Genomic DNA, 72,089 nt, shown 5'->3' with positions numbered 1-72,089 from the left:
GAAATGTACACTTTATCGGCGGGGCGGGTTGAGGCGGTCTCGGTCTATAATGCGCACCAAGTGTCCTTCCCTATGCTCGTCAGCCAAACTGGTCCGTGTCATGTAATTCTAATTAAGTCCATTACTTCCTGTAAGTAGACTTGAAAATAAAACCATTTGCCTAATCATATTACAGGAGTAGCCTATCTTATTTTGAAATCCATCGCTTTGAGAGGAAGTGCGCTCCGCTTGCTAGTTATTGGCTACTTTCCGCAGCCGATCTGCAGCTCAATGTAAACAGAACTCACGTGTGGACTAGTGTGGATTGTACAAGCTTTTGACTAAACTAAAGTTCATTTTATGATATGAAAACAATGCTCCTTTGACTTAAACAACATACACCCTTTGAAAGTTTGATCAACTTTGCACCTCCGCAGCAGATTAGGTAAGGAGCTGGTTAATTACCTTCTGCTGGTTGGTTGCTGTCGTGCTGCGGTGAGAGCATAGATTGTAGAAAATAATTATGTTGAGAGGCATACAGCTGTTGCTTTGGTCAAAGTGTGTTGTCTCGGCGCGGTGCGCCAGTGACTAGGCTTGTGACTCGATCCTCATCTCTCTGTGATACAGTAGTTACTAGTTGTGCTCCGTGTGTATAGTCATTCACATACAGGAGTGTTATAAATTAAAATAAGCATGCATGTCGTCACTCGTCATGCCGTCATATAGCTAATTAACGGTTCATTGCTTTTAAATGTTCAAACGATATTTTTCTATGGCTCTGTTGTTGCACTGCACTAGGCTATTGTGCTCTATATCAGTGTTGAAAGTTTCTCCTCCGTTCTGTTTTTGTACAGTTGAAATTGGCTGCCTTAAAAATCCACATTCAAAGACGTATTTGACATGTATTTATTGACGGCGGGCCGGGCTGAGCTGGGCTGTGAAAATTGATGCGTTGTTGCGGGCTAGGCTGGGCTGGGTCAGATAACTAAAATCGCGGGGGCCCGCGGTCCATGAAAAACCCCAGCCCGCGCAACACTACTGTCTGCGTCTATTTTATGCCCATATATGGAGATCTCTGTATCTGTCTGTCGGGCGGCCGAGTGTCTAGTCGGGGACCGGGCTATATTAGGTATGTTATATTTTTGGCTTTACCATAGGGGAGGCTCTCGTAGAGTTTTCTTGTGACCTCTTCAATCTCATCCGACCAGTCCTCCTCTTCATGGGGCTCTAGCCGCGGGGCCACGGGAAAGTTCCAAGCTGGGTATTCAGTTTCCGGATCCTTCTTCGTTCTATAAAAGTTAGGATACCAAGGAGTCTTGTAACTAATTTTTCACCACTCAATCATTACATTTCTACCGCATTATAGAGCATATTGTGGCAAGTAGAAAGCCCATTCATTTTTCCTATAGAGATTTCAGAAAATATTTATATTAATTATTTTAAGCCTGGAACCATGCCTTCCAGGCTCCTGGTGAATCACAGTTGATACTGTGTCAAAGAATATTAATTTTGAAAACTGCACAAAAAGGTAGGGTAAGTGATATTTTGTGGTTTAAACAAAAAGGTTGTTAAAAGGTTAAATCACCGCTTCTTCCACTTGAACTTGTTATGCCTTCTCCTGTCTCCTGCCCTTCTATATGGTTTCACCAGATCAGAACCATCAGGTAAAGCAACCTCTGAGTTGGAGCTATGAGATGAAATTCCATCCCCGTTGATCACACCTGCTGTAGATGACATTCAAACACTGTACTTGCGCAACAAAAACCTATTGTAAAGCTTACAGTTTTTTTCTATAAAATGTCATTATACAAAAATGTTTTGGTATCAGTGAATCAATACAATATTTTGGAATAAAATGTTTTGTCTTACCATAGGACTGGCTCTCGCGGACAGTTTTAGGGACCTCTTGAATATCATTCGACCAGTCCTCCTTCTCTCGGGGTGGTAACTGTGGGGCCACGAGGACGGCTGGATTTCCCAAAACCTTATTTCTACAAAGATTAAGACACTAAGGAGTCTTGGAACTTATTTCTTACCACTTGAATTATACATTTCACAACATTTTCTACTAATGCTAAGTCAATCACACACAGATGTGTAATTTTAGATTATATATTTTTGCTGTTGGGCAGAAACCATATACGGTACCTCATATATATACATAAATATATGCATATATATTCATACACACACACACACACACACACACACAATCAGAAATTCAGATAACCCTTAGGATTTAGATAGCGTTTCGTTGCTGCAGAAACCTCTTATCTCTCCATATTCTAACTTAGTTTTTCATAAATTAACGCCCTACTTGATCACACGAAATAATTTAAAGTAGCAGATCTACAAGCTCTAAATGTGAAATGAAGCGACACATTTTGAGCGTGTAGATCTGCTACTTTTGCTATTTTGGAACTTCCTGAAAAGTAACAGCTTTGGACATAGGAGGGTTCCATCTGACAGAGACGATTTGTAGAACCGGCCTCACGTCTTAATAGACGCTATTAAGACCATGTTCCCTTGTGGAACATTGAACTATGCCTGCCTCAGTGATTTCTGTGGTGCATTTCTTTGAAAGCAAAGAGGGCTCACCTCTTCTTAAACCTGTACTTGTTGCGCCACCTCTTCTTTGGTCCAGCTGGGTCACATGTATTTGTCATCTGCTCCACCGGATCAGAGGAACAATTAGACAAACGGGCTGTGTCTGAATTGGTGCTGTCCCCTTCGGAGCTATGAGATGAGATTCCATTCCCATTGATCACAGCGGCTGTCGGTGGGGGTGTTACTGGTTTTTCACCCATCCTTGTGGTTGACTCATACCCATAGTCGACCCTGTACCCTTGCATGGCACCAGGTTCACTGGCAGAAACTGGAGAAGCTTCATTGACACAGACTTCACTATCCACACCTGTGGACGATGTCGCACCATCGGCTGGGCCATTTGGGTAAATGTGCCATGTATCATACCACTGGCCTTTTTTCCTGACCATGATGTTGTGGACAGAGTGAGATATTGTGCACCCCGGAGCCTATACGGTTTGGGGAATTTGATGAAACCCTAAAACAGGTAAAGGAAAACAAAAGTCAATATCCAAATAATAATGAGGTTTTTAAACAACCTCACAAGAGGGTCTTAAAACACTTTTGGGGTATACTCAGGCTTGTGTGTGCACGCCACAGTTTTTAAAGAGGTTGTGCCATAGTTTTGTACTTTTTCTGTTTTGTATGTGTCTATGAGGTTAACATTACTCTAATAGACCCCCAGGTGTGGTTATCATGTGCAAATATGTCTTCCCTGTGGTTACTTCCTGAAAGATGAAAGCCTCTAAGTCAAAAGGCCCTATTGAATTATACTGAAATAATGACATCATAATATCGACATCCCCTCCCCTTTAACAAATTCAACAACACTGTGGGTGTGACTAACTTCAGCTGAACCACCACCCACCTCAACCAGGCATACTTAGGTGGTAGCCCTGAATACATGACGGTGTATTCAGGGCTAACTTAGGTGGGTGTGCCACATAAACACATAATTGTAACACTTTCTGTACACTTTTTTAAAAGTAGATAGAAAAGAATACAAAAGGAGAAAAACTAACAATGATACCCACCTAGAATCTCAACCAGGTTAGTGTTTTCAACGAGTCTAACTCATGGAGTTTTAAGATAAATTTGCTTAAATAAATAGGATATCGAAATGAACATCATCAAATAAAACTGTTTGGGTAGATAGACAATAATGGTACCACACTGCTGTGAGGACCAATTATACGAAAAATGGGTGAAGTGACGTCGTCCTTAAAAGTAATAGGCATACAATGAATCTATTTGACACATTAAACTATGTTGTTGACTTGACAGCTGTCTCAAAATGTAGTCTTGTTTCTACTGTCACCCAAGTAATTTAGTTTCGTTGTTAAGTGTTTCTTTGTAGCCACTTCTCGTTGTAAGGGACAGGTGGCTACAAAGAAAACACCGGAGCATTATTTGACTTTGATGTAGGCCGCCTGACCGTCGCTTTAATATCATTTTCTACAGTTCCTTGATGGACATCTATCGTTAAAATGACGAACGAGACCACAGAAGCATCCAGCACAATGCAACCCTTTCCTTTACTGTGTTAAAGTGTATTGCTGTAACGATAAAGCCATCATTAATCACGTGAAATTGGCCTCTTATCTGAAAACCAATGACTGCGGTTACTTTGTCGCGACTTCACTAACAATCAAAGGCTAATCAACAACACCCAACGTCCCATACTTTTACAGGTGAGTTTGGTGGGAGGGGTTCAAACTAGTAATCAGAAATCAGGCGAATTGGGCAAATATCCTTCCTCATTGACCTGTACTCACCTCACCTCCACCCTCCAGGACGCTGACTTTTACTGTACTGAATGACTGACTGACTGACTGACTGACTGACTGACTGTCTGTCTGTCTGTCTGTCTGTCTGTCTGTCTGTCTGTCTGTCTGTCTGACTGACTGACTGACTGACATGTGTGTGAGGGAGCACAATGATAGGTTAGGGACGGCAGAGGGCGCCAAAGTCCCAGAAGAAGATACAATGAAATTTGAGGTTGGATTTTCAATCTGAAATCTTGTATCCTTTGTTTCTAGACTAATGATAATTAAGTATGAGAATAAAGACGAATAGCGTTATTATGTCTATTTGATAGGGATTTATTTATGTTATTTTGGGAGGGGCTCACAACGTGTGAGCTTGTAGATATGCAATTTTTGGTTAATGGTCCCTCAGTCAAAATAGGGATGCTAGGGTTCAAGTGGTTAATGTAAAAAAATAAAAAAAGGTCCTATTGCACAAATATGTTTGCTGTAGTAACTCTGAGGACCCCTGTTGAAGACCCATGCATTAGTGTTAGGAAGGTAACCAACTACCAATGTAAACCTGTAAGTTTACTAATTACATTTGGCCTACATGTAGTATGTATTTATTTAACTTTAGTTCTGTGGCTTTGTGCTATACTTTAGAAAATGACAGTTTTTAATCGTTGGAATGAAAAAAAAGGAAAAAAAACTTTTGAAATAACATAAAAAGTGGTCCTGACCCCCCCACTGTTTGGGAAACAGAGGACTGGGCTGTGGGGTGACACAGACCAAAGTAACAGAAATTCAGGAAATGATAACACAAAATGATTTTACACATTTCTTTATTGTTTTTGGCAGATAAACAAGATAAAAGGTTAATCATATAACGTTACATATCTGCTTTTTTTTCCAATAAAGAAGAACAAAAGTAAAAGAAAAAGAACAGCCACACAAACACATTCGAGAAATATCAATCATAACTGAAGAACATAACAGTGACCTTGTGACAAAGCAAATGCAGCTCAATATGGTCATCAGTGTATTTTGGATTCATGTACATTTTTCAAATATTTAACCACTTGAGCCAATTACACCTTCATGGGTATCCACACATATCCAGTTTTTAACAACAGAGTTGACATTGTAGCTCAAAGGAGAACATTTATATGAAGTTATGAACACACTGTTATTTTTAATTAATTTACAATTAATTAACAATGTAACAAAGTGGGAAAAGGCAACAGGTTTCGTTTTTTCATCTTTGAATTACTCAAGCAACCTTCGGGTGATAATATTCAGGTTCTTGAACGGAGTGCAATAAAGAAAACATTTTGGGTTATCAAACACAACATCAAATACATCACATTAGCAATAGTCAATGTTGGAAAGAGGCCAAATAAAATCATGAGCTCACAATTCAATTAAACTAATTAATATAAGACCTTGCAAAGTTACAACAAAATAATATAAAATCTTGAATCTAAAATCTAAAATGAAACCTAATATAATGACCTGGCTGCCAAATCTTTCACTACTACTTAACTAAAACTGGGCCAGGGCCAATATGGGGATGAGGCAGCAGCTCAAATATTCAATATTTTCCACCACACACCCCTAATTCTTAGTGATGTTGAAAATTGGTAGAACCTTTGGTTGTTTAGTTATCTGGGCATGAAGTAAGTCCAGCGATTCCTGATATCAACCTCAGATTGGATCTTCTCTCAGGGTAATAAAACATCAAAAGAGCCATTTCACTTCCCAAAAACTAAATAATAGGACACTTCCATTGCATTAATTTCTATACTTCCTAAAATACAATTTTTGTCTTGCCATGAGTGATTAGAGAGAGAACATAAATTGCAACTAATAAAGATGATATGCAATAGTAGGATTTCTATCACAGCAAGAACGCTACACTATACAACCCAAGGTTCCAACAATTTTGAACATCACTTGATTGATGAAACCACCAAGATTTAACTGTTAAACTGTGTCGCAAAATGAGGAGTACATAGGATCCTAAACCTTGTAAAACAGCGTCTTGCACCAACAACGGCCGATCTACTAGCTCACAATGTGAGGTTCTAGATCTATAGTTGTTGTTAGGAGACAGAAAGTATCAAGTATAAAATCAGCCATATCTATAGTAGTAGTATCACTGATTTGGGCACTTACCCAACTTAACAATGTCCTAAATGACAAACTACTCTGAAATCAAAACTCTTTAGTTTAAGGTATCTTGTGCATAGGAATGCTGACTTAAATGATAAAAGGCACTCACTCCTACAGTAGATTACTATTCCTTATTCAGACGCATCTTCAAACTGGTCTAACTCAGTTGATAGACTGCTGCAGGTCCACCTGAGAGGCCTCTGGTGGTGTGAGGCTGGTATGTAGTTGTCCACCAGTGCAGGGATGGGAGAGGTATTGGGGTACAATCTCAAACCCTGGAGCTCTGATTTCAGGATATCTTCTGGTTCTGGGGACACACATTGTGAAGATTAAGCTAAGGCCAGGGCTCCACTGCAGCCATCGGGCGTCGCGTCAACGCAGGGAATGTTCCTTTTTAATCAATTAAGGGTGCTTGCTCCATTGCCGACATTGGTGAGGCAATGGTTGCAGTGGAGCCCTGGTGTCAGAAAGCTGAACTTGAAAGTTGTGCCCAAAATACAAGGAATTTAGTGGTCGAGAAAGGTTCAATCAGAAATAGTAAAGAGAGCATTGAGTAAATAATAATTACTAGAACCGTTAAAGTAGCACTGTGTAACCCTTTTTAATGAATAAAATGCAATTTTGTCCAATCTGTATGGTAGAGTATGTTAACACAATATAACATACAATTGGGGTGGTTGTATTTCATCTCCCTCCCTGCTCTTCTATTGAGACAGACAAGCATCCCTTCAATTCTGAACAGGATTGATGAGAAGAAACCATTACCTTCATTAGCATTCCACTGTTGTCACTGTCAGTAGATACTGTATTAGTATAGCCTATGCATTGATTTCAACATTTACCAATACAAAATAGACTGACAACGAGGTCTTCGGACCTGCCCGAGATCCGAAATTACCCGCGATCCGAACCGCCCCGAGCCGGGTAACGGGGCCGTTTTCGAGCTTTTACCGCGGGGCGGGCCGGGGCCGTCTGCCCCGGTTCCCCGGGTATCTCCTGTTACCCGAGTGGAGCCGAGACAGGCCGAGATTGAAGTGAAAGCGAACGCAACAACTGCACCAAATAGATAACTCCACACGATGGCACTAAAGATGCAGCATGTAATCTGTTGCATTGGTTGTGAGAACTGAGAAGTATAACTCACTCAGTCACAACAACACTGACTGTATCAGTTGGATTGTTATTATTATCAAAGATACTAACGTAACGTTTTGGTTAACGGTTTACAATGGAGTTGTCATTGCGTGTTGTCATGCTCTGCAGAGCAAAATGGACACTCAAAGCAGAAAGATATAATGAACAACACATGCGACAGAAAACGATAGCATTAGCATTGGCTAGCCAAAGAAGGAATAAAAACATGGATTTATTTGTATTTACAAACTGTCCGCATTGACTTACTGGTCTGGGAAAAGATCATCTTTTGGCGAGAGGCACAGCGCCGCTGACAGCAACAGCAGCACCGTGGCGACGTTAGGTAAGAAATATGTCTGATACAACTCTTAATATAATAACGTTGGCATTCTTTCATTTCGGGGCGACAGGTTCGGGTCTCGGATCTCCCGTTCTGCTCGGGTTTCGGATCCAATTTTTCTAATAACAGGCGGGGCCGTTCGGATCGGATCCATCACGTCTCGGGGCTGATCGGGTAACGGTTCTCAAATTCCAAATGATAGACGGGGCCATATGGGTCCGGGTCCATTTCCCCCGGGTCTTTTTGGGTTCGGGTAGTTCAAATTGGACCCGTGAAGACCTCTACAACAGACTGCACTGCAGTCACAGAAGCTCTGTTACTTTCATTGCATTTTTCTTCATAGAGGGTCTTAAAACGCCTTTTCTACATTTAATTATAAATATTGCCCGTTTGACATCAGTGATGTCGGTTATCTCCAAATTTGGGAACTGTTTAGTATCAGTCATGTCAGCATGCGTGTACATAACCAATAGACATAGTAGGATATATATTTATATATTTTTTAATTTAGGTAGATATTTTTGGCTTTACCATAGGGGAGGCTCTCGTAGAGTTTTATTGCGAACTCTTCAATCTCATCCTCCCAGTCCTCCTCCTCTTGGAGTTCTAACCGTGGGGCCACGGGGAAGTTCCAGGCTGGGTATTCCGATTCCAGATCCTTCTTCTGTCTATAAAAGTTAGGACACCAAGGAGTATTGTAACCCATTTTTCACCACTTAATCATTACATTTCTACCACATTATAGACCATATTGTGTAGAAAGCCCATTCATTTTTCCTAAAGAGATTTCAGAAAATATTTATATTAATTAAGTTACTGTGTCAAAGAATAATAATTTTGAAAAATGCAAAAAAGGGTATATTGGGGTTGGCAACCTTTTTGACATTAAGTGCCATGTTTAAATTTTCTTGATAGTCAGTGTGTCTTATCAACGTTAAGTTTAATTATGACACCACATCAAAATGTCATATTTCCAATTGATTTTGACAGGCTATAAATAACAACCTTTATTTGTGTTCTTTAGAAATATATTCTTTTATATTAGGACAGCGCTACTCTTGCGGCCCTTTCCGCATGTCTGTGCGGCCCGTCATGATCATGCCAATAAAAATATGATTTTTCTAAGCCTGTCAAAGTTAACGCGCAACGCAAAATGCGGTGATGTTTGAGCCTCGGTGGACTCCGTAGTCAGGAAGCGAATGCAGTCGAGTCAATGCATTATGCACAGAGCACAGACATCTGTGCGGAGATGCAGGTGGCTACACTAGATCTATTGTACAACGAGACGGTCAGACAGACAAATCTGCAGAGATTTTGCAGCAGGCTGCAGACAACCACAGTCGGGCTCACTGGAGTGGAGACGCATGACGGTCGTGCGATATGAACGCTCGCGACCCGGACCGTCATGTTTTAGGCTAGTGAAGACGTACTTGTCTCTGCCTCCGTGACTCCGCCAGTCAGCACCGACAGACAGTGCACACATTCCAACAGATCGTAGCAGCCAGGGAACTATGCTTGTACCCCAAATGGGGAAGTTTTCTCATGCCAATAACGCTCCTTTTCATTAATAGGACGTATTTAAAATAAATGGACGTTTATACTTATTCTTCAATCACTCAAACGCCAGCATCCCTATTCTTGGGGGACATTCACCAAAAATAGCCGATCTACAAGCTCACCACAGGATGCATTTTGAGCTTGTAGATCGGCTATTTTTGGTTAAGAGTTGTTGTTGTATGGAGAAATAACTCAAGTACAGTTCAACTCAGCCAGTAGTTTGTAAAACAGTTTAATGCTTTGAGCTTAAACACAACTAACTGCTCATTGAAGGAGAACTCAAAGCATCAAACTGTTTTACAAGCACAGAAGCCCACAACTGGCTGAGTTGAACAGTACTTGAGTTATTTTTATTTTTAACAACTCTTAACCAAAAATAGCCGATCTACAAGCTCACAATGCATCTTGTGGTGAGCTTGTAGATCGGCTATTTTTGGTCAATGTCCCCCAAGAATAGGGTTGCTGGGGTTTGAGTGATTGAATATAAACGTCTATTTATTTTAAATCCATCCTATTAATGAAAAGGAGCGTTATTGGCATGAGAAAACAAACCTTTACATTGCCAAAGTTTGTGAATAAAGCCTAATTTGATAACATTTGATCATTTCTTCATTCCATCCATGACAATCTTTTGGTTCAATGAGGTTTGGCCTGGCTTATATAGATGGAAATGTGGCTGTTTGTTTTCTGGGTGTTTCCTTAATTATTAGACTTGCCATAAGTGTGTTACAAAATCATTGTAAATGTCCAAAATGGGACCGTCATTTTTAGCTTGCGGCCCTTTGGACTTTTGGTATTTTGCTGAGTGGCCCCTGAGCCATCTTAAGTTGAGTAGCCCTATATTAGGATGTAGGTCTAATGATCATTAGGCACAAGCAATAACCCACTTTACTCCCAGTCAAAGTTATCAATTTGAATGAATGTAGAATTACATGCAGGATGTAAATTGCATATAGATATGAGTGCTCTCTCACACTTATGCCTGCGTGCCAGTGATCACCCACCTCTGTGCCAATGTTGGCACCCGTGCCTACGGTTGCCTACCCCTGGTCTATATACACTGCTCAAAGAAATGAAGGGAACAAAAATGTTCCCTTAATTCTTTGAAATTTCTTTGAGCAGGAGCAGTACTACAGTATACAATACTCAAATAAATTCAAATAAATGTTCCCTTCTTTTCATTGAGCAGTATGGTATATATAATATAATTATTCAAATATTTTTGGACAGAAAATCAAATGTTTTATGGTCATGATTCACCAGCAGCCTGGATGGCTTGGTTCCAGGCTTAAAATAATTTATATAAATATTTTCGGGGGAAGAATGATGGGGCTTTCTGTGGAACCACAAAATGTCAGTCTCTGCTATGCTCTAATAAAGGTAGGGTAAGTGATATCTTTTGGTTTAAACAAAAAGGTTGTTAAAAGGTTAAATCACTATATTCTGATGGTAATCATTGCTATAGTTTGTTCAGAAACAGGAGTCTCCCTAGCTGTCTCTCCAGCTCTAAACAGAAAATACATTTCAGGCATTGACACTAAGACTTGCCCACCTGCCCCCGGCAGGTAAATAAAACCTTGGGCAGGTGAAGTTGGCTTTCAGGTTGCCCGACCGGGCAAGTGCTCATTTGAGAGGGGACGCAACCAGTAAGACTCCCTAATCGGGAGATAAGCGACCAACTCCATCTATAAACACAACACAAGATATCTGTCTAAAGTTCACCTGCACGTGGCCAGCACACTCTGTCTTCTGGTCTGTGAAATGTAGAATAAGAGCACCGTTTACCTAGAATGTGCAGTTTTTACTGCTGCTACGCTTACAAATATAAAATAAGTGTGAAACCATATACATATTCAATCATAGCTATGTAGGTATTTGGGAGTTGGAGGTATTGAGGTATGATAGGTATACTTATCATCTTATAATGGATTATTTACTTTTCGGGCAAGTGGACATCACCTTTGGGCAAGTAGAACATGACCTGTACTTGCCCACGGGCAAGTACCTCTGAGGCCTTAGTGTCAACCCATGTCATTTTCAGGTAGGTGACAAAATGTCAGCCATTTGGGAGGGGAGAGTACCCGACCCATTTATCAGCTTATTTTGTAGTGTTCCAGTTCCAATTGTGTCTGCTCATTTCTGTCTCATCACTTCCCATTTAATCCTGTACGAGGTCTCGACCTGAAAATACATTTTCTGTTTACTGAAGAGCTGAAGAGACATGGAGACTCCTGTTACTGAACAAACACTCTATAGCAATGAGTACTATCAAAATATAGAGATATTCTAGCCTGATTTCAGACTCTTTTGTGCAAGCGTGCACACAAGTGATCGCGACCCATGGTCGCGGCATGTGTGTGTGTGTCTGTCTGTGCCAGTGATTGCTTCCACACAGAACTGCAACCAGAAACATGTAATCAACATTAACAGCTTGGTGAAATCAGCACACGAGTGTGTGTTTGCCTGCCTGGCAATTTTTGTTTGCTAAACTGCCGATTCATTTACTCAGCTCCAGACCAGAGAAACAGTCCACTCTGAGAGTGGGCGGGCTCTATGAGCTGGAACCAGGCTAGAGATATTCACTTAATTTTAATTAAAGAAAAATCACTTACCCTACCTTAAGCCAAAGACTGGGATTGTTAATATGCAGAACGACCACAGTGATTTACATACATGGTACAATTATTTTAAAATAAATGGTTACTACATGGAACACACCGCTTCTTCCACTTGAACTTGTTATGCCTTCTCCTGTCTCCTGCCCTTCTCCTTGGTGCCACCAGATCAGAACCATTAGGTACAGCAGTGTCTGAGTTGGTGGTATCTGGCTCGGAGCTATGAGATGAAATTCCATCCCCGTTGATCACACCCGCTGTAGATGACATTCAAACACTGTACTTACAAAACAAAAAACCTAACTAACTATAAAATGTATTTATACATATTTTGGTATCAGTGAATTAATACAATATTTAGGAATAAAATGTTTTGTCTTACCATAGGATTGGCTCTCGCAGACAGTTTTAGGGACCTCTTGAATATCATTCGACCAGTCCTCCTTCTCTTGGGGTGGTAACTGTGGGGCCACGTTGATGCCTGGCTTTTCTAAAACCTTATTTCTACAAAAATTAAGACACTAAGGAGTCTTGGAACTCATTTCTTACCACTGAAATATACGTTTCACAACATTCTTCTACTAATGCTAAGTCAATCACACACAGGTGTGTAACTTTAGATTATACATCTTTGCTGTCGGACAGAAACCATATCTCATATACGTCGTATACATAAATAAATACATACATATTCATACCCACACACACACACACACACACACACACACACACATCAGAAATTCAAAAGACCATTGGGATTTAGATGGCGTTTTGTTGCTGCAGAAACCGTTTTTCATAAATTAACGCCCTACTTGATCACACAAAAGCATTAAAAGTAGCAGATCTACAAGCTCTAAATGTGAAATGAAGCGACGCATTTTGAGCTTGTAGATCTGCTACTTTTGCTATTTTTTAACTTTAATGCTGAAAAAGTAACAGTTTTGGACATATGAGGTTTCCATCTCTGACAGAGATGATTTGTAGAAGCGACCTCATGTCTTAATAGACAGTGACTGTGTTTGTTTTCTGTGTTCCCTTGTGGAACAACATAGAACTATGCCTGCCTCAGTGATTTGTGTGGTGCATTTCTTTGAAAACAAAGGGCTCACCTCTTCTTAAACCTGTACTTGTTGCGCCACCTCTTCTTTGGTCCAGCTGGGTCGCATGTATTTGTCATCTGCTCCACCGGGTCAGAGGAACAATTAGACAAAAGGGCTGTGTCTGAATCGGAGCTATGAGATGAGATTCCATTCCCATTGATCACAGCGGCTGTCAGTGGGGGTGTTACTGGTTTTTCACCCATCCTTGTGGTTGACTCACACCCATAGCCGACCCCGTACCCTTGCATGGCACCAGGTTCACTGGCAGAAACCGAAGAAGATTCAGTGACACAGTCTTCACTATCCACACCTGTAGCCGATGTCGCACCATCGTCTGGGGCTGGGCCATTTGGGTAAATGTGCCATTGATCATACCACCGGCTTTTCCTGACCATGGTGCTGTGGACAGAGCGAGATATTGTGCACCCTGGAGTCTAAGGTTTGGGGAATTTGATGTAACCCTAAAAGGGGTAAAGGAAAACAAAAGTCAATAACCAAATAATAATGAGGTTTTTAAACAACCTCACAAGAGTCTTAAAACACTTTTGGGGTCTACTCGGGCTAGTGTGTACTTTTTCTGTTTTACATGTGTCTATGGAGTTAACATTATTCTAATAGACCACAAGGTGTGGTTATAATGTGCAAATATGTTTTCCCTGTGTAAAAGGCCCTATTGAAATAGACTGAAATAACGACATCATAATATCATCCCCTCCCTTTTTACCATTCAACAACAAAGTGGGTGTGGCTAACTGTGGCTAAGCTTTTTGAAAATAATCAAAAAGCCATTCTCAAAAAAAAATACAAAAGGAGAAAAACTAACTTAAAGTTGTAGTTCACCCCCAAAATGACTTTTTATCTATTGATTACTCATGCCATGGAGACACACACACACACAGCTCCACTTCACACGGGTGTGATTTTATTTGTATTTGTCGGATTATGTACCCCCATTGATTCTGGATGGGGACCCAAATACAAGGCCTTGGATGGGGACCCCAAGGCATTTGTGTGAGATTCAATGGGGTAAATGTACTTGACCCTTGACCCTAAATGTACCCCCATTGATTCTGACCCAAATGCATTGGGTCCCCATCCAGGGCCTTGCATTTGGGTCCCCATCCAGAATGGGGGTAAATTTACTATATATTTTTATTTATTTATTTATTGTCTTAGGAATGTGACGAATACAAAAGAATATTATTGAACTCAAGTCTCCATGGTGTGACTAATCAATAGAAAAATAGTCATTTTGGGGGTGAACTACTCCTTTAATGATGCCCCCCTAGAATCTCAACCAGGTTTAGTGTTTTCAATGAGTCTAACTTCATGATTATGATCAACATGGAGTTCAATGTTCAATTTGCTTACCTTCCAAATGAACATCATCAAATATCGAAATATTGAATCGACCAAGTTAAAATTTTAAACTGTCTGGGTAGACAATAATGGTACTGTAAGGCTGTGAGGAGACTGAGGACCAATTATATTAAGATAGGTGGAACATGGGTGAATAAGTGACGTCGTCCTTAAAAGTAATAGCCCTACAATGAATCTAGTTTAATTAAGCTGTTAACTATCTTAGTTTCTCAATATGTAATCTTGTTTCTACTGTAACCCAAGTAATTTAGTTTCGTTGTAGTTTCTTTGTAACCTCGCCTCACCAGGCTTTCTAGTTTCTTTGTAACCACTTGTCGTTGTAAGGGACAGGTCGGTGGCTACAAAGAAACACCGACAGGAGCATTGTTTGACTTTGATGTAGGCCGCCTGACCGTGGCTTATAATTTCCGATAGTTCCTTGATGGACATCAATCATTAAAATGACGAACAAGACCTCATAAGCATCCAGCACAAAGAAACCTGTTCCTTTACTGTGTTAAAGTGTATTGCTGTAGCGAGCAAGCTATCCTTAATCACGTGAAATTGGCCTGTTATCTGAAAACCAATGACTGCGGTTTTGTCGCGACTCATAGTTGGGCTAATCAAAACAACACCCAACATCCCATACTTTTATGGGTGAGTTTGGTGGGAGGGGTTCAAATTAATCAGAAATCAGGCAAATTGTGCAAATATCGTCCCTCATTGACCTGTACTCACCTCCACCCTCCAGGACGCTGACTTTTACTGTACTGATTGAGAATGACTGCCTGACTGACATGCGTGTGAGGGAGCCCAATGATAGGTTAAGGACGGCAGAGGGCGCCAAAGTCCCAGAAGAAGATACAATGAAATGTGAGGTTGGATTTTTAATCTGAAAGTGGTTAATGTAAAAAATAAAAAAGTTCCTATTGCACAAATACTTTAGCTGTAGTAACTCTGAGGATCCCCTGTTGAAGACCCATGCATTAGTCACTAATGATTAGTTTTAGGAAGATAACTAAAAACGTCAACCAGTAGTGTACTAATTACAGTAGGCCAACATGTATAATTTATTTACCTTTTCTTCTGTGGCATTGTGCTATAGTTTAGAAGAATGCCATTGTTTTTAATCGTTGTGATTTTCTTTTTGTTTGAACTTCTTTCAATCTTTTGAAATAACATTTGAGACATAAAAATTGGTCCGTGACCCAAAGACGGGTCCTCCTGAGTCCTGACCCACTGTTTGGGAAACAAGAGTAGCCTACTGGACTGGGGTGACACAGACAGAAGGTAACAGAAATTCAGGAAATGATAACCCGGCAAATTTGTTTTATTTTCATGGCCTGTTTGAAATAATGGAGAAATATCAATCATAAATGAAGAACACAACAGTGACCTTGTGACAAAGCAAATGCAGCTCAATGTTGTTCTCTCTGAATCGGCTGAATGACTAAAACAGGGGTCTTCAACGTTTTCAGGCCATGGACCCCTTGGTTGAGAGAGAGAGAGATGAAGCAGGGACCCCCACAACATAGATTGCATATAGTTTCGTTTGACCGCACAATCATCAGTGTATTTTGGATTCATGACATTTGTGTTTTCAGATAACCACTTGAGCTGTCATTACCTAATAAACTTGACCTTTTACTCTTTTCTTAGTCTGCTCTTTTTTCCCCCTGTGGTGGAATTCACATTCTCTCTGTAAGACGTAAATAAGAAGTGTCAGAGGCAAAGGCATAAGGTGGTGGTGGTTTAATAACAATGAATAGTACAAGTGATAACATGAACTCTACGAATTGTCGTAGAGTTCATGTTATCATGATTGATTAAGTAACGTCAATAACAGTAGTAGATATTATATTATCATGATTGATTATGAGTGACGTTAGTAAGAGTAGATTATGCTGTATCATGCATTGAAGACAACATGATGTACTGTACTGTAAGATGTTTTTCCTAGGTTGATAGAGATACGACAATTCGTAGAGTTCATGTTATCACTTGTACTATTCATTGTTATTAAACCACCACCACCTTATGCCTTTGCCTCTGACACTTCTTATTTACGTCTTACAGACAGAATGTGAATTCCACCACACCCCTCTACACCAAACCTCTTTGCAGAAAATAGCCGATCTACAAGCTCACAACGCTTGTAGATCTATTTTTGGCAACAGTTCTCAGAATATGGACACTAGGGTTCGAGTTGTTAATATGAAAAGGATTGGAAGATTTGGAGGACCCCCTGTAGTAACTCTGAGGACCCCCCAGGGGTCCCGGACGCCCTGTTGAAGACCCCTGGACTAAAAGATGACCAAAGACAAGCAGATGTGATGATATACAGTATATGTAGTCAGAGAGGAGACCATTGGTAACACATTTATATTGCTCAGAGTGCTCACCATTTATTCTTTTCTGTAAGTTAGGAAGACAGATGACAATCGTACCCAAGAAAACCTGTCTCAAAGCGACCTGGAAATCAAGGACTTAACTAAGCTCCAAATTAACAACAAAACAAGAAATGTTACTTTGCATTCAAAGATTAATCATTAATTGATTAAATACTTTGCTAATCTGCTTATAATACAAAGCATTGTGCTATGCCCGTTATACTATTTAGTACATCTAAACTATCACAAGGTGTTGCTTGATAAAACAGTATAAAATGTCATAGTATCTGAAAAAGAGTGGCGAATGGCACATGAATACAAATCATTACTATATATGTACAACATTTACAAGTCATGAAAATAATTCAGACACAGACTTTAATGCACCCTCAAGAACTTAAGTCAAGTCATAGTAACATCATCTTGAAAAAAATGTGTCTTCAAAAAGGCACAGACAGGAGAAAAGATGGACCAAACCATGCAGAATGAAACTTAACATCTTTTTGTGCAATGAAGCAAAACTCAAGTTTAGAGCAATTGTGTAATACAGCAGAATGTTTTCCCCCACCACGCCAAAACAATGCCCTCTGTAATACAGTAATGCAATACACACATACATGTATTAGAACAGTGGTCCTCAACCTTTTTAGGCCGTGACCCCCCAAATAATCATATTTTAACTGGGGACCCCCCTCCCTGATGAGCACTACGAGTTGAGGCATTACATTTCGTATAACACGGTTCTATTGTGAAAATAGCAGATCTACATGCTCACAACGCCTCGCGTTGTGAGGCATTGTGTGCATGTAGATCTGCTATTTTCACAATTTCTGCCTCTAATATTTGACAATTTGGCCACTTTTTGTCATTTTAGAGGTATTAAAAAGTCCTTAAAGTGTCACTTTAGAAATGTGCAGATACCCTCTGTACACTCAAACGTTACGTTGGTTTGTTTACTGTTGAGTGAGAAACCAATGTTGCACATTAAGTTAATCACCCCCCCCCCCTCCCCCCCAAATAATTTGGGGTCCCGACCCACAGGTTGAGAACCACTGTATTAGAACATACCATGACAAACCAAAGCGGTTCGTACACAAAAAAAAACAGCCTTTGAGACTTCACGGAAAGTGAATTGCTGAGTGATACATTCATGTTATTTACAGTATTATATGTGGAGCCACGGGGGCACAAACCACAACCTATATAAGCTTCAATTAATTCAGTGTTCTATTCCAGTCTTGTGTGAGTCTTCAGTGTACATAGTGTTGTACACCCTCGTGGTACCTCACTGCATATTGAGTTTTAGGTTAATCAAGTATAATTCTTTCTGTTGATTTCCTTTAGACAGTGATCCTCAAAGTGGATTTCAGGGACTCGCCAGGTTCCTTTATGGGGGTCTAAATTGACCCTTACAAGTCTGTAACTTTGACAGTGTTGCAAATGGAACCAAATGCACCCGTTAGGGTCCATTTGGTTACATTTGTACACTGCCAAAGTTAAGGGGAGACCTTCAAATTTTAAAGTTTGAGAACCACTGCCTTAAGACATACACTGAGGGGGTTCTGCAGTAAACCCTATTAAACTGGCTTTTTGAGATGTCCGATCCACACCAATGGAAATCCACAACACATTCTTTACATTCATCACATTTCTGTGCATCATTATTGTGTCTATTGCTACCGCACAGGCAGTGTACCATCAACAGCTCACTCTTTATCAGCATTTTGCATCCACAGAAGCAGAAGTAAACACTCCTTGTGTTTGCAGCTTCCGCTCTATAAAGTGACATTTTACACTTCCTCTTTTCCCCACAAACATCAAGCCACTCTATGTGTGTGTGTGTGTGTGTGTGTGTGTGTGTGTGTGTGTGTGTGTGTGTGTGTGTGTGTGTGTGTGTGTGCGTGTGCGTGTGTGTGTGTGTGCGCGTGCTGTGTGCGTGCGTGCGTGCCAGGGCACACGAGCGGAGCGGTGACAAAAGCCGCTCCGCACTCCAGAGGGCTCTTGTCCCACTCGCTCATCACTCTGGTCGGCCACAAAACGGCTCCACTCCGCTCGTTTGCCCTGGTGCATGCGTGTGTGTGTGCGTGTGTCAAGAAAACACACTGTTGAATTGATTGGCAATGCAAATGCTCCTGAAATATCCTGGAAGACATCATTTCAAGAAAGAACTTGACCTTCAATTAACCTTCTTTGACTTCATGACTCTTCTCTCCTTGGCCTTCAAGGCACATCGTCTGAACCCCCTCCTTGTCGGCAGGGAAGACCGTCTTAAAGGCATAGTTCACCCAGAAAATAACTTCTTCCCTATCGATTACACACCCCATGGAGACTTGAATTAATGGATATTTGTAGTTTTTTGTCGCATTCCTAAGCCAATCATTTTGATGACAGACAGCGGGGAGACTAGGAGATTTTTGTCTCCTTAGGAAACCACTGCTGCTCATCAAATTATTGAAAATGGCCATGAATTCAAGTCTGAAGGAGAACCATCCCTTTGATGATTTCTACCACTCTCCTTCAACTTCTAATTCATTGTGAGATGGTATATTTTCCCTCTCCTTCTAACCGTTTTCTTAATTCATTTTTGATAAACACGTACCTCTCTACTATACTTCATCGACATGCATTATTTCTATATCAATCCACATTAGGCCTTTTTCCACAAACAACTGAAATGACAAAACATAAAATAAAATAAACACAAAGGCAGGCCGTTTCAGATTCCTATTCTGTCCGGCTGTGTGCATATTCAGCATGCCAGCTTACATGTGGATCATGGTGTTTTCTAGCTCTGGTCCATAGCGTTAGTGGAGTTCTCCCTAACGCTATGTTCCCCTACCTCCCAAATCCTTGAAAAACCGGAAAACCCGCTTGTCTGGTCCGAAAATAACAAAAACTGTTTCGCCCCTCACCAAACCAAAGGTATCAGTGGACAGTTGAAAGCTTACTGGATGCAGTCTGGGTCCCCCACCACACACTTAAAATACATTTATAGGGTGAAATGAAAAATAATCCACCGGATGGATACTCCATTTCTCCTAATTGTTTTTTCTCCAATTTGTCGTCGCCATCAGGGCTCACTACTGCTGCGCAGGTCAGAGGACCGCATTAACAGAGGATTAGTCTCATTGGGTGTTATTCAGCTCTGTGACGTTGGAAGCGCCGTTTCGTAAAAACAGTCTTCAATCAGGAGAAGTGTCTCCATCAGGTGGATTATTTTCCATTTCGCCCTATAAATGTATTTTAAGCGTGTGGTGGGGGGCCCAGACTGCGTCCACTAAGTAGAGAAAGCTTTCAACTCCCCACTGATACCTTTGGTTTGGTGAGGGGTTGAGACGATCGGTTTTCCGGTTTTGCCAAGGAGATGCGGAGGTAGAGGAACATAGCTTTAGGGAGAACTCCACTAACGCTATGGAACAAAGCTAGGTGTTTTCCTACATTGTCTCTCTGGACATATAACACCTCATGAAACAACATCACACGGCTGTATTCCTGTTAATATATTAAAGTAGTTATGTCCAGTGTCCAGTGTATCTAGCAATGCCAACTATTTCAACATAAGAGTACCAGCACATTCCCAGGAATAATTCTCCAGTGTCGTCTGATGAGATCAAAGTTACTCCAATGGCCGCAAGAAACCATGGCGGCAGAACAGAACAGAAAACACAAATATGACCGATAAAGTTGACGAGTCGCAGTAGCATGACAGTCTGTCAGTCCGCGAGTTACTGAGAAACTCCCTTTAAGTTTAGTACTGAAATTCCAGCAAAAAAAAAAAAAGAAAATACTGAAAGAAGAGCTAATGTTCACCCCTTAACAGCAGAGGGCGATGTCTGTCCATTCATTTACTGTCACTAGTCCAGTGTTCCAGTGCTGCATTCACACTCCCTTTCCTCTCCCCCCCAGGCCCCCACAAATGGGGATTTCAGTTTCTGATCAGAAAACTAGACATGATCCTCATTCTAGCAAAATAGAATGACTCTCATTCTAGTCGTGTGACTGCTAGTTCTTGATCTCCAGGATGGAGGGGTTGTGGTCTAAGATGGAAAGGATGATCTTGTCCATGTACTGCCGCAGACGGAAATTGATTTCTTCCTGCTGCTTCAGGGCGTCCATTAACTAGAGAGATGGCAATGCATCAGATTAAACAGATTTCACATGGCTCGCCCTCGATCTATGACGACACGTAGCCTACTGTACTTCCATATGTTTGATCTGTATTGTTAGAAGTCTGCAGAGCATCGCAAACCAACATTTCACTGCACATAAGTGACAAATAAACCTTTTTTTTATATCTTGAATCGTACATTTGTTAGACGCCAATGGCCTAGTGGTTAAGGCGCATACCGCATATAAAAATCAAAAAGGGGTTTTGTGTTTCGAAAAAGCTAACAATGGCTAAGACAATAGCTAGGATACAGAATTATAGACTTATTAAACATTACCTTTATGAAAGTTCTTGATTCAAAATGTAAGAAACAAAAGTTGTATAGATCCTTCAATGATAGCATAAACCCAATGCATGCTCCTAGTATTTCAATCATACTACTCAGTGGCTATGTGTAAGATTTTGTCTTGTGCTGAGGTGCAGAATATAGAATAAATAAACATTTAATTTAAACGTTTCCATTTAATGACCGCAGTATGGGTTTTACCTGGTCTCTAGATGCGTTGTCTATCTCTGCAGCCAGAGACTGAGCCTTGGTCTGTGTGGCAAAAAGGTTCTTGGCCTCGAAAAGACTCAGGCTGAGGATCTGACCGTTCAACTCGTCATTCTGTTCCCTCAACTTCTGATTCTCCTGGAGTGAGAAGAGATGGAGACAAAAGGAGAGGGGAGAGGCAGTTAGCATCGTCTCCACAGTGACATCTAGAGGCTGCCCAGAGCGATGATGATGATGATGCCTGAGGTGCTGTTTTAGAATGGTTACTCCCAGGGGCGTCACAAGGGGGGGGAGTGAGACTGAGTTATTAGGGCCCAAGGTGGAGGGGCCTTAATTATCTTATATACTTTAGCTATTGAAAAATAGCAGATATACAAGCTCACAGTGCGGCACCGAGTGCCGTGCTGCAAGCTTGTAGATCTTTTTTAGTCGTGAAAATGTGTGCAAATCTTTGAATATATGTATTTGTAACTCAACTTTTGTAACTCAAATTTTGCTTCTGGCGGGTCCCTGGACCTAAATATTTTGAGATGGGGGTTTGTGGCCAAATACATATCATTCTGGGGGTCCTTCACATGAAAGATTTTGAGCACCACTGACAATTTTCACGATCTTTCAAAAATAGCAGATCTACAAGCTCGCATATATATCTGCTATTTTTCAATAGTTAAAGCACAAAATAATTGTGCGAGGGCCCAGAATTTGGTGCGACACCCCTGGTTACTCCCTTTGCTCCTGCCCAAACTCCTCCACACTCGGGTTAGTACTGCAGCGTCTGAAACTATCAAGCCTGCACACAGCAGTCACACTGCTCTCGGTACCACATCCAGCAGCAGACACAGCAACAACATACATCTATTCGGGCAACAACAACCCACAGGACAGAACGGGGAACGGGGGTTATGTGGTGTTATGTCACAAACAGGTCACCTGTGTTATTACTCCATGTGGCTCTCTATGTGCGTTTTCCACAGGTGTTACTTATGATTGCTCCACACAATGAAGTTGCCCCTGGGCACTGACAAGGGATCAGCTCTCCTGCCCCCACCTTCCCAACCTGAACCAAACTCACCCCCAAATCAATCAACCTCTAAAGCAGGGTTTCCAAAGTGGGTGCCGTGATGCCAGTCCAGGGGGTGCCTCAGAATAATCAGATGATATTTGGAATTCATTAATATCACTTCACTGTGCTTAGTAAAACAGACCTGATTTGCACTGTACTTGAATTCTTTTTCCATCTACAGCAAACTAACTCTCTTCACCAAAAATAGCAGATTTACAAGACGTTGTGAGCTTATTGATCGGCTATTTATGGTGAACCTTCTCCCCAGAGTAGGAATGCTGAGGTTCATGTGGTTAAAGTATGAAGTTACTTTCAGTCAGTTCTGAATAGAAACTTGTTTCCCCATGACATAGCCTACCGTACGTATGTCAGGTGGAAAGATGTGCATATTTATGTCGCTTGATATGATGTAAGATTCAAAAAATAATAATTCAGGGGTGCCGTGGATGAAACAGGTTTTTTTTACAGGGGTGCCCTGAGTCAAAAAAGCTTGAAAACCCCTGCTCTATAGGGCAAGTTCACTCTACTTCGTTATAATTAGTTAGTGGTTAAATCGGGAAGTTCAAAGTTTCACAGGATTTTACCATTGCACCGGGACGGAGCCGTGCCCCAGCCAGCACCAGATGCTGGAATTCAGGAGGGAGAAAGTCCTGGGATGCAAAGCGCTGGACAACACATACATACATACAAAGATTACGTGTTTAAGGTCATGAAGTTCAGCCTTCACTTGCTTGATGTAACATGGCAGCACACTCGCTATGTACACGGCATAACATTGACATTTCAAATAAAGGCCGGTTCTAAATGTTGACCGGTAGCAATTACATCAGGAAAAGATTAAAGAGCGTTGAAAAAAAGGAGGAAAGACGGACAGACAGACAGAGAGAGACCGAGAGAGAGAGAGAGAGAGAGAGAGAGAGAGAGAGAGAGAGAGAGAGAGAGAGAGAGGGGGGGGAGAGAGAGAGAGACAGAGAGACCGAGAGAGAGAGAGAGAGAGAGAGAGAGAGAGAGAGAGAGAGAGAGAGAGAGGGGGGGGGAGAGAGAGACAGAGAGACAGAGAGACAGGTGGATAATATTAAGAGAAGAGAGATACCAGCAGCTAATCATCATAGTCAGATTAGTCACACAATATAATACACAGACTCTGCAAGACTGGCTATTTCACTGGACAACATCACAAGGTTCAACAACAGCATTCTTCCACTTGAAACAGAAACTGCTTTGAGTTATGTTGTGGAACTGTGCATTTCAGTTGAGAAGCTGTGACCAGTAGAGAGTTACCTGGCTGATATTGAAAATGCAGTTATTTCAATTCAATGACTGTATGCTCGCTATGAGGAACCAGATTAACTGCCTACTTCCCAGTCAACAAAGGCTTCAGTCTTCAGTGTAAAACATTATGCTGCAAGATATCCATGTCTTACAAAAACCATGCTCTTCTGATCTCTTATCTCTAATGTTTACTTTACTAGGTCTGTTCACTTAGTGGGAACTGGAAACAACAGCAAAAAAAAAAAAAAGCATTTAAGTGCCTTTGGGATCTTGACTCTTGGCAACCATTTATCTTGAGACAATGTCACCCTACGTATGCGTTTTATAAAGGTAAGCGTAAAGCTTTTCAATGTTGGCATAAATGTTACAGATATAGTAGTGTGACAGAAATTATGTTTCTTGAGCGATTTAAATGATGGTCATGTGGTTCATGACCATACATGTAATGTTTTTTTTTTTCTTCTTTTTTTTTAATCTTTAATAGTTTTTTACTGAATAGGTGCTTGGTCTACCTACATTTTTCATAGATTAATATTTCTATGCATTTGATGTATTGATGTTGCGTCTGCTAAATGCCTAAATTGTAAATTGTTTAAGAGCAGTCCGGGGAACCTCAGGTGTCCCCATCCAAATGAGGAGCAGTATCCTTTCATCATAATTAAAATCACTAGATAATCATTACACAACAAAAATAAATGAATATTTCACTATTCTAACAATATGTTTAAATATCACTGTTATTAGCTATTCCTCAGACATTCAGAGAATTTAATTCATAAGATTTCTTTTTTTTTTTTATGTCAGGGTCCTCCAGGATATATTAATTTGTAACCATGTCCTTATGGAAGTCAGTCCTTATGGAAGTCAATCCCCAGCCTAGTCACCACATGTCCAACAACATCAACAGAAGTTGACTGTGTTTGAGCAGGGCCGGTGCGTCCATACAGGCGAACCAGGCAGTTGCCTAAGGCGGCAGTTAGTAGAGGAGCCCCGAGTGGGAGGATGTAGCACCTCTGTTCTACTCCTGCCATTCAAAAACTCCCGCTGACAGGCGCCAGCCCAGCCCGTTGGAGCCGCTAGTGCAGTGACAAAGATCGCCCTCCCTGCTGCCCGGCTTCCTTCCCCTGAACAAGGCCAATCGTGTTTGTGTGACTGTGTAGACCAGTGTTTCTCAACCACTGTGCCTGGGGACCTTTGGTGTGCCCCTGAGAAGGGTCAAGTGTGCCCCTTGAAACTGCTAGAAAGCCAGTATTGTATTTATCATTTTAAAAATGATTTGAACTAGTGAAAACAGCCGATCTACAAGCACAAACGCCTCGCAGTGCGAGGCATTGTGTACAAATTTGAAACTTGGAGATACAAGGTTTCTTCCCAACAGTGACGATATTTACACCCCTGTATTATGTTGGTGTGCCCATGGATTCTTGGGACATGAAAATTGTGCCCATGCAGAGAAAAGCCGCTCTCCGCTCGAATTCTGTTGGGGCCGCGTGCCAAATATTTCGCCTCGCAGCACAGAGCACACAAGAGATTCTCTGCGCTCCCCGACCAGGATTTCACTCTAATGTCTGTCATCCACACAAATTATTTTGTATAAATACATTGTGTCAGTTAATGTTATATCACCAGCCAGTCAAAGGATATGATTCAAAACACAAGTGAAAGGTTTTTTTTTTTTTTTTTTTTGGCTGAATGAACCACACTCACCTCGAGTAGCCCCCATCTCTCGAATGTGGTGATTAATCAATAAGAGAACGGCGTTCAAGCCACAGAGCTTTCCATGTTGGTATCATAGAGGTATAAGAACGACATCTTTTCACTCTTTTTGCAGAGGAAAAGTTATTTTCCGCACTACTGCCCTGACGGTTGACAAAAGTTTGCCACGGGACGGGTAGTTCATGCGTACGTACGTTTTAATCGGGTTTAATACGTCGGGTTGGGTGTTGTCTGCTAGCCTACGGACAGGGAGAAAGAACAGACACCAAACGGACCAAACGGAAGAAATCTCTCTCTCCCTCCATTTCTAGTGTCGACCTGCGTCCTTATGTATCACTATGCACGATACTTAAGACTGCTGTGGTGGACACGGACAGGTACTTGACCCCTGTGCCACACGAGTATGGCCCTTCTCTTCGCGCGTGTTTTATATAAATATTTTAAAATCTTTTTAAAGCCATGGTGACCATAGTTGTACTGCTGTGTGCGGCGAGTGTTGAGTTGTACCTGTTTGAGTCTCTTCACCTCATGCTCCAGCTCCATCTCCCTGGTTCGGTAGGTGACGTCCGACAGGCTGGAGGAAGAGCTGCGGCCGCGGCCGGGCTTCTCCGTCTCCAGCTTGAACAGCTGAAGGTGCTCCAGTTCCCGACGCAGGTCCTCAATCACCTGCACACATACACACGCACGCGCGCACACACACACATACACACACACACACACAGGGAAAAGGAGGAATGTTATGTAAGGTCAGTGCAGTATTCTTTTGGTTGCAGTGGTGCGGTGCGGAAGTGGAAGTAATTGTGTGTGTGTGTGTGTGTGTGTGTGTGTGTGTGTGTGTGTGTGTGTGTGTGTGTGTGTGTGTGTAGGCATGTATCTGGACTAAGTCCATGAGTCACTTTACCTGCAGTGAGGGAAGTCATGAAGGTGATAGAAATAGAGAGAGAGAGAGAGACAGAGAGAGAGAGATAGAGAGATGTAGTGTGTGTGTGTAGGTGCCGGCGGGTGTCCACATACACGCATTAGTGTATGCCTGTGTGCTCCTGCATCTCTATCCTGGTGAGGACCAAATATGTGTTTTCAATGGAAGGTTGTGTGTGTGTGTGTGTGTGTGTGTGTGTGTGTGTGTGTGTGTGTGTGTGTGTGTGTGCGTGCGTGCGTGCGTGCGTGCGTGCGTGCGCGTGCGTACATTGGCCATTTTGTCTCACCTCTTGCATTGCCTCCTTGTCCTTCTGGAACTGCTGCCTGTTTTGTCTCAGTTTGTCCATCATCTTTCTGTAGAGGTCCATCTCATCCTTCAGACGCAGACTCGTGTCCTCTAGCTTGTCCGTCATCCTCTGCTTCTCCTGACAACAGACAAACACACATCTTACTGCTTGGATTTATTTTCACAAGGTCGCTCGCCTCCACGAATAAAGTTACAGACTGGGTTGTGTGTTTTTCCCCTTTCTATTTGTTTGTTTGACTGTCAGCAAAATAACCTGAGAACAGATGGCCAGACCTCCAGAACACGTTGCAGTTATGCTTCAAAAGAGGAAAGAGGCGGCACTGCTCGTAGCCGCGTTGCAAACAGTACGTTGATGATAAACAACCAACGTTTTGAACAGACAAAGACCTTTGTCTGGTCAAAACGTTGGTTGTAAAATAGAGGGTATGCATCATATGCCACTCAGCGCCACTCAAGCCATCATATGCCACTCAAGCGCTCGTTGGGAAACTCCTCCAGACTCCTCCTTTGCCACTCAGTAGGCGTTCCTGCATAACATTCCCGGGTATGATGTCACATCAAGTGTATACCCTGTTTGCAACGTCAGTCACCCTGTTACCTACAGTGTACACTTTAAGTACTGTTGGTTGGTTTATCAGTTTAGAACTTTCAAGTGAGAACTGGTTGCAGGCTTGCAGCTTATCACAGGTTACACGCTTGCTTTTATCTGCCATACATTTTATCTACCACGTTTCCACACCGTTAAATACATGAGAACAAGAATTTCACTGCCTGCTGCTGTAGGGTTGTGCATGTGACAATAAATCACTTTGATATGCTTACTGTGCATACTAAATGAATGTATACACTACAGTACATCTTGTGCTATAATTCATGCTCACACATACAAATACATATATGCTCACATGCACACACGCACGCGCGCACGCACACACACACACACACACACAAAAGTAAAACACGTACATGCACAAAAATATACATTCGTGTTACATACACATTTCCATTTAGTGCCATAAAACCAAATGTCATACTGAGGGAGGCTGAACATGGCTGCTGTCTGAGAATAGAAGTGTTGTTCACAACTCAACCCGGATCTAACACCTTCTCTAAAACACTACTCCCTCTCCCTTTCAAACAACTCATTAATTAATTGGCTTTCTCACTCTTGCCTTCTCTATCTCTCATGTCTTGTTTGTCAGTGTACTGTATGTATGTGTGTGCACACTAATTTGTTCCTGAGAATTATTTTGACTATCAGGGACACAATCACTGGACTAACAAGACTGTGTTGACAGTATGTGAATACAGGAAAGCCGGACTAGACACTGTCTGTGTTAAAGAGAAGGCGGCACGATAAAAAAGACACGTGAGAATATACCGAGTGACTATACCGAACCCCCAGGACTGTGGAGCTGCCGTGTCCTGGTGTTCAAATCTTGTATTGCAGGACTTCCTCATTTAAAACGCTTTCTGCGCTGAAATACTAGAGCAGGGTTCCCCAATTAGTTTTCCCCAAGGGCCGAATGATGACTAGGTTACCAAGCGAGGGCCACAACATTGCAGGGGGCGACGGTGGCGTTCCCTCTACTCCAGCAACAGTTCAGATATCGTCACTGTCGGGCAGAAACCTTGTATCTCCAAGTTTCAAATGTGTACGTTTTTTGGTAAAGCCAAAGCCCTGCTTCATCATACAAGACCATCACACAAAAGTGACAAAACTAGTGAAAACAGCAGATCTACAAGCACACAATAGACGATAGATACAAAACAAACGGTTTTGGAATACAAGGTTTCCATCCGACAACGACGATATACTAGTGTTGTTGCTGCTCTTATACCACCATTATTGCTGTGGTTGGTGGGGGCCAGACAGTAGCCTCCCGCCTATTGGGGAACCCCGTACTAGAGGGTCTGCTCTATGACCAAAACCTTAGTTGGTCAAGTGCGGAAGAAGAGGGTACATTGAAATGAATAGATGGGGGCTGGGCCGTCCATTCTCTAGTTTTTATATATACAGTAATTCTATGTGGTCTCTATACAAACATAATTGCCCCATGATCGAGTGAGGGTGATCTGTGCTAGATGTACTCCTACTCTACGGGCTGGGTAGCGCCTGTCAGTGGAGAACGTTGGACGGGACTCCTCACTGGCAGGTGAGCCAGTATACGGTACAACGGCAAGTGGAAAACACAGAAATTGTGCAACCAAGTATAAATCAATCAGACTTTTACCTCGTCTAGTTTCTCTGTCTGCTGCTTGAGCCGGCACATGCTCATAGTCATGTCACTGTTGTCGTCCTCCACCTGCTGAAGTCTACACACACACACACACACACACACACACACACACACACACACACACACACACACACATTGGAAGGTCAATGGTTCAACCCCCGCATGTTGATAATCTATATACATCAGAGGTTGCGTTAGTCCAGAAATTGCCGGTTTTGTCTGTTTTTTTATGGCCAAGACCAAATAAAATATAATAAAAAATAATTCCCTCCGGACATCCTGACCGATTAAAAAACACACAGTAATTTATTATTATCACCATCTGTAAATCACATTTCAAATGTGCCTCTGTAGAATGTAGTTGTCTCTCTCTCTCTCTGTCTCTCCCTCTCTCTCTCTCTCTCTCTCACTCTCTCTCTCTCTCAGCAAACTCAGAGACACTCTGTTTCGCAGGATAAGACTAGTAGGCTTCTGAGGAGTTCTGTGTGGAAGTAACTGCCACAGAAAATGTAATGAATACACAAAGTTCTTCTTACTCAAGAACTATGCACACGCATTTCATTGAAGATGAGACAACAGCTGTCCATTTCAGCATCAGGTCGCGTAGCGTGATTAAACCAATGCATGCACGGTCTCAACCCGTCACAAACATCACTTGAATTTAAGAGACTGTAGTAGCATACGGACGTGTGTGTGTGTTTCTCACCGGTTGTTTAGCAGTTCTATCTGTGTGTTCTTGTCTCTCTCCATCTTATTGTAAGCCTCCCTGTGGCGTCTCAGCTCCTCCACCATGCTCTGCTCTGAACGAGTCTCCTGGTCTTTCAGCAGCTCCTCCAACTCATTCACTCTGAGAGAACATGAACACAGGCTACATCAGTGTTTCACTCTGAGAGAACATGAACATAGGCTACATCACATACTGGAGTGTAGATCAGCGGTCTTCCCTTTACTCTGACAGTATACAAATGGAACCAAATGGACCCGTTAACACAGTGTTTCTCAACCTTTTTTCTGCATGGGCACACTTTTCATGTCCCAAGAATCCATAGGCACACCAACATAATACGGGGGTGTAAATATCGTCACTGTCGGGAAGAAACCTTGTATCTCCAAGTTTCAAATTTGTACGTTTCTTCGCAAAGTAAAGCCCTGCTTCATCATACAAGGCTGTCGCACAACAGTAGTGAAAACAGCAGATCTACAAGCACACAACGCCTCGTGGTGCGAGGCGTTGTGTGCTTGTAGATTGGCTGTTTTCACTAGTTTAAATCATTTTTAAAATGTTAAATACAATACTGGCTTTCAAGCAGTTTCAAGGGGCACACTTGACCCTTCTCAGGGGCACACCAAAGGTCCCCAGGCACAGTGGTTGGGAAACACTGGGCTAATCACATACTGGAGTGTAGATCAGTGGTCTTCCCTTAACTCTGACAGTATACAGTACAAATGGAACCAAATGGACCTGTTAACATTTGGTTCCATCTATCTGCATGTTCATTTGCGCAGGTAGGCCTATGCCCTGTGTGCACAATCTGCACATATTCCAGTCTACTTACACACCTAGAATTTGAAACCAGACACCTGCATCACAATGTTTGCTGTGACCATCTTCAAATAAGAAATTAGGATAGCACTGGTCCATAGCGTTCTAGAACACTATGGACCAGTGAATATGTGTGATGTTGGGCGTACAAACAGACACAGGGCAAACGTCATGCTCACTTCACAGCGTGTGAAGTGAGCTGTGTTTTTATGAGTTAATTTCATTAAGCGTCCCGCATAGCTTGGCCAAAGTGACAAAAACTTTGAACGCTTTGTGCCAAGATGTAGGCCAGATGTAGAGCCCGTGCTCTAGATCTGAACACTTGTGCCATTCCCGAACTAGTTTGTATAATGTCAGAGTTACAGACTTGTAAGGGTCAATTTAGACGCCCCCCTAAAGGAACCTAGAGAGTCCCTGGAATCCACTTTGAGAACCACTGCCACTGCCGAGTTAAAGATTTATTGATGGTTAAAATATGGATGCAAGCCATTGTTCTGAGTGACACAGATATAGATTAGATATAGGGTTTTCTTTACCACAAGGGAAAACAGAAAAACGAGAGCAACACTCTCTTAGAAAAATGCACCCTTGCTCTCAATGAAATGTAGGCTACTAGCGGCAACGCATTTACCTACTGTAGAATGTACAAAGGGAACTGTTAGGAAAATGTGTCACAGCAGGAGAGAGATATGCATTGTTTAGCTCTCTACATAATGTAATGTAGTACAGTACGTTGCAACAGTGGAGAAACCACAAGCTTCCGCAGTCGAGCTACATTATTAACACAGTGCACACAGTAGTGTATAAGGAGGGGGACTTCCACAAGTGCTGCTGTAATGTAGACCACTGTTTCCCAAACAGTGGGTCGGGACCCGTTTGTGGGTCACAGACAGATTCTTATGGGTCCCTTAATTTTTGGTTTCCTACATTTTGTTTTTAATTATTATTATTTCAAAACATAAAAAAAAAAAACATTACCAAAAATGTTTTTTTTTCTCCACTAACTAAAAACAAAGTTAAATTATTTTTTCAGTAATTTCATGAAGAAATCAAAGAAAATTCAAAGAAATTCCTTAAATTAGAGCACAAATGTTTAAGAAGTAGTGAAAATAGCCGATCTACAAGCTCACAACGCGACGCTTTGCATCGCGTTGTGAGCTTGTAGATCTGCTGTTTTAACTACTGTAGTTTTGGGTCCTGGGCAAACGTTTGATTTATTTTTTTGGGTCACAAGCTAAAAAGTTTGGGAACCACTGATGTAGACGGTTTCATTCAAACACTTTCATGTCACTACAGTAGGTAGAATTATGACATACACCATGAAGTTGGATTTACAAGAAAGAACAACTGAATTCTGAGATATCGTGTTATAATTACAAGAAAGAAAAACTAGCTATAATGCAAGAGGGGAAAAAAAGATTCAGGCCTTTTTATTTAAATTCGTCCAGTAGTGGAAATGGGCTTTGAGCCATAAGCGACAAGACAAGAAGAGTCAAAAGACAAGACAGATTCTTCTTGTTTGTCACGTGCGTGTATGTGTGTCCTCTTATTGTACCTGTGCACAAGTTGTGTGTTCTCCTGCTTTAGCCTGGACTTGAGATCACCATTCACTAAACTGTCACTCTCCAACTCCGCTACTTTCCTCTCCAAGAAGCTCACCTGGCAAAGAGAGAGCGGGGAGGGAGAGAGTGAGAGAGACAGAGATATTGAGAGAGAGAGAGAGAGAGAGAGAGAGGGTACAGAGTTTAGAGTGTGACATTCAGTGATGGAGTATATTTGGGAATAAGGGGCAAGGCTCAGAACTTATGTTTAAATTAAGTCAGACTACTAGTGAAACATATATCACCAGTGACTTAGAAAGAAGACAACTGTGCTCAGTTGAGAGTACTTTGCAGATTCAAAGGCTTACCCGAAGTACTGTTTGTGGCCTAGATGTTCCCCACACTTCATTTATTTTGGTATTCCATTGCTCTGGCTATACTACCCTAAGGTAAACTTTGTTTGAAAAGTAGAAGTTAAACACTTTAGTATTTCTTTTGATCTGGTTAAGGGAATATTATGCAGAACTAGAAAAGAAAATTTCTAAGAAATTTTAAGTGTGCCTGCAGCTCGCAAAGTGTGTGCAACCTTGTATAGCAGTTGGTGTTAGCATTAGCATTTTTGCATTAACATTAAGATCATTATTAGAATTTTTAACATTAGCATTTTTATCATTAGCATTAGCGGTTAGCCGTTGGGACTGTGGGACCGCCCACTGAGTTTGAGACCAGTAACGTGTTGGGAAGTGGAGACATGACTGTTTAAAGCCCAGCCAATAGGAAGGCAGAGGGGGCGGGGCTTAAGCAATTACAGATAATTCCTATTGGCCATGTAAGTACACACAGCGAGTTTCGAGACGGTACCATGCTGCAAACTGGAGATATAGCTGTTGAAAGCTCAGCCAATAGGAAGATAGGGGCGGGGCTTAATAGGGCGGGGCTTAAGTATTAAGTCCCTATTGGCCGTTTAAGTCCAGACACCAAGTTTCAAGACGGTACCATGCTGTGAACTGGAGTAGTGGCTGTTTAAAGCCCAGCCAATAGGAATACAGAGGGGGCGGGGCTTAATCAATTACAGCTCATCCCTATTAGCCGGAAAAAGACCAAAGTTGTGTGTGCATTTTAAAGTTTAAATCACGTTGCTAGGCAAAAGTATGGCAGAGTTATGTGGCGCCAAAGTTTCTGTTTTTTTTTTTCGAGTCCCCCATTCAAAGTCAATGGGGGTTTTTGCACGTAGTTTTTTAAGAATTACGTTGCCATGGTAACACTGATCGGAAAGAAAAGTAATAGCACACCATTCCCGGGCCGAGCCGCACGTTTTGATGTATATATTGCGGGGGTGGTGTAAATCGTGCGGCAGTTATTACGTGCCGAAATTTGCGGGAAGAAGATTGTGAACTAAGTATGGCGGATTACAATAAGTGTTTTGCCATTGCATTGCATGGCAGGCACACTTAACTAGATTTTCAAAGAGGTGCGTTTTCTCTTGGCTAAATTCCTTTAAAAAATACAAAATTCTCTGAGGAGAAGACAAACCCCCTAGAACAATGTAATGTGTACAGTATATGGTGAACTTTGTTTTTGTATATGAAGGACCCCCAAATAGTCACAGCCGCTGGTGGGCCCCCCTCCCACCCTTGATATGAAATGGTTTTACAATTTTCACAATTGTTTTATTGTACAGCAACGACATAGCCTAAAATGAATCATCTAAAATTAATTTAATTTCACATAAATAAATAAAAACCATCAAATCCTCAGTGAGAGTCCTTTTATACTCCCCTTTCACTGTGTAGTGATTTGAAGATGTGTAGGCCGACATAAACACTTGAATTTGGCATGAAGGGCAAATACTCAACCTGTGGTCTGGGGCCCACTGGCGGGTCGTGAGGGAATTGCAAGTGGGCACCCAAATAATTGGCAAAACACTACAGTGTTAATGATAACAATATATTAAAAAGTGATACCGGTGAATAAGAACCTAAAGTATACTACGTTAGTTCCATTGATTCAAGGTGGAACACAATCGTTGATCATTAAAATAAACATGCTTTGAAAATGCACTTGACACCTGGCCTGGCTCCAGCCCCTGAATCACTAAAGCAGGGGTCTTCAATGTTTTCAGGCCAGGGACCCCTTAGTTGAGAGAGAGATGAAGCGGGGACCCCCACAACCTTTTCATAGATTCCACATAGTTTCATCGTTTGACATCACAATCATCAGTTTATTTTGGATTCATGTCAATTTGTGTTTTCAATACTTAATAAACTTGACCAGTCTGTACTTAGTCTTTTCTTTTTCCCTACACCAAAGCCTTTTGCCGAAAATAGCCGATCTGCTATTTTTGGCTAAAGTTCTCAGAATATGGACACTAGGGTTCAAGTGGTTAATATAAAAAAGGAGAAAAGACTTTCTATCACTCAAAGATTTGGAGGACCCCCTGTAGTAACTCCCCGGACCCCCTGTTGAAGACCCATGCACTAAAGCCATGCTTCAGGGGTCTGGTGACGCTGTCGAAGGCGGGGGTTAAATGTAACCGGCCCAAATGGGGATGATCCAGTATGAACCAATCGCCAAAGAATCCCACTTTGGCCACGCCCCCGTCTCAGAAAACGCCTGCACTGAGAGGGCTTTCAGACTGAATAATGGAGTGAAACGAAATGAAAACACAGGCTACGTGACACACCCACCTGACCACAAGTGGTCGGATGCTTTCAATATTTTCAAGTGGGCCCTGATCTAGAAAAGGTTGAGAGACACTGCTGTACCTGAAAACATGTTACGATCGATGATCAACTACCAATTTACTTTACTTTTGAGTAAATGCTGCAGACGCACTTCCCATGAGCATCTGTACTGTGCTACTAGCTAAAAAAAGGAGGCACGGAACATAATGTTCACAGACATGCACACACAAACACAACACGCATACAAACACACACTCAAGAGACATACAGATGTGCACGCCACAATACATACAGTACCTTCTCGTTGATGTCGATGTCACAGGAGTCGATGCTGTCTCTGAACAGATCCTCTGTGCTGCCGTTGCTACTGCTTAAGTTGCTATTCTGGAGCAGCTGCCTGCTCGAATAAACGCACACACACACACACACACAGACACACACACACACACACACGCTTAGAGAGAGGAATCTGTGCAGAACAAGGCCAGGTGAGATGCAGCTGGTCCTGCGTGTGTGTGTGTGTGTGTGTGTGTGTGTGTGTGTGTGTGTGTGTGTGTGTGTGTGCGCGTGCGCGCGCGTGTGTGTGTGTGTAAGACAGAGTGTCCTGCACAGACTGCCGCAGGATGACAGGGAAGTAGGACTGTGTGTCCATGAGCTGTGGCTAGCAGAGGAGTTGGATCTATTATATTAAATGTGCACACACACGCACGCACACACACACCCAGGATACACCCACATTGATTTTGATCAAATACATCCTGCATAGACAAACTTACTAGCATGACAGGAAGAAATACTCATACATGCGCACACGCGCACGCACGCACACGCACACACACGATACACACACACACACACACACACACACACACACACACACACACACACACACAGTGTCACTATAGCTACCCTTCTTAAATCTAATGGAATGACTTCACAGCGTGCAAGCGTCCATTCAATTACCGAGATTACTGATAAAAAAAAAGACACAGGAGGGGACAGGAGAGGTGAGGAGAAGAAAGGAGACAAAGGGGACATGAAGTGAAGAGAAGAAAAGACACGTCGAAAGGCAGAGGAGGAGAGAAGGAGCCGAGAGGAAAGGAAACAGAGGAGGGAGACAATAAGGGGCTGGCAGGCTGCAGCAGGGAAGAGTAGACAGAAAGGACAGGAGAAAAGAGGGCTGGGCACAGTTAACAAACCCCTCATATAGAATTCATAGATCAGGATTGTCTGGCAGACCACAATAACTCACTGGGAAGGGAGGGAAATTAGGACAGAGACTTACACTGGGTCCACCGTTACTGTGACTACGCAGTCAAATCCTCTGTGTTATTTTAACACATGTGGGTAGGGCTGTCACGATGATGACATTTTATATGACGATTAATTTTCACTCAAATAACTGCGATTAACGATTTAATTGTGTTTTTGTCGTTGACAATCACATTTCTGTTTGGCTTTTAGACTTTGAAGTTGCACATGGTAGATATGACACATAACCTAAATGTACAAAGAAATTACTGACATATTTGACAACTTCATACTTAAAAAAGAACATTGATAGATCACGACGGGTTGTGAGCTTGTAGATCTGCTATTTCCACTATATTTTACTTAAAAAAAATATATATGAACATTTTTCAACATGGAAACGATTATGACGATTATGAAAAATAATCGCGATTATGTCAAATAATCGCGATTGGACGATTATGTAATAATTGTGACAGCCCTACATGTGTGTAAGATTTTAACCAAATAGACCAGGGGTCTTCAACGCTTTCAGGCCAAGGACCCCTTAGCTGAGCGATAGATGAAGCAGGGACCCCCAACTACGTATTGTATAAAATTACGTTGCAGATTAAAAATGTTCATAGATTTCTTAGATAGCTTAGACAGTTTGAAAGCACTGTCATCATGCTGGAGTAATGTGTATTTTCAGACATTTAACCACTTGAACCGTCAAATACTTTAGCTCTTCTTCACCCTCTACAAACCTCTTTGCCAAAAATAGCCGATCTACAAGCTTACAACGCCTTTGTCTAATGTTCCACAGAATAGGGGTGCTAGGGTTCAAATGTAAAAAACATGTTCCTATTACACAAAGATCTGGCAGCCCCCCTGTAGTAACTCTGATTGATTGATTGATTGAAGAATTTATTAGAAGTTTGCAATAGAAAAAAGTACAGTTTCATGACAGTACAAATCGCTGGTACAAGGTCAACTAAAAGGAGATCCTAGAAAGCCGAGGCTTATTTCCACAGGAACCACACTTTAAGTATCTCATATAACATTGAAAGACAGACGGATAGAACATAGTACTTTATCTAGGATAATATCAGTTTCAAAAGCATAACATCAAATACATAAGAATGCAGAAAAAATAAAAATAAAAAGGACCCCGTAGGGATCCCGGACCCCTGTTGAAGACCCCTGAAATAGACCATTTGGTTACATGTGTATACTCTCTGAGTTACACATGGATAAATCAACTCTGTAAGGTTTTACTGTGTACTGCACCAATCTGCAATGCACTCGCACTGCATTTCAACATGCACACAGGCTAATTAGCAGGTTACAGCGCTTATATGGTTGCCAGCTGAGAAACATCACTGCAGAAAACACCAAGGGACCTCTACACAACACAATCATAAAGTCTTTAGTGACCTTGCAGCCAAGACAAATAGTTCTCCAGTTCTTTTAATTAGCTTTGTTACTAATTAACTAGGCAATTCCATGCCCAGGGAAGCCGGTTCATGACTGGTCATGATGTCACCCTGACAACCAACCAACAACCAATAACACCACAGGGTTCCAAGTCCATCCAGGTTATGGGACTGCAGCCACCATGACTACAGATCCCATAGCCTGTGGCAAAGATTCTACTAAACAGCATACATTTTGGAAAAGTGAAGAATCAGCTTTGTCAATCCCTGCATATGCCAGCTGTCAATGAGCCAACTGTCAATCAATGCCCATGTGCAAGTTCAGTTCCATTGAACTTGATCTGTTAACTAGAAAAATATTGTTCCTTCGAAACAATTGTGGGCTCGCTTCTAGCCGGAAAACAATGGCTATAAAAGTACAAAATGTCAAGATCGCAGGCAGTGCTCTCTTTGACGTTACTGACGTCAAAGATTGGTCCATTTTTTCCAAAAATGTTATGCAAAAGTTGACCCGCTGGTGGCGCTATAACAGGCCAATGATAGAAGGGTGGTATCTGTTCCTTGACCTATTGGGAATGTGCTTGCAAGATTTCACGCACATCCCAGGCTGTGTTCATGATTTGAGGTGTTTTTGGCTTTGGCCACTTTATCGCTGCTTGCAGCTATATTTATTATTATTATTTTATTATTTTATTGTATGCACTTCATAGGCATGTTAGATAAAGGTCCTTAGATTGCGTGTAGAATGTTTCATGCAAATTGCTAAAAAGAAATCCTAGAATAAAAACGGTTTTAAGCGTTTCACAAACTGCTCAAAATGATATAGCGCCCCCCTTTGGCCAATTGGGGTATGATTGGTTTTAGTGATATTTGGAATAACACTCTACATCTTTGCCAAATGCCATGAACATGCTACGTTGTATGTATGATTTAGAGGCAGAAGAATAATTTGCATAAAAATGCAATATTCATTGAATTATTTAAAAAAGCATGTTTCAATTTTAAAGAAATCCGATCTGACAGATCTTTAGATATCGGTCCAAAGTTCACGTAAAAAAAGTTTTGTGCACGTGACGCGAAAATTTCAGAATAAAAGCGGGTTTACGCGTTTTACAAACTGCTCAAATTGGCAGAAAATCTAAGGGCGGAGCTTACTTAACAACGACACAGATGTCTTCCGCTTGAGTCAAAGCACGCGTGTAACAAGTTGCATGTCTTCAAACGAAATGAGTCAAGACTTATGCCCGTTTGAAGTTTGAATTTTCAAACGCTTCGTATAGCGCCCCCCTTTGGCCGATTGGAATAAAATTGGTTTCAGTGATACTTTGACTAACCCTCCACATCTTTGCCAAATGCCATGAACGTGTAACTTTGCATGTATGATTTAGAGGCCGAAGAATAATTTGCATAAAACCGCAATATTGATTGAATTATTAAAAAATTATATTTCACTTTAAAAGAAATCCGCCGAGACTAGTTTGACCGTATTGGTCCAAAGTTCATGTGAAAAAAGTTTTGTGCGCGTATCGAAAAAAACCCAGGAGGAGATAGATTTTTACTGTTTTTCATATAATTCCGAATTGTGGGAGACCTAAAGGTCAGGGGTCAAAAGTTAGAGGGTAAAAGTTGTTCGGCATGAGGAGACGCATAAGTGTATACAGGTTTCATGGCTGGACCTCAAACACAGCATGAGCTATACCTGTTCAAAGTTCGCACTTTCGAAGGCTTCCTACAGCGCCACCATTTGGCCGATTACTATAATAAATAATAGCACACTTCGCCACTGTAAGCTGAACACATTGATGTTTTTATTTTCATTTTCTCACTAAGTATGTAGGAGTAGAAAGGAACCGAAGTTCCCGTCTACTGTATGACTGCCTGATAGATAAATAAATAATGACAATATCTAAAGTGTGCTCGCCTTATAGGCGAGCCCACAATAAACATATGCAGCAGTCTACACACACGCACGCACAAACGCACGCACGCTCGCTCGCTCACTCACTCACTCACTCACTCACACACTCACACGCACACACGCACACACGCACACACACACACACACACACACACACACACACACACACACACACACACAGAAGACGCATGAAATTAAGTGACATACCTTCCAAAGGAGGCTGTGCTGGAGATTTTCCTATTGGGGCTGTAGCAGAGACAAAAACAAAAGTCTTGGTCAATTTTATCTCAGTAACATAACTCAAATTAAGATGCAATTGAACATATTTAATACAGGAGACATTAGAGGCGGAAGAAAATGTATATGACGTACAAAATGTGCGTCATATCTGACGAGGCCCGGAGGCTACACAGATAATTTGGCTTAACGTTCTTCTACATTACCACTCGAACACAGCTTAGCCACACCCTAGTGAGTGATTCTATCCACTGTTTCCAAATAATGAGTGAGCGAGTTTCCCCAGACCTATTCAGAGTGAGATTTGAGGGCTGGCCATGCGGAACCTATAACTAGATTAACTTCAAGGTGCAAAGACATGTTGTCAGAATCAACGTTCAAGCCCAGATGTGATAAAGACCCGGGTTCAATCCAGTTGGATATAATCACAATTGTCTAGATTTGTCTCCACAATCCTCATATCTGTTTGATTATTCATCTGGGGTAGATGTTAAGACAAATTTGGACGGACGAAATTCACTTCTTGAGTCAAATTAGAGACTCCAAGTGAAGAAAACAAAATGAGTTTGCGATGATTAGAATGAAGCCCAGGTAATCACTATACATTTTACTGTTCTCACCGTGTGTGTGTGTGTGTGTATGTGTGTGTATGTGTGTGTGTGTGTGTGTATGTGTGTGTGTGTGTGTGTGTGTGTGTGTGTGTGTGTGTGTTTGTGTGTGTGCAGAACAGCCAATGTTCACACAAGGTCAGGATTATGTATCTAAAAATAGACTCCCTCTTACAAAGGTTGATGAGGAAAGCACCGGAAAGACGGCCTATTGTAAAATTCACTTATACAACCATCTGTGTGCATGTGTGTGTGCATGTGTACAGATAATGTATGGACTGTAGGGTGTGTGTGTGTGTGTGTGTGTGTGTGTGTGTGTGTGTGTGTGTGTGTGTGTGTGTGTGTGTATGTGTGTCACTGAGGGGTGGGGTTTGTGAATTGGTATGAGGGTAGGAAAATTACACGTAAATAATCATCGATTTATGGGACATACTTAAATGGAAAACAGAGCAGTTATCCTTAATCCAACCGTACCATCCCAATTGAATTACATACTTGAAATCCTTCTTTATAGTGTGTGTGTGTGTGTGTGTGTGTGTGTGTGTGTGTGTGTGTGTGTGTGTGTGTGTGTGCGTGCGTGCGTGCGTGCGCATGTGTCTACCTGTTGGCTTTGAGGTTTTTGAGACGAGCCTCAAGGTCATTTAAAAGGTTGACCTTTTTGCAGCACTGAGAACAGTAGACATCCATCAGTTCACCGCTGCACAGCTGGCGCACCTTACGAGGGGTCTGGCCCGCACTGTATGACAAGACAAGGCAGTTTGATTTGTACAGCACATTTCAACAACAAGCCAATTCAATGTGCTTTACACAGGACATCAAGCAAAGGAAACCCAATTATACAATGACATTAGGATGCATAAAACACTGTAGAACAGTGTTTCTCAACCTTTTTTCTGCATGGGCACACTTTTCATGTCCCAAGAATCCATGGGCACACCAACATAATACGGGGGTGTAAATATTGTCACTGTCGGGAAGAAACTTTGTATCTCCAAGCTTCAAATGTGTACGTTTCTTCGCAAAGTAAAGCCCTGCTTCATCATACAAGGCTGTCGCACAACAGTAGTGAAAACAGCAGATCTACAAGCACACAATGCCTCGCACCGTAGATCGGCTGTTTTCACTAGTTTAAATAAACTAGTGAAATACAATGCTGTCTTTCAAGCAGTTTCAAGGGGCACACTTGACCCTTCTCAGGGGCACACCAAAGGTCCCCAGGCACAGTGGGTTAGGAAAGAAAGAGAGAACCCCATACATATATCCACTCAGAAGATGTAATTTCAGTGTTGCTAATCAGTGCCCCTGTAGTGTTCCTGCGTAGCAGTGTTCACATTATGTACAATATGTGACCATTGTATTAAAACAGCTCACTTTGTTCAGAATACAGATGGTAACTGAAACCGTTACAAAATCATATAACTGGTGCCAAGACTTGCCTGTATAATGATCTGGCTACCTGCCCAATTACAGTAATAAAACCTGAAACGAGGGTGTGGAGTGGTAGAGCAAAGACAAGGACACACAGAGAGAGAGAGAGAGAGAGAGAGAGAGAGAGAGAGAATACATTTAAGGGACAATACCGCCTGTCTGTATGATTTTTGAGGAATTATGATTCTACTGAATACCATTAATTATAGTACAGCGTGATTTTTTGTTGTTGTTGCAAAGACTTGCTTACTTTAATTAACCATGCAAATCATTGCACAGTGATTTTTGGTGAAAGTGAAGTTATGTTGTCATTGGGTTCAGCATCTGTAATGTTTAATGACTTTGGAGTTAGAAACATCAAAAAATAAGGCCATCATTGTGTGATGCCCCTTAAGGACCAGAAATAAAGGGGAAAATGTTGCATGTACTCACTTGTGCAAACATGTTGTGATTGCAACAATAATTACTCTGTTTATTTCCCTGTGTCACTACACCCTGAAGCAAGCATAAGCTGAGTAGCTGAGCTGAGTTTATCAGGATCCCCATTAGCTGGTGCATAACAACAGCTAATCTTCCTGGGGTCCACAAAAAAGAATATATATATATATATTTTATAAAAAATACCTTTTACATTTTCAAACCTATCTTGAATCTTTGGTCATGACTCATGACTCTTCCTCTGTCTTTGGAAAGTCCCTCTAGCTATTGAAATAATTTAACCTATTCAAAACGTATTTGATAAGGAAAATGTTTTCAGTCTACACCAAGTCTCTTCACTTAAAAAAGCAGATCAACTAGCTCACAATGCGTCACGTTGTGACGCGTTGTACGCTTGTAGATCGGCTATTTGTGAACAGATTTACAAGCTCACAACGCGTCACAGCTTGTAGATCGGCTATTGTTGGTGAATGTTACCCCAAGAATAGAGATGCTGGGGTTTAAGTGGTTATACGCCAAATATAAAAGTGATTTTCAATCTGCAATAGAAACAGACATTCCCTTGACAGTCTTAGGGGAAAAGGTTTTACATATTTTACATAAATGTAAGGTGCTGTAAAGTAAGAATGTACTTCAGGGGTGCCGTGGATTAAAAGGTTATTTCCCGGGGTGCCCTGAGACAAAGATGTTAGAGAACCACTGCTGTAGACATACAGATATTCTTACTCCCTTCCTCTCTGTCTCTATCTTTTTCTGACTCTCTCTGTCTCTCTCTCTCACCTGGAGGGGACGGAGGAGCCTAGGTCAGAATGACCGTTGGTGCGAGTCTCGTCGTCAGGGCAGGGGCTGCTGGGAATGATGTAGTCTGGCTCCTCTCCTGCACCGTAGTCCTCAAACTGCTCCTCACTCAGAGAGGCAGAGGAACGCGTCGAGAAATCAGAGGTCACAGAGATGTTGGTCTGTCCACACCTGAAGGGAAGCAGGGAAGAACAGTATGCCAGAGTGTGAGGTCATTCTTCTACTGACGTCGTCCACTCTAGGGATGTCACTAGGCCTGTCACAATTGTTACATAATGAGATAATCGCTTTATTATTATTTTTTATTTTTTGCATAATCTGCATAATCGTGTTGAAATATTGTTAAAAATCTTCACGTAACCGATCTACTAGCTCAAAATATGTCTCATTGATTATGCCGATTATGCAAAAAACTATTGCAATTATCTCAAATAAGTCCACAATAACTATATTTTCTATATTTAAAAACATATATTTGTCCATCCAAGTCTGTGGTTTGTGAAACAGTGTGAAAGGAGTCCTCCAAACTAGTCAAGTGCTGTTTCCTAAACAATTAGCACAATATGTAGAATTATGTTTAGGTTATTGCAAATCAGTTAAGCATACATTTAGTTTTTCATGTTCTCCAACATTACTTCTGAGACTCCTACATTCAATCCCTGATCGCACACCGCCAGGTAAAGGACTAGTTAAATATTATTTTGCGCTTTTCCTTACATACACACAATATTTTAAAATCATTTACTGAAATCTGTTCGTAAACTGCCTATATCTTTTGGTCTCTTAGCCAGATTTGATGGCATACAATCTGAGGACACAGGCAGAAGGAAGAAGAAGGAAAATGAGAGAACAAAGTGGTAAAACAGAGAGAAGAATCCCAGAGGTTCAGAAACACAGAACACAAAAGAAGTACAGAGACTCCCATTTGCCTCCAGGGAAAAGGAATTCAACCGTCTACAGTACCGACAGAGATGAGTGAAGTGAGGCGACACGGAAGCCCCACTTCAAAAGCTGCCTTGGGGCTACTCTGACAGTGCTTAGTATTTTCTAGAGTCTCAGTCTAGTGAGCACACGCACACGCACACGCACATGTTATATTTATTGTATTGCACATTTCTTCCCCTAAGTACCGGTAGATGATTATTCAAGGTTTGATCATTTATTTGACAGACCCAGATCAATCCGGTAAGAACCAGATTTATAACATGGGGTGCTCTATCCAATACCCCATACATCAGGGATGTATTTTATCAGATTCGTCCACTGCATTGTGGGATTTGTGTCATGTTAAGGTGAATCCCCACCAAACCGACGTTGCCTAGTGAGTGTCGCCTCTGGATAGTGTAGTCTACTGTAAAAAAACACTCACTCAACCATGTCAAAAACGGAGCTGACCCGAAATGGAAGGAGACGACAGAACAGGCTGGGTAGTCAGGAGAGGCCCATACTATACTGTAGGAGCGTTTCAGATGTAGCCAAACCAGACAATACTTTTGTAGAGACTTCTCAGTGCTAGTTTTGGGTTCAAATCCATATTTTCACTGATGCCTTCCTCCTGTTCTCCGTCTTCCGTTTCTAGGTTGATTTATATGTTTTTGAAACCTGTCCTTGTTGGTCAGGATGACTGGGTTAAGGGTTAAAGTGCGTAGAATGACTCACTTGCACAAGCGCACACACACACAGACACACGCGCGCACACACAGAGAGAAAGTAAGAAGTCAAACCAGTGAAAGTCAGATAGTACACTTACTTCACGTCGCCAGAGAAGAAAAGCTCCCCCAGCACGTCCACCTTGTCCCCGGGTCTGGGCCCCCCCTCAGAGGAGACTGACCCTTGGGTGCTCCCCACCGCACTGTCCCGGTCCGACTCCCTCTCCCTCTCCCTCTCCCTCTCCCTCCCCTCCTCCTCCTCTCCAGGGAACAGCTGGCACTCGGGAACGGTGTCAGGAACGGCCCGCGTGCACATGATGACAGGACAGGCCTGCGCCTCCTTGTCACGCTATAGGAAGGAGGCAGGGAGAACGAGGAAGGCAGGGAGGAGGAAAAGAAGAGGAAGAGAGAGAGAGATGAGAAAAAGGTTACATTCTAGTTCACAATGATGAACTGTTCCAAAGAGTCAGTAGTACTATACCACCTGCACAGTAATCGTCAGTGTTATTTGAATTTCACTCAGAAGAGCGTACACGCTTCGGATTTAAATGAACCCTGAGGATTTTATGGTACACATGCTTTTACCGTTGAGAATACAGCAATTACTGAGCTCTTACATGTGTGAATCAACCGCCTCTTTGCCTCTTTCACTCGCTGTTACCGAGCGAAAACCTTGTGACTCAAGTTCTGAAGTATACATTCTTTTTCTGCCCCGTTGGCACAGCATTTCACAGGCTTAGCAAGTTATGCAACACAAGTGACACCCTTTCAAGACTGCTGTCAACTCTGAAAACTGATACCTTACTGTTTTTTAGGGGATTACCTACACTATATCCCTCAACAACATCCTCCAAACATAGCCAACAACCGTTCATCACAGCGAAAAATATTGCACTGCATCAAAAGTGGATATACTTGTTTTGTATGCTTTTTACATCCAACATCAACATAAAGATGTGAATTGTATTTAAAGGGGTATTTTCCCTCTCAGTAAAACCTTTGTGTGGGAATGTTCTTAAGGGTGTCTGGAAGGGGGGAGGTGAAAGGTCACATAGTCAAAGGTCATACGCCACGTCTAATCTCAAGAGAACGCGGCTGAAAAACAGCATGACGTAAGGAAGGAGTTGAGGAGGGAAGAAGAGGTGGGAATACAGGGAGGTGAAAAGGGGGAGAGAGAAAGAGGATGGTAGGAAAGGCAAGGAAGGAGGCAGGGATGAATGATAGAGTAAATGTGGACACATCAGGAGGGAGAAAGAGAGAGAGAGAGAGAGAGAGAGAGAGAGAGAGAGAGAACTAAAGGTAGAGAGAGATTAAGAGTTGGCGATGCCAATAATTGGTATAGCCAAAATAATGTTCCTATAGTTACACAGTAAATGTTTATGTTTATGTATTAACTATGGCAGTGTAACAAGATGGGTTCTATAAATACTGGTGTGGCTCCCATTTGGATTTCTGACTTAATGTTGATCATAGACGTACAGTATATCCACTTCATATATGTCAAGGCTTCAGCACCGATCCAACCCCTCAAGGGCCTCAAGTTAAATTATTACTCCAGGTTTACAATCTGTAGGGAAGTTTCAAAACAAAGCGGAGGAAATTTCACCCAGGAATCAAAGTATAAGTAACTTAAGTAGGAGGGTATTAGACAGTTTCATGTTTCTCAATTTCTATACTGGATAAACACTGAACACACACACACACACACACACACACACACACACACACACACACACACACACACACACACACACACACACACACACACACACACACACACACACACACACACACACACACACACACACACACACACACACACACACACACACACACACACACACTTAATAATTACCCTTTCAACACACTGAGGCCCAGTGTTACTAAACAACAAGCCAACATGGGGTCTAGGGCACGGAGCCAAAGAGAACAAATCCGAGCAGAAAGGTCTGTTTAGCATTCCACAGACCAGTCCAGCTAGGGGGTCTCCTTACCTCCGTGAGCCCTACAAAATGACTGTCAGCGCCAAGAACAAAAACTGCCGTCTCCCCTCTCTACTACAGACCGACCCATATATCGGTATGTAGAAAGAGAACGCGACTTCAACCCTTTGAAAGTAATAGTGGAAAACCTCTCAAGATGGCACCAACTGTCCATTGAACTAGGTTGAACGGTTCCTCATGCTACATACATAGTACATACATAGGTAATTATTTGATTTTTTTTACAACATCGGTATCTACAATTATGCAGCCGATGTGTCCCGATTTTTCAACACCACTTTCAACCTGTCCCTGTTTTGTGCATATCATTCTTGGTGAAAATGTACCACTTTTTATCCTAAAAAAGCTCACAACACGGTGAGTTGTGAACTTCCGGGAAACGCCCTTTTTTAAAAAAAATATTTTTTGGGGGCTTTTAGCCTTTATTGGATAGGACAGTAGACTGACAGGAAATGGGGGAGAGACGGGGAGTGACATGCGGCAAAGGTCGCCCGGATGGGGAATCGAACCGGCGACGCCGACAGGCATTGATGCCGAAATGGCAATGCCAATATGGTATGCGCCTGGTCCACTAGGCCACCAGGCGCCCCGGAAACTCCCTTTTTGGAGCGTGTGCTAGCACGAGCTCCCTATACGTGGCTTTGTGTGTCCACTTGAAAAATTGTGCTGGTCAGCACGAGTTGGTCAGCACGGCGGGATCTGCGCATGTGCGACTTTTACCACACGCACGCACGCGCGCGCGCACACACACACACACACACACACACACACACACACACACACACACACACACACACACACACACACACACACACACACACACACACACACACACAGTCAAGAGATATAGAGCAGCAGCAGCAGCTCCACACAGACACACGCAGTGAAGGGCGAACGTGAACTGAACGTCCTTTGTTTTCGCTTGATGAACGAATTGTCGAACACGATCATTCTGACGCCCGTGAACGGCGTTCGTCGGCGTTCGTCGGCCGTTCATGCGGCGGTCCGCGCCTCCGTGCGGTCGTCTGTCCTCTCGTCTCTCTTTTCATTCACATGCTCCAATAGTACGCACTTCAAGCAGCTCCTCGTGAAGGTTGATATGCGGTGCTGTCTGCAGCTGCACTGTGAATCTCCTCCTCTCGCAAGTAAAGCCTGACTACTTTGTCATGTGTGTTGCACGGCGAAAATAGCTGATCTGCAAGCTCACAACGCGTCGCATCCACAAGACAACGTGAGCTTGTAGATCAGCTATTTTAACACACGCTCCACTTCGAACCGAGGTTTGATTTTTTTTAATACAATCATCGCTAGTTAAATAATCAAAAGTTGTGTTAATTGAGACTCAAAATTATGGCCGAGGTCACTCTCTACTACAGCTCTATGCCCACGAGAAATGAGCGAGATAACAACATTAGCATGGTGCATAAAATATTTCCTGGCAAGGAGAGATCCAGGGATTTTCCATGGCTTAATATGCTAGCACAGTTGTTGCTGTGTGCGTGAGTGCATGTTTGCCCCCATATGAATGCTACAATGTCACACTGTAGGACACATGATGTAAATACACTATCATTAAGGCCTTGAATTAATAAAGCTTTGCTAAGAGGTCTGTTAAGGGCAAAGTGACTGTGACAGTTGGCAGAAGAATGATGGCATCCCCAGCTCTTGTGTGTGCGTGCATGCGTGTGTTAGGGTGTGTGTGCGTGCATGAGGTTGTGTGTGTGGTTTTGGAATTAGTTAATTTGGATCGCTGCCAGTCACTCCTGAGCTGCTCTGACAGGAGAGGGAACAGAGTGATGATTGAGTGTGTGTGTGCGCGCGCGTGTGAGCGCGCGTATGCATGTGTGAGTATGTGTGTAGCTCTAACCACCAGGTCCTGGCTGACTGGGAGCTACAACTGACACAACACTGTTTTGTGTGTCGATGACTTCTGGGCTAGACCACAAAACACAGACGGCTCAACATTGATGGTGAAACTAGAATGCATAGTTTAAGTGCAATCTTTATGGGTTTGTGTCAATATCACTATAGGTCCCAAATTTGTTTTCATATGCTCAATAAAAATACAAACATAGTTTCCTTCCTTGTAGGACAGTGTGCGATCTCTAATATTGGCACATTCTGTTTGATTTGTAAATAGACTTAGAAAGGGCGGCAGCGGCTCATTGGGGTTGTGATCCTTTAGAATTTTAATGATTCTCTCTTAGTGGTCTGATTCCTTAACGTTTCCCTTTAACGGTTCCTATAGGGGGTTTCAAATGAAGAGCATTAGCCTGGGTGCATCCCCCCCATTCCGACATGCTGCCATTCCGATATACCCCCATTCCGACACTAACCCTATACCTCACCTTAACCTCTATGGAAGTACTGCCACTCAGACAATTAGAAGTCAATGTCGGAATGGCAGTATGTCGGAATGGAGAGCGGCCCCCCCATTAGCCTATATGTGGTATGCGCCTGGACCACTAGGCCAGCGGGTGCCCCTAGCCTCTAGTTTTCAACATATCTAGGGAGTCAGTAAAGTCATCAACAAACAGACAGGCACTGGCAGACAAAGAGACAAAGAGGTAACAAAATCCATTACAAGTCTTACAACCACGAGTTGTGATGAAAAGATCCATCCAGTATTATGCTTTGATGCTAATGAATGGTACAACCTGCCTTATCGGAAGACAAACCTTTATAAGCTTCATTTTCAGCTTCAACATCATTATGGGTGCGATAACACATCCCTTATTCACATCTTTAAGCAAATTAGGCCTAGAATTATTTAATAATTTAACTATTGAAAAAAATAGCAGATATACAAGCTCACAGCTTGTAGATCTGCTATTTTTGAAAAATGTTGATTTATTATGAACATTTGTAACTCAAATATTTGCTTCTGGGGGGTCCATGGAACTAAATATTTTGAGATAGCCAAATACATTTTGGGCGTCCTTCACATGAAAAGGTTTGAGCACCACTGACATAAGCCCCGTTTTCACTGAGCAAAACTTCTGGAAGTCTTGTCAAAAATGACGGCAATTTTGAAATTCACGCCATGTGAAAACGGCCACTTATTTTGTATTCCGGGAGTTTTGGAGGCCGAAATTTGACGGGAAAATACCTAGTAATTTTTGGCTAAAGTACCGTTAGAATACAAATTTCCCTTCTGTGAAAACGCATACCGTTATTTTTGACGGTTTTTTGACAAGCAGGTGCGTAAGGAGCCAATGATAACAGTTAAAGCATTGTATTTGGGATTGAAAACGATCAGAATGTGAATGGGATATAGGCCTACAGTCGAAATATAATACAGCTTCACCTTGCATTAGGGATAATTATTTAGGCTATAAAGAGTAGAGTGAGAGTCGCATTGTGACCATGGCTGGCTGCCTGCAAAAGTGCAACGATTTCTTAACGGCAGCTCCTTTTGGAACCTCTTCCTCCGCTATCTGCGGAGGGACTGGAGAGGTTCTGAAAGAAAGAAGCTGTTCTCAACAAAAGGTGCATCATTAGTTTATCGCCGTTGTCATGTGATGATTAGCCTAAAAGTCTTTTGAGCACCGAGCGAGTCCACAGACCACAGCTAATCTAAAGCCCACAGGTGCAACACGTTGCATTAGATGAGATCCTTTCCGAACGGACCTTATGTGTTGTTGTTGCTGAGCATGAAGAATATTTTGTTTTAGTAAATCCATTTGTAGCGTTCAGAGTGAGAGAGAGAAGAGACAGGACAGGCACCGATGCCACCGCAGTGAACGCAACGAACTGGGGAGAGTGTTTTTTTCATTTTTTTTTCAGGTCTTTCAGTGCAAGTGTTGCCATGTCTGCTAATTATAAGCGACTCTGGGCTTCATTTCCGTAAAGTTGTTTGTATATGATAGTTGCTGGTTTCGTTTTATTTGTTGTGAGCTTGTAGATCGGTAATTTTCAATTAGCTGATGTGGCGATGCGGGTAGTTTTAAAGTGCTCGTGTGGCCTAGATAATATCACTTTTTGGGGATTATTTTCGTACACCTGGTTGCTTAGTTCTCTCGCAAAGTCTGGCAACACGGACACGGACAACGGACAACACCGCGACAACGGTTTAGTGAAAACGAGGTATTTTATGGCTATGCCAGCATTTTTGCTTATGTGAAAACACCCAAAAAACTAAACTCCCGGCAAGTTGAAAATCATTATGCTAATTATTTTGCAGGAAAAATTCCGGAACAGTAGTGAAAACATGCCTATAGAAACATAGGTTTTTTCGAAAAACCTTATAAAGGATTTAAAATATTCAAAGACTTGCAAAAAATGTCAAGATTTTTCAAAAAATAGCAGATCTACAAGCTAGCAGCACACTTGTATATCTGCTATTTTTCAATAGTTAAAGCACAAAATATTGCGTAATAATGCCTTCCCAGTCTAAACGGGTTAATCCCCCTCCCCCTATGGAGAACATTCATGGGGGGCCCGCAGTGAATCCTTGTACACAGGGCCCAGAATTTGGTGCAACAGCCCTGTTCATCTATACTATAATTTTGCGAATGTCTGTCTGTCTGAGTGAGTGAGTGTCTGTCACAGCGTTTCTCCTCAGTGGCTGGAGCAATTGATCTGAAATCGCATCACCATTAGCATATGAACACACCTGACATAACTGTGAAGCCCGTTTGTCACTTTCACAAATCGTATGCTGTATATTAGCATTTTTATGGTGTAACTACTATCTATTCTGCATCTAGCATGAGGCATATCTATTCTGCATCTAGCTTGAGGCAAAATGTTTAACCAGCTCTGTGTGTGTGTGTGTGTGTGTGTGTGTGTGTGTGTGTGTGTGTGTGTGTGTGTGTGTGTGTGTGTGTGTGTGTGTGTGTGCAGGCAGGCGGGTGTGTGTGCAGGCGGGTGGGCGGGCGGGCTGGCTGGGGGGGGGGGGGGGGGGGGGGGGGGGGGGGGGGGGCAGTATCTCTGTAGCCATTAAACGAAACGGGTTTCTTACATTGATGCTCCTACATCATGCAAGCACCAGTTAAAGTTACTTTCCATCCCTCATATACTGTGTGCACAGTGCACATCCCATAACCCACACACTGCACATCATTTTGGAGCTCATATCTTTGAACGGGTAAGGGCTAGTATCTTTAATAGATGAAATAGAATTTAAAACCCATCAGTGGTTTACAATCATTTATATGGAGTCCTAACAGGGATCCCCCACAGGGTCTGGCCTAGTTAACAGACCCTGATTCTAACCTCCTTTTCTTGCTCTCCTCTGCTTCTCTCTCAGTCCCTCCCAGGTGATACCAAGGGCAGGGGATGGAGAGAAGGAGAGACGGAATGGATGAGTAACAAGGGAAAACCATTCTACATCTTTCCAGCTCTCAGATCACACAGTAAAATCATCGGTGTTAGTTTAACTCTGAGTGTGTACAAACATACACATTTTTACACTCTTGAGTTAAATTAACACTAAGGATTTTACTGTGATGCCTCGCCCAAACTAGGGCAGTGTGTGTGTGTGTGTGTGTGTGTGTGTGTGTGTGTGTGTGTGTGTGTGTGTGTGTGTGTGTGTGTGTGTGTGTGTGTGTGTGTGTGTGTGCGTGCGCGTGCCTGCATGCATGTAAGTGAAATTACAACTCTAATAGATGCCTTCATCCACATGTTCTTAAGTTGCTTAGAGACAAGCCAGCCAACTATTGTACACAGGTTAGCTGTTCATTGATTCATAATAATTAGTATTATTAAAATTAGTATTATTGTGCCGTTTAAAAAACAAATCAAAAAATCTATAATTATATACCAAGATAGCGTCGAAGTGGCTGGCTTCGCACATGATTGTGACACCACCGTTTATTGCGACCGTATGAAAAGCTCCACCGGCTGTCCCTCCGTCCGTCCGTCCGTCCGTCCGTCCGTCCGTCCGTCCGTCAGTCAGTCAGTCCCTCTGTCTGTCTGTCCGTCACGTCACACTTTTGCCCCTACTATTATCTCTGCCACCGTTGCCCCAATCCATGCAAAACTTTGCACAAACACTCTGGCAAATCACAACCTCTGCCCCTGATTTCTCACATGGCCCTCTTCTAGCGCCACAGTCAGGCCGATTTTTGCAAAACACATTTTTGGACACTGCTCCTACATATTTCAGCCTAAAATCACGCAAAGCGGTACACAGTATCTCTAAAGTCATGTCATCAACATGGATCAGTCCCATTTCCCATATTCCCTCCTGATTGGCTACGATTGCCTTCTAAAGTTGTATGCGACCTGGCGGTCGCTTATCTTCTGATTAGGAAGTCTTACTGGTTGATTGGTGGCTGAAATGTGTTATCGTGTGTACTCTGCATCCAAGCCTCTCCTATATGCTTATAGCTTTATTGTTTGGAAGAGAAGCCCGTCTTTCTTCTTTACACCTGGTCGTCACCAAGATGACAGCTTTATGAAGCTCATCAGCAGCTGAAAGAGAGCATGTGTGCTCAGCAAACTCTGTCTCTAAATGTCACACACACACGCGCACACACACTATACACAAACACAGCACACTCATCATCAATGTGTGTGCGTGCGTGCGTGCGTGCGTGCGTGTGTGTGTGTGTGTACGTACGTACATACGTACGTACAGTGTTCAGGTGTGACAGAGAGACAGAGATAGATAGAGAAAAAGGGAAGACAGTAGAAAAGACAGAGAAATGGAGCCAACCCCACAGGGTGGAAGGATGAGTGGAAAGTGGAAACATCTATAATTCACAGCCACTGCAGCTGAGAGAGGGACAGAGCAGGAGAGACAAAACAAGAGAGGAGGGAAATAGTGTGTGTGTGCGCGCGTGTGTGCGGGTGGTGTCCCTTCACTCCAGGAAAATAAGATTAATGGATTGCATTGGAGAGAAAGTTCAGGAGAAAAACCCTTTAGAAAGATAAAAAGGCATGGTGAGAAATAAAGGTACTTAAAGTTGTACTATGTAACTTTTTTTATAAAACAAATCTTAAAATTCTCCTAACTATTAAATCACAAAAGTTTTAGAAGATCCGCGCCGTGAATTTCAGCCTGTAAAGCCTTCTCTGTATGTAAACTGAGATCCTTGCCGTGGACCGGATCTCGCGCCAAAATTGCGTCATCACACTACCGGCCAATCAGAGCGAGGGTTATACAACTGCCGGCCAATCACAGCGCATCTTGAAGTGGGGTCGCTATGGCAGCCATATTTGTTGTCGCCCGTTTGTACCATCCCTTCTCTAGGTAATTTCGCCTACCAGGCAGGGTGAAGGAGTCCGTATCTCTGGAATTACTGAACGCACAGGAACAAGGGACCCCTTAAAAGATAGATCTCAGCGAGGTGGAGGCAGACGCGGGGGTCTGAAGGTACGAAAAACGTCCGAAAGACGCGGACGCGACCGCGGTTTGCTATAGGGCTAATGACCACTAGTTGGGCATCTTACACAGTATGGCTTTAACTTATCTCAAATACACAAAAGGACACGTGCGCACGCACACCACACACACACACACACACACACACACACACACACACACACACACACACACACACACTTAATCACACACACTTAATCACAAATTAATCACTAATCTCACCTCTGTCTATGGTGCCTTTTGTCTTTCAGTTTCAACAGTGTGATAGTTCTGTGAGGGATGAACCATGACTATGCTTCTGATGAATGTTGCGCAACCAACAGAAACACAACTAGTGAGTACCAAGCAGAGCTGTTGAGTAATGCAGAAGGAAGTTGCAGGAATGTAAATGGTGAAACGCTGAATTATTACTAAATCAATACTGTACGTACTCGGATGAAAACATGTTTGTTATTAATAGCACAGCGTAATATAATGATATAAACATTCTCAGGGAAAACCCTTAATGATGTTGGGCAACAGCTTGAAGTTAGCAATGGATGAGCCGTTTCAATTTTAAATGAGCATCTGCTCAGAATTATAGGAAACTGCAATATATCTAATGCTACATTCCACACAAACATGTTTTGCTTTGTAAAAATGTTTGTGCAACGATTGCAAAGCATTGAACCCGTGAAACAGAGGATTTTCAAAAAACTGTTGAACCTGCCAAAGGGCAGACAAACAAACTATTATCAGTGGTTGTTCACCTTTCTTTCTCACCGTGACCCTATACTGTTGCAGCAAATGGTAAGGAAAACACGCACGCACGCACGCACGCACGCACGCACGCACGCACGCACGCACGCACGCACACACACACACACTAGAGTTCTCAACGGGCCTGTAAATGAAGGCCCGGCCCTAACTGGGCCCTAACTATTTTCTTTTTTTCATTGCGCCCGAGGCCCTACCCGGCCCGACTAATTAGCATACATTTTAGGCCCTACCCTAAATGTCGGGTCGGGTTCAGGTATGGTCGGGTTCGGGCAGAATTTGAGAAAACACACACACACACACACACACACACACACACACACACACAGACACACACACACACACACACACACACACACACACACACACACACACACACACACACACACACACACACACACACACACACACACACACACACACACACACACACACAATGCAGTTAGCGCTCAAGCTCTCTGCTATTAAAGTGTTGAACGCAACATCAAAACGATGGCCTCTACCTCTCTCTTCTCTTGCTCTCAGTCCTGGCTGAGTGCTGTCTGTGGGTCAATACAATTTTAGTGCTGAACAATTCGTTAATTTGCCCCGTGGTGGAGCACGATGTGGATGACCATGCATTTCAAGGCATCATCAATCCATGTTAGTGGAGGAAAGAAGAGATGGCTTTGAACTTGCCCAGCCGTGATAGCAAACGCATAGAGAGAGCAAACCACCTCAAGTGAAACAATGTCGCATGTCCTACAATTTATATTGTTACGCTACACTGTGCTGTAATTCTATTGTATTTCATGTACAATAGAGAAAGATTAGGGACAAATGTGTGGCGTAATAACTTTCATTTCATTATTTGGGTTTGTGAAAATTACAACACTCTTCTGATTAGTCTGTCCAGTGTCCATCACGTCGATCCCAAACAACACATCGCAAAAACGATTAGCTGAATTGCAATAAACTAAATTACTATGGCGCTTCATAACCCCCAGAGGATACTGCTGCTGAAAGGTGACTGGGTGGGTCACCAGAATCAGCACACTCAGCACTGCTGAGATACTGCTGCTGATTCTGGTGACCCAGTCACCTTTCCTCACCTGTCACCATTAGGCCAGAATATCCTCTGGCTCACATTTTTGTCTCAAACAGGATTTCTCCAAACCCATGGATTATAAGATGAGCCAGTGATTTAGGTGAGCCTATGGCCTTTCCTCTAGCTAGCACCATGCTTCTGCCAAAACTTCCAGCCTCAATCTAGGGGCTGCTAGCAGGGCCTTTAGACTTAAATGGACTGCATTTATATACATGGATGGTAAATGGACTGCATTTAAATAGAGCCTTTATAGTGTATTTCAATGCCATGCAAGGCACCAACCTGTCTTGCTCAAGTGTCACTTCGACACACAGCCAGGAGGAGCCGGGCATCGAACCAGAAACCTTCCGATTCCAACTAAGGCAGCTGTCCTGAGCCACTGCTGCTCAGACTAGGTCTTGTTTCACGAAACATTTTAGCTTACTTACTTTGTTACACTATGCAACTTTCCTGTTCTACCCTGGATTTGAACCCCTGGTTTCTTGCGCAAGTGCTGAATTTTGTTACCAGTGGGCCACCTGCTTTCTCTGGGGAGAAATTGAATTTTAACATTCAGGTCAAATTTTCAAAATTTGTGCCAAACCAGAAACATGATTGTATGTAATTGTAGAGATTTAACTTTAACATATTAACATACTGTTAAGGTCGACAGTTTAGCCTGTAATGTATTCAGGACATATTGCCTTGACTGCAGCACTGTAGCATTGTGTTAAGCATCATTTCCTGCCTCAACATCCCACCTACACAAGAGCGTTGGAGACAGACAGCTAGATGTAAATAGAGACAGGCAGACAGAGATATGCGGTCTGTGGGCTAGATATGTCGCCACGGGCATAAACAATCTGATTCAATGGACAAAGCTCTGATTTATAGCGTGTCAGCAGAAAATACGAAAACACTGGGTTGGGATAGCGAGTGAGTGAGAGAGAGAAGTGGACAGAGAGAGACATAGTCAGAGACAGACAGAGACAGAGACAGACAGAGACAGACAGACAGACTAGACAATAGACATAGAGAATAAAACAGTATGCGCTTAAAGAGAATCATGGAGAAAAGTGAAAGAGCGAAAAAGAGATTGAGAGAGAGAGAGAGAGAGAGAGAGAGAGAGAGAGAGAGAGAGAGAGAGAGAGAGAGAGAGAGAGAGAGACTTTTATGTCAGCCTGGACTCCAGAGATAAGACATGCTTCTCTGCAGTAGCATTCTCCATCCATTTGTCAAAACAGCTCTCTCTCCCACACAGTCTAATTTCTTCTCAAGTGCTTTAAGTGCTCTCTCCACAACAATGTTCAACTATAACATGACCTGTCAGCTTTAATGAACCACCTTCTACAGAGCTTTGCTTTGTGTTCTCAGTGGGTGTATCTCTTATTACTGGGCTAGTCTTTTCACACTCTTTTAGGTGGTTCCTCAGAGGATTTACAGAATGAAAGGAATGATATCAGTAAATGCAACACGTTATGTCATACATCAACATCAGTGAATGGTTAGTGCGAACTATAGGGCTTCCCCTAGTTTTACAGATTTACTGTAGAGAGACCCCTTGGTTTGGTGTTACACTACGGTAATAAATAAATATGTACTGTAGAAAGAAACGTTAGTGTCACAGATTGATCCAGCACTGTATTTCCCTTCTCTCACTTCTATGTGGTAACTTCCACTCTTTTCAAGTGCACACGTTTACATGTGATGTCCAACATGTACACAGTATATATTACTGCATGTCTGGTTATGTGTGTGGGTGTGTGTCTACAGTATGTACAGTTTGTCTGCTTGTACGTTCATCTGTGTATGACTCGCCTCCTGTAGCAATAGCAGTACTGACACACACAGACAGACACACACATGAGGAACTAATGACTCAATCCAGCCACAATTTCACGCAGTAAATACTGTAAGCAGTAAGCACATCTTATTTTGACAGCTACGGCAGACTTTCGGCCTGGTCACATAAACGTGTGCACCCTCTCCACTCCACTGGCAGACAAGATACTTCTAATCTAGATGACACCTCAACCTCTCTCTACAAACCCACTCTATCTTACATAAGTTACATTTTCACACAAGCTTCATGTCTCCATTAGATATAACCAAATGTCACAAAGCTTGTTATGTCATTTGTGTTTTCCTTGGCCACTGTTGGGTGCTTCAGCTAGATACAAATCAATATCGCTTTTATGTTTTGCTAATATTTTCCCTATAACTTCCTTGAAGGGAAAGCCCTGGAACAGACTTTACAATGTGCTATTCCAATGATCTTGGACAGTTAATATTTAGAAACACAGACAGCAGCACATCAAGGTATGATTCTATCACCAGGAGGTCAAATCTTGTAACTGCTCCAAAGTGCTCCATAGTAAGGGGTATAGGTAGATATTTTCAGTCCGAGCTGTAAGCCCTACATTCAAATAAAATTATATTTGCATGTAATATCTCAAACAAAAATTCTAAGGGTCAGCTGATGACAACTTGAATTCAGTATTGGTGCTTACTTATTTCCTGCTTATGGAGACTGTTGTTTATAAATTAAATAATGACGTAACTATCCAAGAGCATTGGAAATTTTGAATAGTACAATGTAACTTTTTTAGGGTGGATTTCCCCTTTAACAAGATACCCCATCAGGTAAGTAAGACAAGGATCACTACATTCGCCTGTTCTTATACACTTCTGTTATGTACACCCTGATGATAACAGCAAAGTCATAACACATGTTGCTGTTTTTTCTATAACGAGTTTTCAATACATTTGCCAATAATGCAATAATTAATCTTGGGACATCACCATATTAACACTTATGTTGCAATGATTTTTTCTCTTCAATGTCTCGCGTTGCCATGGTTACCATAGACTTCCATGTAATTGTGCAATTGTGTAAAAAGTGCACGCCCATGCCTAGATGATGCACCACGTGTGTAGATGCTGTTCACAGCTTTCAAACAAAAAAATCCGCTTGGAAATCCGTTCAGGCATTCATGATTTATGGGCCATTATGTTTTCTTCAGATGTAAACAAACATGGCTGCCATGTTTGAAAGAATGGGTTGGTATGGGGGTTAAACATGCAATTTCGCGATCGCGATCATGCCTAATACATTTCTGGAGGTCCAAAAAATTTTTTGGAAAAAAAGAATTTTGAAAAAAAAAAAAAAAAAAAAAAAAAAAAATTTCAAAAACGGCCCAAACTTGGGAAACTCGGGGTTGGCACAGCGTTGGTATCAATACAAACTCTGGAAACTCGGGGTTGGCACCAGATGTGTTAACCGCGGCGTCCGTATTTTGAGCTGATTTTCCCAAGTCGTCCGAAATGTTCATTTTCCAAAAATAGCTAAAATAGCAGAGCTTGTATGTATAGGCTACTTTCACTATTTGTCATAAGCCATTACTGTAACGCCAAAAACAGATCGTGCAACCTGTGTTCAGTTTACTAAGTATATAGAGGAGGGGTTTTCAACGATTTCAGGCCAAGGACCCCTTAGTTGAGAGAGAAATGAAGCAGGGACCCCCACGACCTTGTCATAGAAACCATATTGTTTCATTGTTTGACAGCACAATCATCAGTGTATTTTGGATTCATGTCAATTTGTGTTTTCAGATATTTAACCACTTGAACTGTCAATACTTTTCCCCTCTACACCAAACCTCTTTGCCGAAAATAGCCGATCTACAAGCTCACAACGCCTCGCAGCTTGTAGATCTGCTATTTTTTTTTTTTTTTTTTTATCTGGTTAAGAATCTGTTGAAGACCCTTGATATAGAGGGTTTAAGTGGTTAATGGACATTTGCATCCACCCGAGTCCTGTGGGGAACAGGTAGGTACTTGAATTACCAAGAATGTTGTCCTGCACAATGGACAATGTAGGACAGCAGCAAGTACACTGGGCTGGGGTTGTCTATGAAACCCTGTATATAGTGGAAGCACATGTAGCATAGCCCTCAGGGTGAAATAATAACTGAACTGTGTGTGTGTGTGTGTGTGTGTGTGTGTGTGTGTGTGTGTGTGTGTGTGTGTGTGTGTGTGTGTGTGTGTGTGTGTGTGTGTGTGTGTGTGTGTGTGTGTGTGAGATTTTGAAGAACTTGAAATGCACGCCTTGTTTAAAAAGGTCATATTGCCGATTTGTGTGTGACTGTCTGTGTGTGTGTGTGTGTGTGTGTGTGTGTGTGTGTGTGTGTGTGTGTGTGTGTGTGTGTGTGTGTGTGTGTGTGTGTGTGTGTGTGTGTGTGTGTGTGTGTGTGTGTGTGTGCATGTGCGTGTGCAGTGCACGCAGGGTGTGTTTGAAAGTAAATGTTTATTCATACAGACATGGTCCCTCACAACGTGACGGATGAATGGGGCATAATTAATAATGGTACAAGGCTGCATACACAGGGAAACTCGAGGACAGTAGCAACAGTGTATGGTGTCCAAGAACAATCTGCCAATACAGCCAAGTGTGTAAGGGTGTGTGCGACTGTGCGTGTGTGTGTGTGTGTGTTGTGTACTAGCCGTATAACAAAATATCAATACACTTGTGTTTCTTGAGTTTATTGATCTTATGTTTTGTGATACTTTTTTTTAGACAAATGTTAAATCCTTTTCTCAGATAAAAGATGAATTGTGCTATGAAAAAATGCACAACATTCAGTCATTTTTGGGAGCCATTTGTTCGTGTAAGTGCTGACTATACTGTACATATGGAGCCTGTGTGTGCATTCATAAAATAAATCCCAAGCTTAAGCTACAGAATCAAGTGTCATATTGCCGGAACATGTCACACCCAACACCAAAGTCACACCCTGATGTGTGCTTGTGTTTATTATCCATCCATTTTGTCCTCAAGGTGTCAACCCCCTGCTCCCACACAGAGCAACAAGTGCTGAGCAACAACTGGTCCTGTTCAAACAAAACAGCCAACAGCCTCCTCCCTCATAGAAAAACAAGGAACTAAGTCAATATTAATACGAGGGAGTCAAACCAAAGTCGTCAGTTGCGTAAAATTGTACAGTTGTATTTTCACTGTGCGGTGTTTGGCATGCTAATCTGCATTTGATTAAAAAAATAATGTTTTGTAAGAGTTAAAGATGGGGGAAGTTATATTTCAACACATACCCACTGATGCCTTTGTTATGAGTTAATAATTGCAATAAAACAAGGAGGGAATAAGATGAGATTTGACATATACTCTGCCATATTCTCTCTGCCAGCAGGCCATGGCCTCACAGCCGAGTGTGAGCTGCAGTGTGTTCTGTCCTCCATACCGCCAGTGAGGAAAAAAAGAAAACAAATGCCCACTGAAAAGAATCCGTCTGTCTTTCTTTAAAAAAAACGTCCATTGTCTTTTTCTTAAATTTGTCAGGCCACTGGCTGCCATCCACTGAATGGAGGCATCTCATTGTGAGATTAGAGAGGCAGACCCTCAGCAGGTGGTCCCCTGTCTGTCGTCAGCTGTCCGTGTCAGACTTCATCGTTCGTGAGAGGCTTGGACAAAAGCTCCAATGCCTCGTCACCTTTTTATTATAACCACTTGAAAGCTTATATGGTGTTTGACAGTGTAAAACATGAACATATTTATTTAGGGCCATTCAAAATGCTATATTTAATCTGAACGACAGACTGGAATGGAAAGTGGGAACTGTTTTCTGTACTTCTGCATGCACACACACACACACACACACACACACACACACACACACACACACACACACACACACACACACACACACACACACACACACACACACACACACACACACACACACACACACACACACACACACACACACGCACACACACACACACACACACACACACACACACACACACACACAGTCAAGTATTTTAGACACAACAGACATACTGGGCATACTAATATTTTGTGTTAGATTTCTTAATATCACTCCCTCTCTCTTTCGGGTTTCTCTCTCTGTCAAAGAACCAACCCACACGCTATAACAGAGGTTCCCATCTCTGACTGATGCAGTTTAGCTGCCATTTATCCAGGGCTCAGCGCTGATGATAATCTAGTTATTCTAGTCCTGGTACAAATACACTATACTGTCTGAGACACAAAGGGCAGAATTTCAGCACACTGTTTTAGTACTACAGAAGTAACACAGAGGGTTTACCACAAGTAGTATTAATGACATCTTCTTTGCCCAGTAACAAGCCAATGAGTAAAATGGATTAAGTAACATGATCTGGTCAGAGGCCAAGCGTTGTTTAAGAACACTGTCCTGGGTTAACATACTCTGACTGTGATACTGATGGACATGACTCAAACTTCACTATTCTTAGACAGAACACATGAAATGCTGAACCTATTCATGCATCTACTATTGCTTGTTGTGAGCGGAGTATAGGATCTGTAACAGGAAGTTCAAGTTCCTGGACTAATCCATTTTATGTACATATTGTTCTTTAAAATATGGTACAAAATGAAAAAGAAACCTGTCAATAACAATTAAAAAAAAAACATCAATTCTTCAATATTTATGCCAGTGGCATAAAAACATTTAAAATGACAATATCCTTTGATTGTTATGGTCACACTTTTTTGGGTTTAAGTGGTCTACGATAACCCGCTTCCTGAAGACGTTTTTTGTCTCTGGGTTTTACCACAATGCTTTTACAACATCAATATAGTGTTCCTCGCATCTGAAACCTATTTAGGTGTGAACATATCCAGGCAGGCAGAATGCCATAGGACACACAGGGCCGAAGAAGTTACAGACATCATCACATGGTCTAGACCAGTGTTTCTCAAACTCAAGGTCTTCCCTTAACTCTGACAGTGTACAAATGGAACCAAATGAACCCTAACAGGTTCATTTGGTTCCATTTGTACGCTGTTAGAGTTACAGACTTGTATGGGTCAATTTAGACCTCCTTAAAGGAACCCACAGTCCCTGGAATCCACTTTGAGAACCACTGGTCTGACACTGGTCTAGATTTGCCATGGCTTAAATGTCTTTCTCACTTTACCGGGGTGTTTGTTTGTCCCTATCCAATATACAGTAGCTCCATCTGTTTCTTCTTCAGTTTCCTGTTCTCTCCCATTTCTCTGTCCCACTCCCTGTCCTCAAGCAGGGGTAGCTCTCAATTAGTCCCATAACCATTACTAGAGATGGAGAGAGCCCAGACCAGACGGAAACCCTGCAGCCACCAGCCGCACACACCAGAGACAGAGAAAGCCAGAAGCAGAGATATATCCACTTATCCAGATAGAGCCGCAGATATGGACAGGGAGATGAGGATGAGGAGAGACAGGGTGAGACATTGATTGGGGAAAACATTATTACAGCATGATCGGAAACACTACAAGTAGAATAGATCAGCCCACCACACCACACACACACCACCAGCCTGGTGGTGTGGTGAGCTGGCTGGGGTCAAAACGGTGTTAAACAGACAAGACACACACACACACACACACACACACACACACACACACACACACACACACACACACACACACACACACACACACACACACACACACACACACACACACACACACACACACACACACACACACACACACACACACACACACACACACACACGAGGACAATGAACCCTTCAGGCAACCAAAATATCCCCCTCCCCAACACACACACACACACACACACACACACACACACACACACACACACACACACACACACACACACACACAGCCACTTAGCCTACTTCTTTCACTTCTCCAGCTCTTTACCTTCCTTATAAATCCCCCACCACCACGACACCCCCCTGCCCCCTTCCCCGCCGACCCCCCTTCTAGCCCGGCCGCAGCAGCAGCCAGGCAGGCAGGCAAGCAGCCTGTGGTGGTCTCTTACCCTGTGTGTTAGTGAGGGGGGTCCATGGTGCCCCTGCCTCCACTCTCCGTCAGACAACAAGCCCTCCTCATTCGCTGAAGTCATCCACTTGCCCCGTCCACCACCACCACCAGGGCTAAGTCCACTGCGAACAACACATACAGGTGTTCAGTTCAGTTCACTGGGAAGGCAGAGGAGGAGGAGGAGGTGTCTTGTCAGGGATAGATAGTCCAAAGGGTAAGTCCTTAGTCCTAAGGGTTTGTTATTGTAGTCCAAAAACACAACAACACACACAGAATGGCTCGCCCGGGAGGAAAGAGCCGCTTGTATCGCTGTTAACCAGCTGCACTGTGCTGGCTGGCTGGGATGGCTTTCCCCAACTGCAACCGAGAGACTGCAGCCGCCTGGGCGCACGCACACACACACACACACACACACACTCACACTGTCACACACAGCACACTCACACACAGCACACACACACACACGCACACAAGCACAGGCTCTGTCTGTGCTACACGAACACACATGCACGCAGCCACGCACACACACAGTCACACACACTCACACTCGCTCACACACGCTCACTCCCTCTCTCTCTCTCTGGTTCGCCGGTGGTTGACTCGCATTCACACACACAGTGAGAGCTCTCTCTGATCAGACTGAGGCAACAGTTGTTGAATTCATCGCCCCTCCTTCCTCCCCTCCTCCCTCTCGGGGTGGTTGCTTAGCAACTGGCTTCGGGGGGCGGGTCTTGGGAGAGACCTCACATTGCTGCAGACTCTTCCCTTGGCCGCTGTGCTTGGCCGCTGCCCACTCAGGCCACATTTGCATGATGAAGCCCTGCCTGCTTGCCTGCCAGTGGTGGAAAAAAGTACTCATAATATCTTTTACTTAAGTAAAGTAAAAGTATCGATACTGCAATACAAAAATACTCTGTACAACAAGTAGAAGTCCGGAATTCAAAATGTACTTAAGTAAAAGTATGAAAGTGTTGGCATCAAAATGTAGAAGTAGAAAATGTTTGAAATAGCAGATCTACAAGCTCACAACGTTGTGAGCTTGTAAAGTAGCAAAGTAGCCTAACTAAAGTTTTTAAATAAATGTAGTAGAGTAAAAGTCCAGCATTTGGATGTAGTGGAGTAGAAGTAAAAGTATTGGAAATTGGAAATACTCAAGTAAAGTACAAATAGACCTACCTCAAAATTTCTTAGGTAAATGTACTTGCTTTACACCCCTGCTGCCTGCCTGCCTGCCTGCCTGCCTGCCTGCCTGCCTGCCTGTTTCTGTCTGCCTTGTTTCATTTCAGAAAGGGCTGCGTGGCTGATATGACTGACTGTGCCCTAGATATGTAGACAGGGGATGGGAAGTGACTCACTGTGACTATTGTCACTCACACTGAAAGAGTTTAGTCTTAAAGTCTTCAGTGATACAACAGCTTCCACATTGGGTTCAAAAGTGCATGGAGAGGTGTTATGGTGGTCAAGATGCAGGGACATGCTGGGCCCCTGATTCAGCCCGGGAAAACGAGTTGGAGAGGCCCTCATTGCGCGCTATAGAGAGAGATCTCTCTCTATAGCGCTGCTGCTACTCAAAGATTTGCCATTTCAGATCATGACAAGTGACAAGCCAGTGGGTCAATTACATGAGTTATATTTTGTTGTTGTCGGGTGGAAACCTTGTATGTCCAAAACCGTTTGTTGTGTATTTATCATTTAAAAAATGTTTTAAACTAGTGAAAACAGCCGATCTACAAGCACACAACGCCTAGATCTGCTGTTTTCACTACTTTTGTGCGACGGTCTTGTATGATGAAGCAGGGCTTTGCTTCACGAAAAAAAATTACAAATGTGGAACTTGGAGATACAAGGTTTCTGACAGTGACGATTTACTTTGTTGGCCGCCCAGCCCCCAAAATGGAACGAAGGCCGACATTTTATTTTTTATTTTTTCCTAATGGCCGGCCTGGACCGGCCGGGAATGAACCGGCCGTTCGGGAGTTGTCCCAGGTAAAAAGCTTTTGGCGTTTCAGAGAGACTGAAAGAAAATGAAAAATACATAAAGTGTTTGTAGCTACCGTATGTGCACATGTTATTATTGTGTTCAAATAGCTAAGCACTTACTGACTCACCAGCACAGCTACGCTTCAACGCCTCCATGTGAATTAATCTCAACCCTCTATTCTAGTAGGCTATGGTTCGCAAAAAAAAGGCTACATTTGAAGGATTATATTCCAGACACTTCCCAGATCAGATATTTAACTCTCTCGTGACCCTTCCATAATGTCCAAACTGTTCATGATTGGTCTGACCCTATATTCCTTATTCCTTTTACTTTTGACTTTTATACTCATGTAGCAGACTGACTCACTCAGCCTGAAGGCCTCAAAAGTCCAATATCTCCCCCAGTCAATAGCGTCCCCTTGGTCTAGTGGTTGAGATGTTGGACTTTCATGTGGAAGGTAGTGGTTGAACCCTGGGCATTATTGCTTCTACTTGTTTTTTACATATCTATATTTTATACTTGTTTTTTTTCTTTCTATTATCTGCTGTATATAATGTAAATATTAGTATTTTGTGTCTGAAAGCAATGCACTATATAGGCCAATATAATCTACACACTATAATAATCAGCCCTATAATCTACACACCTACCTCTCTTTAGCCCAGGCTCCCGCCCCAGATAAAGTACAGTACAGTAGGTTATTAGTGTTAAACCCAGCCAGTCTCCTTCTAAAATCACTGTATCTCCCTGTGGTTACTGAAAAACCCACCACTGTTTGTTGTTTTGTGGTGATTGCGGGGTAATTTGCACAGTGGACAATGGTAATGCAAGGGGTTATTTTTGCTGAGGTATATTTTTTTCTTGACTTTTTAAAGATATTTTAGGATAGCTGTTTTAGTGAACTGTATCTTACAACAAAGGCAAGGTAGGTAGACAGACAAACAAGAAGTAGTACATATTTTGAAAGTAAGAAATACAAATGGAATGTCAGTGTCAGCCATATCCACAGTGAGAATTCAATTAAATATTGAATACATTTCTTATGTATGTATAATTTTGTATAATTGTAATAATCATGTCAACACTCTCCCCGGGCTATTTCTGAGGATTTATGTAATGGCCCATTTGAACTGCGATGCTCATGTCATCTTGACACAGAAAGCATATCTCTGTTGACAGAACTTTACTGAAATGTCCTAACAACATCTGACCCGGGGCGCCTCGAGACGTCTCCAGTGTGATACCATGACCACTTCAGCCGGACAATCGGACACGTGCATGATAGCAAATTGTTTGTATGATAATGCTGTCTTTGTTTTCGATTCATGACTGTAAAACAGTGGATGTTTTAGTAGATGTTTACAGTAGATGATAAGCATTGTCATCTACACTGGAAGTGCTGTGCGGCCCCTCCCTGATACACAAACTGCAGGGAGCTACAGTCTCAACGGTCACTGAGAGCACTGGCCCCTGGGGCAACCTTTCTTGGATACCGGGACAATGCAATATCTTCCAGAGTTGGGGCACTTTCCTCAGCCTCAAGGAGAGGTTGAAAGGGTGCTGCTAGCGGTCCAGTACATGCCTTAGCACCCTGATTGGTTCACATCAATCCTGCAGAGAGCTGCTACTACAGTAGGTGATCTAACTGTATAGTACTGTGTTTTATTTCTTGCAAGTTGCCACCAGATTCTTGATCTAGAAAGTCAGTCCAGTCTCTACCACAACTTCTCTAGGGGGGTGATTGAAGGCAGCTTCTAAATGAATACAGATGTTGGTAATTTGTGGTTTTATCAATGGCTTGGATACGCTGTCATCAGCTTTCCCACAGATAGATTTATATTGCTGCTGACCTACTAAACTCTATACTATAGGATTTTACGCCCCTACAGTAGAAACACTGCAGGCAGCAGTGCTGCCAGCACAATCAATTGCCTTGAGGCTGCTGGAAATAGACTGGATATAAGTTTCCTTGCTTACCCAGTATAGTACTCCCTGTATGTTTCTCCATTCTATCATTATTGAACTGCCCCTCCTTGTGTGTCTACCGCAGTATGTCATCCTAGACAACTTTAGGTAGAGTAGGTGACATGCCAGTAACAAGTGGAAGTATGTAATTACAAACAATTATAACATTTCATCTAGTTCTAATAAATCTGTGTTTCTGCCACAACACAATGTGAAAGCTGGCTAATCCATTTCCCTCAGGTTCCATCACTCCAACCTAATCCTCCTAAAATTAAAGCGAAATGCCAGTGAACTCATGGTTTTCTCATTTCTATTTTGCCCCAAGCTTATGTTATGTTGTTGTGTTCTCTCTATCGTCCTCCGTTCATTGATATCCTTTCAGAGAGTTTTTCTTTTTCTTTTGGCAACCCTTCATTTCATGTTCTCTCCAGGGACCAAATTCAGTCTCCTACCCTATGTGACGGATAATCCAGTCCACTAGAGAATTGACGTTTGACGTGTTAGTGGCTGTGCATCAGAAGGAATAAGGAAGAAAGAAGGGAGAAGGAATGATGAGGAAAAAGGAAGGGAAGGGGAGGGAGGGGTCTGCATAAGTGATCCTTGCTCGCTAAATAGGGACCCAAATGAAAACTAATTATGTAGAAAGGAATGCACCCCTCCTAGTTCTTATTTTCTCCCCTCTCTCTCTCTCTCTCTCTCTCTCTCTCTCTCTCTCTCTCTCTCTCTCTCTCTCTCTCTCTCTCTCTCTCTCTCTCACACACACACACACACACACACACACACACACACACACACACACACACACACACACACACACACACACACACACACGCGCACACACACACACACACACACACACACACACACACACACGCTTCTCAGAGACACTGGCAGTGGGTCAACCAATGGCCTGTGGCAATTTGTTTATGTGTAATTTGTTAGAGGGCTGGCCCTCTCCCCCTCCTTTTTCAAAGAAGGCATTTGCAATTCTATTCATGTCTACCTGCTCATTCAAGCAGCGACACAGAGTCATGGACCTAGGGCCACAGTTTTCTCAACAGGCTTTTAGATAATGCTTCAGAGAGATGTCATTATCATAATGTGAGATCACTCTGTGAGAAAGTGTACAAATTTACGGTGTTGCTGTATACTCTGTGTGTGCACAGCCGCACAGCCGCACACGCACGCACGCGCACACACACACACACACACACACACACACACACACACACACACACACACACACACACACACACACACACACACACACACACACACACACACACAAACAAGGATGTTTAGTGTTTAAAAAGGAGAACCCGTTTTCATTTTCAAACACTGTCAGTCTCATACAGTAGTTGCAGGAACAGCAATGGATGGAGGAAACACACACACACACACACACACACACACACACACACACACACACACACACACACACACACACACACACACACACACACACACTGAAGTGAGAAAATAAATAAACCTAACAAATGTGCTTTTCGCGGAGTTCAGCCGAAGCAGCTCTGCGGGGATTTCACTCACTGCCAGGATTTGCAATGCAGCAAGATAAATGAGAAAGAGTGTGGGGGTGGAGGTGTGTAGAATGGAGAGGGAGAGAGGAAAAGGAGAGCAGAAGCTTACAAGAAATATATCGTCGTTGTCGGGTGGAAACCTAATATGTCCAAAACCGTTCCTTTTTCTATTATTATTTTTAATATGAGTTATAGTAGTGAAAATAGCAGATCTACGCCTCACACTCTTGTATGAAGAAGCAGGGCTTTAATTTTCGAAAGAACATGCTATTTTGAAACTTGGAGATACAAGGTTTCTGCCTGACAGTGACGATATAAAGCAGGGATATACTTCAGCCGGGTGCTGGCTTGGTTTAGTTGGACTGAGTGATGTTCACTTTGGAATTCTTCTGACAGCTAGATCAGTGGTTCTCAACCTCTGAGTCGGGACCCTCACATGATTTATTTTATTCAAATATGATTATTTGGGGGGTCAAACCTATACAGGCAATTACAGCAACTTACGTCAAAAACATTCTTTAACCACTGTTATGAATTATGACCTTTATCTGGTTGACCCAGTACAGTACATACATGTGTTGAATCACTCTCTTCTCCGTACGCACTACTGATACCCTTGACGCCATGACAGTCAACTACGTATCAGATAGATTGACAGGTCAATGACACAAGATCCATGATCTACTCCTATTCATTCTGTTCTTGTCCTTGTCTCATATCTTATTTTCTCGTCATATGTCCAATACATTATCTATGTGTGTTCTGAAGTGTATTAAACTTCAGAACTTGCCTTGTGATACTGCCTGGTGTCGTTTTGGCCTGCATTGAACTGAAACACCACTCACCCTAGTTAGAAAGAGACAATGATTCGCCATGCAAATCCTTGTAACCAAGCGTTTGCATGCAACTACTTGCAACTACATTAGTTGACCTTAAAACTGTTTTGTTTAAGGAGTTGCATTGGTGTGGTTTGGGTCAACCAAAATCACAACAAGCACTGCATTGCATTGAAGATGATAAGAGCAATAGTATTGCAAGTGCATGCTTTCAAGACTTGTCCAATGTGCTTTATTATTGCTGTTCTCCAGTCAGAGCATTGGGTGTCCAATAAGTCACTGACTGAAATCAGTTCTCATTCCTATTGGACTGAAGTCCAATAGGAAGCCCACTCTGGCACTCTCTCAGATCATTTCCATAATCTAGTCGAGACGATTGCATACATTGATCAGATCACTGATCTGTGACTTTCACAGATTTTATTATTGGATTCTGTGCACTTCATTTAAGCAGAGAGGCAGAGAAAGAAAAAAGTAGAAAGATGGAAAAGGAGTAGCAAACCCAAAGGTTTTGTATGTACATTGTACAAGGCCTAGGGATAATTGAATTGTGACACGCCATTCCTGATCTCATGTATATTCGCTTAGAAACTGTGTGTAGTGTATGTACGGGCACATGTGTGGCTGATACTTCTCAACCAAACCACCATGGACATTTGTTGTTCTGCACACTTTTACACTGGCATGATGTGGAGCCAGAAGATGTGTAGGCCTACTTTTAATATTTAATATTAGATCATTGCCACGCCTAAACTGATCCTGTAACTTCATGAACGTAATTTATTACGTTTAGGATCGAATGCGCATCACAGCCAAGTTCAGCACATTGTGCTCACTGTCACTATGTTCTCACAATGCTTTGAGAGTTTGTAGATCTGCTGTTTTCGCCAAATGTTTGCCTTTTTGTTTGCCTTTTTTGTCTCCGCCAGGCCGAAAGGCACCCTGTCTGTCTGTCTGTCTGTCTGTCTGTCTGTCTGTCCGTCCGTCCGCGTGTCCGTCCGTGTGTCCGTCCGTGTCTCTGTCTGTCCTTCCGTCTGTGAATAGCTAATCTCTGGCACCGTTGGCACAATGTCAGCGAAACTGTGCATGCACACTCCCTGCATGGGTGCAGAGCAGAACTTCTGCCCCAGATTTTTCACATGGGCCTGTTATAGTGCCACCAGGAGGCCGACTTCTGCAAAAAACATTTTTGGACACTAGATTTTCTTCAAAAATCACAGAAATCGGTACACAGTATCTCCAGAGAGTGGCAGAGACACTAAACGAAACGGTTATTTCAGACTTTTCATAATTCCATCCTGATTGGCTAAGATTGGCTTCCAAAGTTTGCAGGAGTGCTCCATTTTGAACAAAATGCCTCAAGTCATGGACACAAAGTACGATTTCAGTGAAATGTTGCAATCACATTCCCACTAGGCAGAGGAAGAAATCGCACTTGAATCTGCTCACATCAGCCTCATGGTGGAGCTAGAACAGGCTTATTCATGTTTTACCTATAACTCCACCAATCAGTAAAACATTGTATGCACACTCCCTAGGGGCCAAGGAAAAACCTTTGCCCTGTATGTTTCATATCTGCCTTTTATAGCGCCACCAGGAGACATATGTAAAAAAATATTTTATTACACCTTTAGATTTTATCCAAAGATCACGCAAATCGGTACACAGTATCTCTATAGTCATGTAATCAAGACGCAAATTCCCTGCCTTACAGTATACAGTATGTCTCTTTTGTGTGTTGTGTATTATTTAAGGTCAGCGCATGATCTACCTACGGTATGTAAGGCAACTAACTGTCAGTGTGCCTGCACACAACCCTTGTGAGGTGTGTGTAACGATGATTATGATGATGATGATAATGATGATGATGATCATGATGATGATGAAAGGAGATGGCACATCAGAGAGTGGGGTCAGAGAGAGAGAGAAAGGGACAGACAAAGGAAGAGACAAATACAGACAGAGAGATGGAGAGAGGTGGGGTGAAATAGGACTATACAGTGTCCTTCCTATAACATCTCTGGGTGTGTCTGAGTAGGGGGAAAGAGGGAATAAATAAATCAGAGAGCGTGAGAGTGAAATGAAACATGCCTGCGAAGCGTGGAGAAAGGTT

General features: G+C 42.5%; 1 protein-coding gene across 2 annotated transcripts; it reads right to left on the bottom strand.

Moving 5' to 3' along the window:
* Positions 1-16,816: 16,816 nt before the first annotated feature.
* Positions 16,817-64,201, bottom strand: rab11fip4b (RAB11 family interacting protein 4 (class II) b). Of its 2 annotated transcripts, none has more exons than XM_080721918.1 (13): positions 63,655-64,201; positions 44,769-45,016; positions 43,001-43,189; positions 40,956-41,090; positions 39,717-39,755; positions 35,223-35,322; positions 32,256-32,359; positions 29,864-30,004; positions 29,152-29,233; positions 26,898-27,035; positions 26,218-26,358; positions 21,636-21,779; positions 16,817-21,099 (listed from the first exon to the last, which is right to left on the bottom strand). In XM_080721918.1, the coding sequence occupies exons 1-13, from the start codon at positions 63,736-63,738 to the stop codon at positions 20,983-20,985; spliced, it is 1,662 nt and encodes a 553-aa protein (XP_080578044.1). In that variant the 5' UTR covers positions 63,739-64,201; the 3' UTR covers positions 16,817-20,982. The 2 variants fall into 2 exon arrangements, with proteins under 2 accessions (XP_080578044.1, XP_080578043.1); XM_080721917.1 differs by having other exon boundaries at positions 16,818-21,099; positions 26,200-26,358.
* Between the last annotated feature and the right edge of the window lie 7,888 nt (positions 64,202-72,089).

The sequence above is a fragment of the Nannobrachium achirus genome (assembly GCF_963921795.1).
Source record: "Nannobrachium achirus genome assembly, chromosome: 3".
Lineage (NCBI taxonomy): Eukaryota > Metazoa > Chordata > Actinopteri > Myctophiformes > Myctophidae > Nannobrachium > Nannobrachium achirus.
The sequence above is the reverse complement of the archived record's forward strand: the minus strand, read 5'-3'. Positions and strand labels throughout refer to the sequence as shown.

What these genes read in the sequence shown, in the direction of transcription:
- rab11fip4b (XM_080721917.1), bottom strand. Translation starts at nt 63,738, where the DNA reads ATGACTTCAGCGAATGAGGAGGGCTTGTTGTCTGACGGAGAGTGGAGG. An exon ending in TTCTTCTCTGGCGACGTGAA is followed by an intron (nt 43,190 to 44,768) that starts GTAAGTGTACTA and finishes GCTTCCCTTCAG; the next exon opens with GTGTGGACAGACCAACATCT. An exon ending in GGCTCCTCCGTCCCCTCCAG is followed by an intron (nt 41,091 to 43,000) that starts GTGAGAGAGAGA and finishes CTTGTCATACAG; the next exon opens with TGCGGGCCAGACCCCTCGTA.